Below are 72,089 nucleotides of genomic sequence, written 5' to 3'. Positions count from 1 at the left end.
AGGTAGACTCATAAATCAGTTTCAGAAAACCTACAAAACATAAATCACTTTACACAAAAACCAATTCTATAAAAAGCAGAACCAACCACACAAGACTCACAACTCAAAAGCCAACTTTAAAAACACTTCTTCTAACTACTTTTCTTTACCTGAAAGCACCTCCAGATCCAGTCAAAATTACTTTCCTAAGTGCACCCTTTGGTAACCCTTGGATACACTGTAGATAGGAAACAGTACTTCAAGCATCAGTGATGATCATCAGCATTAAGTGGTAAAAAAAATTGCAATAGTAAATCCATTGACTCCAACCAAATAAATGAGATAAGGATTATCTCTAAGTCATGTTTGGTGAGTATCTCAAGACTGAAATTCGAAACAAATATGCTATGTACATACACAAAATCAACTACCAAATCAGGTATTATGTATTTGTATATAAACGCATATATTGTTTAACTCATTTTCAATATGTATTTTGTATTTCAAACATGTATTTTATACGAGCGCTGATTTGGTGACTGATTTTTTATGTGTAGTAGCATGATTGAATTCGAAAATACCAAGACAATGACAAAACAGAAAGGTTATATCTCTGTCTATTACAAGTCTCAAATCTCTCAAGGATAAAGTGTGAATCATCCTTCACCCATGAACTAGTTTTTGGGGTTAAGTTAGGCCCACCTAATCTAAATTCTAATACTGTCTTCATTTTTTTCGGGTAAATAAAAAGCTAGATGGATTTTTTTTCCCCCCTAAAATACAGACATTGTTTGTTTTTATATCTCAGTATCTTTACCCTGAGATAGTCACAAAATTGGACATAAACGATGAACTTAGAAAGCACCTGAAAGATGGCAGAATGTTCTGAATCAGCTGGAAGAATTTTGATGTTATGTTTGTGAGCAAGAGGAAGAACAAAGGCGCCTCCAGCAATCATTGTCTCTTTGTTGGCCAATGCTATGTCTTTCCCTGCTTCTATGGCAGCAACAGTTGGCTATAACATTAAACAAATAAGGGAAAGTATCAACTTCCTGTTAACACTATAATGGTCTTTGTATTTTGTATCAATATATGTGTAATGAATCATGGAAGGTTGTGTGTATAACGAGAAGAGTTTAATGTAATTCACCATTTTCTATATGTCTTTTATGTAATTGAAATGTAGTAACTTGTATCCGAAGAAAATTGCTTTGCAGGGAAAAATTCATAGTATGCAATAAACATAATCTAAAGATAGTTATCACCACAAAGAGATATCTTTTAACAGACTTGAATTTATGAAGGTGGATATTCCATTTTCGCATGAAGATAACATTGCAAACTGTTGGATGGTTCAGTCAAACAAGTTCAGTCAACTTGTTCTGAAACACAATTTGCTATTTTATTTTATTTATATTATTTTTGTATTAAATTACAACATTCAAAATTAAATACACATTAAGTAGGTAAATGAGATAATCTAAGCAATTAGAATTTAAATTTACCTTTAATCCTGCGCAACCAACTATTCCTGTAACTACAGTGGCTGCATCAGGGTGGCGAGCAACCTGAAAAAATAAAATAAAATAAAATGGAAGAACAAATTGTGTTGTATAAAGTAAGTGAATGATATGGTGTTGAGGACAAAACATTTTCCCACCTCAATGACTCCTTGTTCTCCGGCGACGATTTCAGGTTTGTGATCGGAATCAGCAATAGCCTCTTTGAGTTCACCAATTAGAGCCTCATTTCTAAGAGCAACAAGTTCAGGCTTAAATGTTTTTATCTGCACAACATGGAAACGTTATACCAATTAAATTAATTTATCAAAACCGTTTGAATTGATATTGAATCAATCTTAAAACTGTATTAATCTAATCTAAGTTAAAATGTTTAACTACACTAGAATGTGAGCATATAGGAGACTGGATTCAGTATTGTGTTTGGTAATTAAAAATTAGAACTAAAATTTTAGTTTTGGAACACAATTCAGTCTATTCAGCACCTTAAAAAAGTAAAGACACAAGATTGAAATTTTTAGAGACGAAAATTAAAATTTTAATAACATTTCTTTTCAAAAATACTTTCATTTAACTATTCAAATTCCAAATCTACCCTTCATTCTTTATATTTATATTAAATTAAACATGATATTGAAAAATAAATCAATTATGTATATTTAATACCAAACATAATATCTGCCTCTTAGTCTCTATAATCTACTAGTCTCGGTCTTTCTGTCCCAATCTCTCTTCTAAACGCAATCTAAGTAACTAATTAAATAAATAAATAAATAAATAACTGTAACTGCCAACTATACAATTGTAACAGAAAACTGAAATGCTTTAAGAGCAAAAAATGAATTGCAAGGGCCAATTTCTTGCCAAAAAGGAATGACAAGGAGCATATACTACATATGCTGCAACAATTCTAGGAATAATAAATGATTCAAATTGATAGCAATTATTTGGACTAAGTAGTTAATTATTACCTGATCAGCAAGAAGAGTAACATTTGAACCAGCTGCAAGCCCCACCACTTTAAATCTATCCGGAAACTCAGCCACTATATTCAGTGTCTACAATAGAAAATAAGCAAATTACTTAAAAACATATAACATATTCATATTCTACATTGCAAGTGTTTCCTTAAATGAATTGAAACAATTAAGTGAGTTAATTGTGCATACCTGGGTTCCAATTGAACCTGTAGATCCTAAGATAGAAATTGGTTTTGGTCCATCCCATACTTTAGCATTAGGATCAGGAATAGCAGTTCCTGGCCATGCTGGTGCTGGTGATTGCACTGAGCAACATATTCTTCTTTCTACTGTTGTCTCATTTTCTTTTCTCTTCAAAGAAAAGCTTCCTGATAATACCAATCAAATTCCACCATCAATATTTACCTACTATTCCACTACAACCAAGTTTATCTAAAAATGTCACGAAATTATCACTTTTTATTAATATTAATTAATATTTTATTTACATACTATTAAAATTTAAAATTTAATATTTAAAATATTGATCAAGTGTTAATAAAAAAACAACAAATTTTATTGATCACGTAGTATTGTTATTTAATAATTTTATTAGTCATGTAAAACTACACATATGTCGTTGTTTGAGAGAGCTGGTAGGACAGTTGGCTATTTGAGTTGTTTTGTTTTGGAGCATTAACATGAAAATAGAAGTTATACAAATTTTTTTTTTTAAAGTTAGAAGTGAGACTCAAATTCGTGATCTTTTATATGAATATAAAGAGACTATATTATTTGAATTATAACTTATTGGAAGGTATACAAATTTATTTGGTAAACAACACAGTGACAAAATAATAAAATTTTTCAACGTTGAAGTCCTCTCAAAAGTTTCTTTCAATATATTATTAGTAACAAATTAAATATCTAGAGAGGGTCTTGATCGTTGAAACTATCAAACTAAAATAACTGTATAAGGCTGTTACTCGTTTCGTAACTCCGTTTTTGAAGATCTTATATTTCAGGGGTAATAAAATCAGTTGCAAGAAAACTTATAGTTAAATATTTGCTTTTATTTTTCTACAAGGCTACAACGACTATAGAAAATTCTAAAAATATAAAAATCAAATGTGTATGTTTTAAGAATGTAAAAAAGCAATAATGCTAGTTATAGAACTATTCATTATTAAAGGGTGTCTGGGATATTAAAAAGGTTATTTTAAAGTTTAATATTTGTATATGGGACACTCAGACACAGTTATTTTTAGGGTTTGTTTAGATACTATTTTTAAAAAAGATTTTTTTAAAATATTTTTTTAAAAGATTTTTTACAAAAGTAAAAGTGATTTTATGTTTAAATATCTCATGTAAAAAAAAATTTATTTATCAATTATATTTAGATAAAATAAGATAAAAATATTTTTTTATTCATTTATTATGTGAAAAACATATTTTTTTAAAAGAAAAAAGATCTTTTAAAAAATATGTAAATTGTAGTTTTTCAAAAAAGATATTTTTTATTTTTCTATTTTTTTTTATTTTTACTATTAAAAATTTGTCAAACACATTAAAAAATTAAAAAAATATTTTTTATCGATTTAATGATACCCAAATAAGCCCTTAAGTAAAGTTGAAAGTAAAAATTTATAGTTAAAAATCATTAGATAAATTGATATGTTTGACTAAATTATCATTTAATGATCTTTAACTATCAATTTTATATAAAAATAACTGCATGAAAGTTTTCACTTTTATATATAGTTGAAAAATGTGAAAACTATTTTTATTCCGAAATATTATTATTATTAAAGATGTTTCTAAAATATTGTTGAAAAATGATTTTTGTTGAAACCTTGGTTATTTCATAAACTTTATACAAGCATGCAAAATGTGAATTTATCAATAAGGAAAAAAAATTGTTAGAAAATGCTCTTTAGGGCTAATTTATATTTAGTTATGTTAGAAAATAAGTTCGGAAAATATTTTACAGTAAAAAAGATCTTTTGGTAGATAAATAAAAATATAATAATGATACAGTATTTTGGTAGATACATTTTTTTCTTGACGAAGTGTATGATCATGATGGCTATAATTATAATAGCTAAAATAGTTATAAAAGTTTAGCAACAATTAAAAATAAAACTAAAATTAAAGTTACATACTTTTATTTTTTAACAACACTTTTAAGTTAATCACACATTTTTAATTTTCAAATTAAAAAGTACTGGAAATAGTAAAAAAGAAATTATAGTTTTAATTTTAGCTATATTTTTTTAAATATTGTAAAAAAAATTATTTACTATATTTATCAAATAAAAATATTATATACACACTAAAAAATAGCTATCAATTAAGTCATTATGTATTTAATTATAAATACATATATGTGTAAGTATTTAACTCATTTTAATTGTATTTTTTATTTTAATATATATTTTATATTAATAAACGATTTAGTATTATATATATATATATATGTATTATATTATATTGTGATTGTTGCCCATCAAAATAATATAGATCAATTCTATAGTGTTTATCAATTATCATTTAATTTTTGTTTAATTTATTTTTTATGATAAATTTTATTTTTTTAAAAATAATTTATTTTTGTATCTTTTAAATTAAATATTAATTTTTAACATTTTTTAATAAATAAATACCACTTTTTAGACGGATAGCATTCACCAATAATATATTTACTTTTTTTTTCCTATTTCTCTCTTTCCTTTGTCTGTATTCCTCCTCTCTCCCTCTCTTTATCTTTCTTCTTAAAATGGATAACCCACTAAAAGCGGGTTTAGTACCTATGTAAGTATCTATCACTACTCAAAATATATTGATCTCCTAATAATTAAATGAAAACAAATAATTCAACCTTTATTTCCCATTTCTTTTCTCTGTTCAAATATTTCTTATCTTCATGCAGCTTATCAGTCAACTCTTTGTCAAATATATGCATATAAGGCGTCTTTGGTAAAACCTTTTTCTTTCTCAGTAATCAAAATAATATGCTGCATGATTTTAATTTATGATCTTCTAATAAAACCAGTTAAACTGGTTTAGTTTGTTGCCTTCTCCATGGTTTCCAATTTTGCATCAAAGCGTTGATCAGAGCATATATAACATCATAGGTGTAATAAGAGGATGACGGCACATGTGGCTAAGACTATGAGAAAAAAAAAAGACGGTTATTCAAGAAAATATTACTAAGTCATCACAATAATAGCCCATAAATATTGGTCCAACTCACAAAAGAATAAAAAAAATAAAAAAGAGAAGTAGAAGTTACCAGTGTAAAAAGGTATATATATCAATTTAGTTAGAGAATTATTTTTTTTTAAGAAAACAATCAATAAAAAATTAAACAGAATTTTTTAAGCCAATTTTTTCAAATTTTATAAATTACGTATAATAGGATCACCTTCTCATTAGTTTTTTTTTTTGTTACGTTATTAGTAAATATGAAAATTGAGAGTATAAGTGAAAAGTGAAAAGTGAGAAGCAGAAGCACATATAATTTAGAAAAAGACAGATAGAGGAGAGAGAAATGAATGAGAAGAAAGAGGAAGAAGAGAAGAACCTGGAAGCTTTGGGGAATCAGAAGCGAAAAAGAAGGGCTTCACTTGCGCTGGAGAGGGCAAGTTCAGAGCCATTCAAATGTATTATTCGCACGTACACCACCAAACAATGAACCAATCACCTCTATTAATATTCTTCTTCTTATTCTACTATTTCCAAATCAAAACATCCAAAATAGTAGCTTCCATATAGTTAGCAAGTAAGTAACTGCCACGAATTGATTTGTGTGGTCTGTGAAATTTGCTAACCCTAACGAGTTAGATCCCAAATTTCTATTTTTGTGTTCAATAAATTTTCTTCTTTTTCGTTGGTGCACCTGCCTTCTATTATTGTTAAAGTCCAAAATGTGGATAATGCTCTAAGTAAAGAATGAAAGCCACGGCGCTTTTTGGACTTCGGAGGTGGGTCCCATTTAAATAACGACGACTGTTATGAAGCTTTTGCTCGTACGTACGTATCTTCATCCATTCCATAAAGTATGAGAAAAAAATTAGAGAAATCTTAGATAAAAATGTTATTTTTGTAAAGTTTTTTTTATGCTTTTTATGTTCGATTAGATTTCGAGATAATACTCAATTTGGTCCCTGAACTTACACGCGAGTCTCAATTTAGTCCTTGAGGTTTCAATTGCCTCTATTTAGTCCCCGAAGTTTATAAATGTGCCTTATATTAGTCCCTGAAACCATTTTTATTATAAAAACGTTAATAGAGCGCTGCTATAGATTATCACATGTCACGTTAAAACTTGTAAAATGATGCAATTTTGGTTTTGATATTTAAATAGCTCAAAAACGACTTCGTATTACTTATTTTGTTAGGTAAAATTTTAATAAACACCATTTAGGATGTTGTTTTTGGGTTATTTGAGTACCAAAACCAAAACGACATCATTTTACAAAGTTTAGTGTGGCATCCGGCTGTCACGACAGTGTTCCGTTAACGTTTGTACGTTGAAAATTGTTTCAAGGACTAACATGAGTTATGTTCACAAAGTTTAGGGACCAAATAGAGGCAATTGAAACTTTAAGGACTAAATTGAGACTTGCGTATAAGTTCAGGGACCAAATTGAGTATTATCTCATTAGATTTTATTGTGTTAATAAGTTATTGGACTAATTTAGATGAATTTAATTACTAAAATGATTTGATCATGTAGCATTATTGTATAAATTATTGTTTTTGCTTTTTACAGCAGTCTATTTCATTTTTTCAAAATACATTAACTTTTTAAAATATTTATTTTACTGAAGAAAGAATAATTAAGCAACCGAGCATTCTTAGAGAGTTTGTATCAAGGTAGAAACTTAAGTGTAGATAACATCATGCGAAGTTGATAGTTGAGAGTCGTTAAATAATTTGATAAGTTTGATTAAATTGTTATCTAACAACTCTTAACTATTAACTTCATATAAAGTTAACTGTGCACTTGAGTTCCACCTTGTGTCAAATACGTACATTTATTAATATTGTTTCGTCAAAGATACTCTCCGAATTATAGCTTGTCGCCGTTACTTGATAAACGCTTCCACATTTTCTGAACAGTGGAAATAGGAGGCCTTGAAGTTCTTGCTTGATAGTGGAACCTGCAAAAAGGACTCCGACATTTAAGTCAATAACATATCTTTTAAAGTGAAAACCAAACTAAAAGTATTAGGATTGACATTTTTCTTTTGAAATCTACCGCTTTAACCCTGTTAGTGCTACTATTTATCATTGTTCAAATTAACTGACCGGTCGCCACTATCTCCAATTTTTTGATTGGGAAGATCTTTATTTAAAATATTTTGAATATGAATTCGAGGTATAACCGTCTTCATTCGAGTTATAAGGATTAAGGAACACAATCTCCAAACTTGACTTGCTGAACCGCACCTTTTTGTTAGCTAGTTGAGTTTTCGTTATGGTGTTAAACCTCGGATTAATGTTGTCCCTTGAGCTCCTAAGCTCAACCTGCGACATTTTAGTAGGTAGAAGGAAGCTTGGTTTCTTACCTCTGGAATTTGAAAAGTGTGATGTGATAATAAATTTTTGCGTGGTTATTTTAAGGAAATCATTACCGCACATCACATTGGTAAATGAACATTTTTTTAAAAATTTAACCGTTGAGTAGTGGGAGAATGTGTGAGGGGGTTTACTTAGTTTCTTTATTACCTGTTTTGCTTTGGAAAAGAACACTAGTTATCTACTGTATCTAGTTTGAAGAAAAAAAAGGCATGACTTCAAAAGGTTAGTAGTTCTTGTCTTTTTTTTTTGTTTCTTTAGGTGATGGCTAGAGATAAGGTAGTAGAAGTTAAAAAAGATTATATTTACGAATGGGTTCACGTTGATGTGAAGCATCGTGCTTTAGTTTTCAACAATGTTGAGTCCTTGCGTGGACTCAATTCTGTAAAGTTGATAAAGACTGATGCGGCTGTTAGTGTTGAGTTATTTTCCTGAAGTGGTGAAGAAAGGGTTTGCGAGAGGAGGGGATTGGGCGTATTTCTACCTGTACACCCTTTGTTTGACAGAGTTGAACTTGAAGTTCTCTTTTTTAGAGTTCGAATGCAATGTATTGACTCAACTAAATTGTGCTCCTTCGTAACTCCATCCAAATGCATAGACTTTTTTGCGAGCCTTTGAATGTTTAATGGATTTCCTTGAGTTTCCTCCTTCATTGAATATCTTTTTCTCCTTATTTCAATTTAAGAGTGTTTCTAAAAGGTTTCTGGATTAACCTTAGTAGCTATCCAGGTCGCTTTCTATTTATTTTGTATAAATCTTCGTTTAAAGATTTTAAGGCTATGTTTGTGAAGGTTCGGTCATCAAAAACCGAGTACCCCTTCTTTTGAATTGTTATTGTTGGATTGGGACCGATCTTTAATATCAGTTTTGTTTTGTAGAAAACTTATTTAGATGTTTGAATAATATATCAGCTTTGATTATTTTATGTTGACTTGTTGACTTTCAACTTTTGTATGTTGGTTTGTAGAAATGAGATTGTGTGGAATGTTTGGTTTTTATTGATAAGACTTTTCGTTGTGGAGGGCGCGGGGTGATCGGCCTTGTTAAATCCTGTCTAAATAAAACCTTTTGTGAGATAAAAACTTATGATCAGGAAAAAGAGTACATCTCAGTCCCGTCTTTTACACAGGATTATCTATAATACATTTTTAAGGAAGACATGTTCCATGTATTGGGTAACTCTGTTCCGGTTAGTGTCTGCAAAGAATAAGCTCCTTTTCCATGAACCTTTGACACTCTAAAAAGACCTTCCCAAGTTGTTGCAAGTTTTTCATGTCTCGGAGGTTTCTAAACTTCTTTAATTTTTCAGAGTACCAAATCTCCTTGTTGCAATAATCTCGGCCAAACTCTATTGTCGTCGTATTGTAAGTTGTATAGGTTGTTGTCTTAGCCTGGCCAAGTCACGTTCTTCATCCAGTGTGTCGAGCTCGGTTAATCGTACCTGTGTGTTGGCCGTGTCATCCAAGAGGTCAGTTCGTAGTGATCGTTGGGAGATCTCCACTAGAACCATCGAATATGCGTCGTGTACTAGTCGAAACGGTGTTTCTTTTGTTGATGATTGTGGTGTGGTGTTATAACTCCATAAGATTTCGGGAATAAGTTCGGCTCAACATCCTTTGGCCTTTGCTAATTTTTTCCCTAAAGCCTGTAAAATAATTTTCTTAGCTACCTCTGCGAGCCCATTGCTTTGTGGATGCTCTACAAAGGAAAAATGGTGCTTGATATGAAGACTCGTTGAAAAAGATGCAATTCTTTTATCAGTAACTTGCCGACCATTGTTAGAGATGATTTCTCCGGGCAAACCATATCTATATATTATAAATTTCCAAACGAAAGAGCGTACCTTATCCGAAGTTATTTTGGCAAGTGGTTGCGTATCTATGCACTTTGTAAAGTAATCTATAGCTTCCAGCAAGAATTTTACCTAGCCTACTAATGTTGGGAATAGTATGAGGATATCGAGTCCCCATTTGAAAAGGCCATCTGATTTTTTAGGCATGCAATAGCTTGGCCGGGCTATGGATAATTGGTGCGCATTTTTTACAATTATCGCAACACTCGACTTTTTTCTTGCAATATTTTCTTAATGTTGGCTAGTACCCAGTAGTATCCTACTCTTAAGAATTTCGACTACTCTTAAGAATTTCGAGGCCAGGCTCCGACCTACTATATGTGTGCTGCAGATACCTTCATGGATCTTGGAAATTGCTAATTCTACTTCTGTGGGTCCGAGACATTTCGATAATGGTTGGGAGAATGCTATTTTATACAAGTCATTTTCCATGATTGTGTAGTAGGTTGCTTTCTTTTTAAATAAATGTGGCTTTTCTTCGGATGGTATGTTCCCAGTTTTCAAATAGTTTATGTATGGGCTTTTCCAATCTGCCCACTACGATAAACTTAGAACACTTTTGTCATATATGCTTGGTTCAATAAAGGTTAGTTGTGATAAACATTCTGAAAATCTTGTATTCTAGAAGTTGCTAATTTGGACAAGATATCTGCTCTATGATTTTGTTCTCTAGGTATGTGTGATATTTTAAAATGTTGAAATGTTGTGTAAGATCCTTTACTGCATTTAAGTATTGTTCTAAGAGAGGGTCTCATACCTGGAAATGACCACTTACCTGTTGGATGAGAGTAGGGAGTCACAGTGTACTTTGAGATTTTGAATGTTTGCCTCCTTCACAAGTCGTAGTCCAGCGAGCAAGGCTTCATATTCGGACTGATTGTTGCTCACCTGGAATGAGAACCTTATGGATTGCTCGGTGAAGACGCTGATGTTGTCTTTAAGGAGATTCCTGCTCCACAAACCCCATCGTTGGAGGCTTCGTCGACATATAAGTCCCAAACTGGGAGGATTTCCTGTGTAGTGGTGAATTTGGCAATAAAGTCGGCCAGTATTTGAGCGGTCAATGATCCTGTTGATTGGTAGGAGATGTTAAACTCTGATAGTTCAACTGACCACTTGATGCGCCTTCCCACTAGGTATGGCCGTGCTAACATTTGGTGTAGTGGTTGGCTTGTCCGAACTATAATTTGATTATTCTGAAAATAATGTCGCAGTTGTCGAGATGTGATTATTAAGGCGAATTTAGTTTTTCCACAGTTGGGTATCTGGTTTCCACATTCTGTATCACCTTGCTAATGAAGTAAACTGGGCTTTGTTCTTTGCCTATTTCTGTGGCAAGTACAGAGCTAACTACGTGAATTGAAACTGGAAGATATAAGTAAAGAGGTTTACTATGTTGTGGTTTTTGAAGAATAGGTGGCGAGCTGAGAAGATTTTTTAAGTTGGTGAACGCTTGTTTGCACTCGTCGGTCCAGGTGAATTTTTTGGCCTTCCTAAGGCTATTAAAGAAGTGATACGACCAGTGAGTTGTTAAACCTCTTTAATTGTTTGAGGTGATTGCATCCGTATCACAACTCAGCATTTGTCAGAGTTTGCTTCTATCCCCTGGTGTGTTATCATGAAATCGAGGAATTTGCCCCATGAAATCTAAATGCACATTTCTCTGGGTATAACCTCATATTGTATTGTCATAGTTGCTGAAAGACTTTGTGAAGGTCAGCTTGGTGGGCTTCTTCCGAATCCAATTTTACTACCATATCGTCGACGTATACTTCCATATTCTGACCAATTTGATCTTTGAAGACCTTATCCATCAACCTCTGATATGTTGCTCCTGCGTTTGTAAGTCCAAAAGGCATTACCTTATAACAAAACTTAACATGATCAATTATGAATACGGTTTTGTCTTGATCTTCTGGGTGCATTAGTATATAATTATATCCAGAGTAGGCGTCCATGAAGCTTAAGACTTTAAAACCTGAGGTATTATCCACCAATTTGTCAATGCTCGACAATGGATATGAATTTTTGGGACATACTTTATTCAAGTCTATAAATTCTATACACATGCGCCATTTCCTTGAGCTCTTTTTTCCATAACGACATTTAATAACCATGATGAGAATCTGATCTCACGGATAAACCCTGCAACGAGCAATTTCTGTGTCTCTGCAATGGCAGCATCTCTTCTTTTTGTTCCCAAATCTTGCTTTTTCTGACATATTGGACAGACATTGAGGTTACTGGCAAGCTTATGTCATATGATATTTGGAACAATTCCAGCCATATTTGCTAGTGTCCATGCAAAAAGGTCGACGTTGGATTGGAGTAATTTTGTGAGGTTGTGTTCATTGCCTGCAGAAAAAGCAGATTCGATATTAGTGTATTGGGTTTCAAGTTCGGTGAGTTTACCTTGTACAGCTCGTCCATTAGTGTAGGTCAGATGAGATCTTATCTTGAGGGTCGAGTTTGGCCAGTGTCGAGTTGTCGTCTATATTGTAAACAGGGTTGACCTGTTAAATTGGTTCTGTTGATGGTGGTTTCAATTTCAAGCCTGCATTGTAACGTTGTCGTGCATCCTTATGGTCGGTGGTGCGCGAAATTGTGAACAATACTTTTTCACAACTCTCATAATCCCCGGTAATGGCTCCAAAAACGTGGTAGCTCAATACCATGGCATTACACAACTTCGCACAACTAACCAGCAAGTGCACTGGGTCGTCCAAGTAATAAACCTTACGTGAGTAAGGGTCGATCCCACGGAGATTGTTAGTATTGAAGCAAGCTATGGTCATCTTGTAAATCTTAGTCAGGCAAACTCAAATGATAATGGTGATGAACGAAAATAACACAAAGGTAAAGATAGAGATACTTATGTAATTCATTGGTAGGAACTTCAGATAAGCGCATGAAGATGCCTTCCCTTCCGTCTCTCTGCTTTCCTACTGTCTTCATCCAATCCTTCTTACTCCTTTCCATGGCAAGCTTAAGCAAGGGTTTCACCGTTGTCAGTGGCTACCTCCCATCCTCTCATTGGAACGATTCCTAATGCCCTGTCACGGCACGACATTCCATCTGTCGGTTCTCAATCAGGCCGGAATAGAATCCAGTGATTCTTTTGCGTCTGTCACTAACGCCCCGCCCTCAGGAGTTTGAAGCACGTCACAGTCATTCAGTCATTGAATCCTACTCAGAATACCACAGACAAGGTTAGACCTTCCGGATTCTCTTGAATGCCGCCATCAGTTCTCGCCTATACCACGAAGACTCTGATCTCACGGAATGGTTGGCTCGGTTGTTAGGCGAGCACTCGGTTGTCAGGCGATCAACCATGCATCGTGCAATCAGGAATCCAAGAGATATTCACTAGAGCCTTGAACGCTTGTAGAACAAGAGTGGTTGTCAGTCACCTTGTTCATGGGTGAGAATGATGATGAGTGTCACGGATCATCACATTCATCAAGTTGAAGAACAAGTGATATCTTGGATAAAGAACAAGCGGAATTGAATGGAAGAACAATAGTAATTGCATTAATACTCGAGGTACAGCAGAGCTCCACACCTTAATCTATGGTGTGTAGAAACTCCACCGTTGAAAATACATAAGCATAAGGTCTAGGCATGGCCGAATGGCCAGCCTCCCAAGGATCTAAGATAGCATACAAAATGAAGATAGCTACCAAAGTCCTCTCATACAATAGTAAAAGGTCCTACTTATAAGAACTAGTAGCCTAAGGTGTACAGAAATGAGTAAATGACATAAAAATCCTCTTCCGGGCCCACTTGGTGTGTGCTTGGGCTGAGCAATGAAGAAAATTTCGTGCAGAGACTCTTCTTGGAGTTAAACGCCAGCTTTAGTGCCAGTTTGGGCGTTTAACTCCCATTTGGGTGCCAGTTCCAGCGTTTAACGCTGGGATTTCTTGAGGTGACGTTGAACGCCGGTTTGGGCCATCAAATCTTAGGCAAAGTATGGACTATCATATATTGCTAGAAAGCCCAGGATGTCTACTTTCCAACGCCGTTGAGAGCGCGCCAATTGGGCTTCTGTAGCTCCAGAAAATCTACTTCGAGTGCAGGGAGGTCAGAATCCAACAGCATCTGCAGTCCTTTTTGGTCTCTAAATCAGATTTTTGCTCAGGTCCCTCAATTTCAGCCAGAAAATACCTGAAATCACAAAAAAACACACAAACTCATAGTAAAGTCCAGAAAAGAGAATTTTAACTAAAAACTAATAAAAATATACTAAAAACTAACTATATCATACCAAAAACATACTAAAAACAATGCCAAAAAGTATACAAATTATCCGCTCATCACAACACCAAACTTAAATTGTTGCTTGTCCCCAAGCAACTGAAAATCAAATAAGATAAAAAGAAGAGAATATGCAATGAATTCCAAAAACATCTATGAAGATCAGTATTAATTAGATGAGCGGGGCTTTTAGCTTTTTGCCTCTGAATAGTTTTGGCATCTCACTCTATCCTTTGAAATTCAGAATGGTTGGCTTCTTTAGGAACTCAGAATCCAGATAGTGTTAATGATTCTCCTAGTAGAGTATGATGATTCTTGAACATAGCTATTTATTGAGTCTTGGCTGTGGCCCAAAGCACTCTGTCTTCCAGTATTACCACCGGATACATACATGCCACAGACACATAATTGGGTGAACCTTTTCAGATTGTGACTCAGCTTTGCTAAAGTCCCCAATTAGAGGTGTCCAGGGTTCTTAAGCACACTCTTATTTGCCTTGGATCACAACTCTTATTTCTATATATATATATTTTTTTCGTTTTTTTTTTCGAATATAAATGCTTTTTCTTGCTTCAAGAATCATTTTAATGATTTTTCAGATCCTCAGTAACATGTCTCCTTTTTCATCATTCTTTCAAGAGCCAACATTCATAAACCACAAATTCAAGATATATATGCACTGTTTAAGCATACATTCAGAGAACAAAAATATTGCCACCACATCAAAATAATTAAACTGTTATAAAATTCAAAATTCATGCACTTCTTTTTCTTTTTCAATTAAACACATTTTTATTCAAGAAAGGTGATGGATTCATAGGACATTCATAACTTTAAGGCATAGACACTAAGACACTAATGATCACAAGACACAAACATGGATAAACATAAGCATAAAATTCGAAAAACAGAAGAATAAAGAACAAGGAAATCAAAGAACGGGTCCACCTTAGTGATGGCGGCTCTTTCTTGCTCTTGAAGATCCTATGGAGTGCTTGAGCTCCTCAATGTCTCTTCCTTGTCTTTGTTGCTCCTCCCTCATGATTCTTTGATCCTCTCTAATCTCATGAAGGATGATGGAGTGTTCTTGATGCTCCACCCTTAATTGTCCCATGTTGGAACTCAACTCTCCTAGGGAGGTGTTTAGTTGCTCCCAATAGTTTTGTGGAGGAAAATTCATCCCTTGAGGAATCTCAGGGATCTCATGATGAGTGGGATCTCTTGTGTACTCCATCCTTTTCTTGGTGATGGGCTTGTCCTCATCAATGGGGATGTCTCCCTCTATGTCAACTCCAACTGAATAACAGAGGTGACAGATGAGATGAGGAAAGGCTAACCTTGCCAAGGTGGAGGTCTTGTCCGCCACCTTATAGAGTTCTTGGGCTATAACCTCATGAACCTCTATTTCTTCTCCAATCATGATGCTATGGATCATGATAGCCCGGTCTATGGTAACTTCGGACCGGTTGCTAGTGGGAATGATTGAGCGTTGTATGAACTCTAACCATCCTCCAGCCACGGGCTTGAGGTCATGCCTTCTCAATTGAACCGGCTTTCCTCTTGAATCTTGCTTCCATTGTGCGCCCTCTTCACATATGACTGTGAGGACTTGGTCCAACCTTTGATCAAAGTTGACCCTTCTAGTGTAAGGATGCTCATCTCCTTGCATCATAGGCAAGTTGAACGCCACCCTCACACTCTCCGGACTAAAATCCAAGTATTTCCCCCGAACCATAGTAAGATAATTCTTTGGATTCGGGTTCACTCTTTGGTCATGGTTCTTGGTGATCCATGCATTGGCATAGAACTCTTGAACCATCAAGATTCCGACTTGTTGAATGGGGTTGGTAAGAACTTCCCAACCTCTTCTTCGGATCTCATGTCGGATTTCCGGATATTCACCCTTTTTGAGTGAAAAGGGGACCTCGGGGATCACCTTCTTCAAGGCCACAACTTCATAGAAGTGGTCTTGATGCACCCTTGAGATGAATCTATCCATCTCCCATGACTCGGAGGTGGAAGCTTTTGCCTTCCCTTTCCTCTTTCTAGAGGTTTCTCCGGCCTTGGATGCCATAATGGTTATGGAAAAACGAAAAAGCAACGCTTTTACCACACCAAACTTAAAATGTTTGCTCGTCCTCGAGCAAAAGAAGAAAGAAGGGAGTAGAAGAAGAAGAAATGAGGAAGAGGGAGATGGTGGTGTTTTCGGCCAAAGAGGGGGAGAAGTGGTGTTTAGGTTGTGTGAAAATGAAGGGATTGAAGAAGGGTATATATAGGGGAGAGGGGGGTAAAAGGTTCGGCCATTTTGGGTGGGTTTGGGAGGGAAAGTGGTTTGAATTTGAAGGGTGAGGTTGGTGGGGAGTTATGAAGGATGGATGTGAGTGGTGAAGAGAAAGATGGGATTTGATAGGTGAAGGGTTTTTGGGGAAGAGGTGTTGAGGTGATTGGTGAATGGGGGAAGAAGAGAGAGAGTGATGGTAGGGTCCTGTGGGGTCCACAGATCCTGTGGTGTCAAGGAAAAGGCATCCTTGCACCAAATGGCATCAAAATCCACGTTTTGAGCCATTTCTGGCGTTAAACGCCGGGCTGATGCCCATTCCTGGCGTTTAACGCCAGGTTCTTGCCCTTTACTGGCGTTTAACGCCAGTCTGGTGCCCCTTTCTGGCGTTAAACGCCCAGAATGGTGCCAGACTGGGCGTTAAACGCCCAACTGCTAGGCTGACTGGCGTTTAAACGCCAGCAGCATCTTCCTCCAGGGTGTGCTGTTTTTCTTCCTGTTTTTCATTTTATTTTTGCTTTTTTTCATTGTTTTTGTGACTTCTTATGATCATCAACCTACAAAAAAAGATAAAATAACAAAAGAAAATAATTAATTATAAAACATTGGGTTGCCTCCCAACAAGCGCTTCTTTATTGTCATTAGCTTGACAGAGGACTCTCATGGAGCCTCAGAAATGTTCAGAACCGTGTTGGAACCACCCAACACCAATCTTAGAGTTTGAATGTGGGGGTTCAACACCAAACTTAGAGTTTGGTTGTGGCCTCCCAACACCAAACTTAGAGTTTGACTGTGGGGGCTCTGTTTGGCTCTGTTTTGAGAGAAGATCTTCATGCTTCCTCTCCATGATGACAGAGGGATATCCTTGGGCCTAAAACACCAAGGATTCTTCATTCACTTGAATGATCAACTCTCCTCTATCAACATCAATCACAGCCTTTGCTGTGGCTAGGAAGGGTCTGCCAAGGATGATGGATTCATCCATGCATTTCCCAGTCTCTAGGACTATGAAGTCAGTAGGGATGTAATGGTCTTCAACTTTAACCAGAACATCCTCTACAAGTCCATAGGCTTGTTTTCTTGAGTTGTCTGCCATCTCTAGTGAGATTTTTGCAGCTTGCACCTCAAAGATCCCTAATTTCTCCATTACAGAGAGGGGCATGAGGTTCACACTTGACCCTAAGTCACACAAGGCCTTCTTGAAGGTCATGGTGCCTATGGTACAAGGTATAGAAAACTTCCCAGGATCCTGCCTCTTTTGAGGCAATTGCTGCCTAGACAAGTTATCCAGTTCTTTGGTGAGCAAAGGGCGTTCATCCTCCCAAGTCTCATTTCCAAATAACTTGTCATTTAGCTTCATGATTGCTCCAAGGTATTTAGCAACTTGCTCCTCAGTGACATACTCATCCTCTTCAGAGGAAGAATACTCATCAGAGCTTATGAATGGCAGAAGTAAGTCCAATGGAATCTCTATGGTCTCAGTTTGAGCCTCAGATTCCCATGGTTCCTCATTGGGGAACTCATTGGAGGTCAGTGGGCGTCCAGTGAGGCCTTCCTCAGTGGCGTTCACTGCCTCTCCTTCCTCCCAGAATTCGGCCATATTGATGGCCTTGCATTCTCCTTTTGGATTTTCTTCAGTATTGCTTGGGAGAGTGCTTGGAGGAAGTTCAGTAATTTTCTTGCTCAGCTGACCCACTTGTCCTTCCAAATTCCTAATGGAAGATCTAGTTTCAGTCATGAAACTTTGAGTGGTTTTGATTAGATCAGAGACCATGGTTGCCAAGTCAGAATTATTCTGCTTAGAACTCTCTGTCTGTTGCTGAGAAGATGATGGAAAAGGCTTGCTATTGCTAAACCTATTTCTTCCACCATTATTGTTATTGAAACCTTGTTGAGGTCTCTGTTGATCCTTCCATGAAAGATTTGGATGATTCCTCCATGAAGGATTGTAGGTGTTTCCATAGGATTCTCCCATGTAATTCACCTCTTCCATTGAAGGGTTCTCAGGATCATAAGCTTCTTCCTCAGATGAAGCTTCCTTAGTACTGCTTGGTGCATTTTGCATTCCAGACAGACTTTGAGAAATCATATTGACTTGTTGGGTCAATATTTTGTTCTGAGCCAATATGGCATTCAGAGTGTCAATCTCAAGAACTCCTTTCTTCTGACTAGTCCCATTGTTCACAGGATTTCTTTCAGAAGTGTACATGAATTGGTTATTTGCAACCATTTCAATCAGTTCTTGAGCTTCAGTGGGCGTCTTCTTCAGATGAAGAGATCCTTCAGAAGAGCTATCCAAAGACATCTTGGACAGTTCAGAGAGACCATCATAGAAAATACCTATGATGCTCCATTCAGAAAGCATATCAGTGGGACACTTTCTGATCAATTGTTTGTATCTTTCCCAAGCTTCATAGAGGGATTCTCCTTCCTTCTGTCTGAAGGTTTGGACTTCCACTCTAAGCTTACTCAATTTTTGAGGTGGAAAGAACTTTGCCAAGAAGGCATTGACTAGCTTTTCCCAAGAGTCCAGGCTTTCTTTAGGTTGAGAATCCAACCATGTTCTAGCTCTGTCTCTTACAGCAAAAGGGAATAGCATCAGTCTGTAGACCTCAGGGTCAACCCCATTAGTCTTGACTGTGTCACAGATTTGCAAGAACTCAGCTAAAAACTGATGAGGATCTTCCAATGGAAGTCCATGGAACTTGCAATTCTGTTGCATTAGAGAAACTAATTGAGGCTTAAGCTCAAAGTTGTTTGCTCCAATGGCAGGGATAGAGATGCTTCTCCCATAGAAGTCGGGAGTAGGTGCAGTAAAGTCACCCAGCACCTTCCTTGCATTGTTGGCATTGTTGTTGTTTTCGGCTGCCATATGTTCCTCTTCCTTGAAGAGTTCGTTCAAGTGCTCTAAAGAGAGTTGTGCCTTGGCTTCTCTTAGCTTTCTCTTTAAGGTCCTTTCAGGTTCAGGATCAGCCTCAACAAGAATGCCTTTGTCTTTGCTCCTGCTCATAAGAAAGAGAAGAGAACAAGAAAATATGGAATCCTCTATGTCACAGTATAGAGATTCCTTGAGGTGTCAGAGGAAGAAAAATGGAAGACAGAGGTAGAAAATTCGAACTTATCAAAGAAGATGGAGTTCGAATTTTGCATTAAGGAATAGTGTTAGTCCATAAATAGAAGGATGTGAGAAGGAGGGAAGTAATTTTCGAAAATTAAGTGAAAAATTTTGAAAACATTTTTGAAAAACATTACTTAATTTTCGAAAATGAAAATGGAAAAGAAATCAAGTGATTTTTGGAAAAGATTTTGAAATTAGAAATCAAAAGGATTTGATTGAAACTATTTTGGAAAAGATGTGGTTAAGAAGATATGATTGTTTTTTTAAAAAAAAATGTGATTGAGAAGATATGATTTGAAAAACATTTTAAAAAGATTTGATTTGAAAATAATTTGAAAAGATATGATTTTAAAAATTAATGACTTGCCTAACAAGAAAAGATATGATTCAAACATAAAACCTTCCTCAACAGAAAAGGCAAAAAATGTTCAATCAAATCATTAATTGTTAGTAAGTATCTTTGAAAAAGGAAAGAAATTGATTTTGAAAACATTTGATTGAAAAGATATGATTTGAAAAAGATTTGATTTTGAAAAACTTTGAAAACTTAGAAAAAATTTGATTTGAAAACAAAATCTTCCCTTCTAGCCATCCTGGCGTTAAACGCCCAGAATGGTGCACATTCTGGAATTTAACACCCAAAATGCTACCCTTTTGGGCGTTAAACGCCCAACCAGGTACCCTGGCTGGCGTTTAAACGCCAGTCTGTCCTTCTTCACTGGGCGTTTTGAACGCCCAGCGTTTTCTGTGCAATTCCTCTGCTGTATGTTCTGAATCTTCAATTCTCTGTATTATTGACTTGAAAAGACACAAATTAAAAATATTTTTGGATTTTTAATAGTAGGGAAAAATCAAAATGCAACAAGAATCAAATAACAATGCATGCAAGACACCAAACTTAGCAGTTTGTATACTACTGACACTAACAAAATGAGAATGCATATGAGACACACAAAACACTCAAGTCAATAGAATTCAAAGATCAGAGCACGAAAATAATCAAGAATTACTTGAAGATCCTTAAGACACATGAATGAATGCATGCAATTGACACCAAACTTAAGATGAGACACTAGACTCAAACAAGAAATATTTTTGGATTTTATGATTTTGTAAAATTTTTTTTTTTGTGTTTTTCGAAAATTAAGTGAAAAAAGATATCAAAATTCTTAATGAGAATTCCAGGAATCAGTGCAATGCTAGTCTAAGACTCCGGTCCAGGAATTAGACATGGCTTCACAGCCAGCCAAGCTCTCAAAGAAAGCTTCGGTCCAAAACACTAGACATGACCAAAGGTCAGCCAAGCCTTAGCAGATCACTGCTCCAAAAGCAAGATTGATAAGAAATCAATCAAGCTCTTGTGGTGATAAGTTGAAACCTCGGTCCAATGAAATTAGACATGGCTTCTCAGCCAGCCAGATTTCAACAAATCATCATGAAACTCTAGAATTCATCTTCAAGAATTTCGAAAAAAATAAACACCTAATCTAAGCAACAAGATGAACCGTCAGTTGTCCAGCCTGAACAATCCCGGGCAATAACACCAAAAACTTGATGTTGTTGCCGGATCTTGGCACTGATGTTACCAAAGGCTTGCTCAAAACTAGAACAATCCCCGGCAACGGCGCCAAAAACTTGGTGCGCGAAATTGTGAACAATACTTTTTCACAACTCTCATAATCCCCGGTAATGGCTCCAAAAACGTGGTAGCTCAATACCATGGCATTACACAACTTCGCACAACTAACCAGCAAGTGCACTGGGTCGTCCAAGTAATAAACCTTACGTGAGTAAGGGTCGATCCCACGGAGATTGTTAGTATTGAAGCAAGCTATGGTCATCTTGTAAATCTTAGTCAGGCAAACTCAAATGATAATGGTGATGAACGAAAATAACACAAAGGTAAAGATAGAGATACTTATGTAATTCATTGGTAGGAACTTCAGATAAGCGCATGAAGATGCCTTCCCTTCCGTCTCTCTGCTTTCCTACTGTCTTCATCCAATCCTTCTTACTCCTTTCCATGGCAAGCTTAAGCAAGGGTTTCACCGTTGTCAGTGGCTACCTCCCATCCTCTCATTGGAACGATTCCTAATGCCCTGTCACGGCACGGCATTCCATCTGTCGGTTCTCAATCAGGCCGGAATAGAATCCAGTGATTCTTTTGCGTCTGTCACTAACGCCCCGCCCTCAGGAGTTTGAAGCACGTCACAGTCATTCAGTCATTGAATCCTACTCAGAATACCACAGACAAGGTTAGACCTTCCGGATTCTCTTGAATGCCGCCATCAGTTCTCGCCTATACCACGAAGACTCTGATCTCACGGAATGGTTGGCTCGGTTGTCAGGCGAGCACTCGGTTGTCAGGCGATCAACCATGCATCGTGCAATCAGGAATCCAAGAGATATTCACTAGAGCCTTGAACGCTTGTAGAACAAGAGTGGTTGTCAGTCACCTTGTTCATGGGTGAGAATGATGATGAGTGTCACGGATCATCACATTCATCAAGTTGAAGAACAAGTGATATCTTGGATAAAGAACAAGCGGAATTGAATGGAAGAACAATAGTAATTGCATTAATACTCGAGGTACAGCAGAGCTCCACACCTTAATCTATGGTGTGTAGAAACTCCACCGTTGAAAATACATAAGCATAAGGTCTAGGCATGGCCGAATGGCCAGCCTCCCAAGGATCTAAGATAGCATACAAAATGAAGATAGCTACCAAAGTCCTCTCATACAATAGTAAAAGGTCCTACTTATAAGAACTAGTAGCCTAAGGTGTACAGAAATGAGTAAATGACATAAAAATCCTCTTCCGGGCCCACTTGGTGTGTGCTTGGGCTGAGCAATGAAGAAAATTTCGTGCAGAGACTCTTCTTGGAGTTAAACGCCAGCTTTAGTGCCAGTTTGGGCGTTTAACTCCCATTTGGGTGCCAGTTCCAGCGTTTAACGCTGGGATTTCTTGAGGTGACTTTGAACGCCGGTTTGGGCCATCAAATCTTGGGCAAAGTATGGACTATCATATATTGCTGGAAAGCCCAGGATGTCTACTTTCCAACTCCGTTGAGAGCGCGCCAATTGGGCTTCTGTAGCTCCAGAAAATCCACTTCGAGTGCAGGGAGGTCAGAATCCAACAGCATCTGCAGTCCTTTTTGGTCTCTAAATCAGATTTTTGCTCAGGTCCCTCAATTTCAGCCAGAAAATACCTGAAATCACAGAAAAACACACACACTCATAGTAAAGTCCAGAAAAGATAATTTTAACTAAAAACTAATAAAAATATACTAAAAACTAACTATATCATACCAAAAACATACTAAAAACAATGCCAAAAAGTATACAAATTATCCGCTCATCAGTCGGCATGTACGATTGCAACAATGTCATCTTGCAAATGGAACTTTACGCACAAGTGATTTGTAGAAACAATAGCTCTGAAGAATTAAGGGATGGTAATCCCAACATAACATTATAAGGGTTGACGCAGTCAATCACTAAGAATTGAATATCTAGGGTTTTCGAGCATGGGTGCTCCCCTAGTGTGGTTTTTAACCACACATAACCTGTCACAGGAACCCTTTCCCTGGAGAAGCCTACCAATTCTCCGGTTGAAGGTTGCAAAGTCTTTTTGCTAAGTTGCATATTTTGAAAAGTTGAGTAGAATAATACATTTGTGCTGCTTCTTAGATCAAGTAATACTTTTCTGACTGTTAGGTCTTTAATGTTCACGGAGATTACAACAGGATCATCTAAGTTTGGGAATTGTGACTTGAAACTGATGCATTGAAAGAAATGTGTTCGGGGGGAGGGGTTGTTGTGATGACGAAGATCCTTCCATGGTTAGCATTGTTCGGTAACTTCGATTTCTAGCCGAGCTGGTGGTTCTTCCTCCTATAAAACCTCCTGAAATGTCGTTAATGACTCCCCTTGGTGTGGGAAGTTCGGACAAAGTATGCCATTTTACTTTGTCTTTGGATGTTGAGTTATATTTTGGCTGATCTGTTATAGGGCTTGTTGTTTCTTTTTGAATTATGTCGTTGATTCATTTGTCCAGCAACCCTTGTCTTGCCAGCCTTTCTAATAGGTCTTTGGCTACTACACATTCATCGGTGGTATGGCCGAACTTTTGATAGAATGTGCAGTGTTTGCTCTTGTCTACGTACTTCTGATCTTGATAAGTTCCTGCTTTACTGGGTGGTTTTATGATCTTAGCGTGAAGGATTTATTTTATTATGTCTTCTCTTTTTGTGTTAAATTTTGTGTATGAGTCAAACTTCGGCGTCAACTTGATGGCTTCTTTTGTTCTCGTATTTGTCTTCTTCTCTTCGGGGCATTTGCTTCTCGGCTTTCCTGGCTTCTCTTAGCTCTCATTTTCATCTGTCCTGATGCTTTATCCTTAAACTCCGTTAATGTTTTGGGTAGTGACTGCAATAGTCTCCTGGAATCTTCCTGGGCAGAGGCCGCTCTTCAGCACAGGTAGGTGCAAGTCTGGACTGAGATAAGGAATTTTCATTGCGACTATGGCAAACTTTATCATGTAATCTTTTAAGCTTTCATGTTGGCCTTGCTTGATGGTGCTGAGGATATCAAAGTCATAGACGTAGATCTTTGAGGCCATGAAATGGTTAACGAATAGGTTGGCAAACTCTTCAAAGATGGAAATTGAACCTGCAGACAAACTGAAAAACAATAATAAATTAAAGTAGCTCCATCCAAGAAAGTTGGAAAGGAAGGACATAAGATTGGATCAGAAGCACCATTTAAAACACATCATGGATTCAAATTTAGTGACGTGAATTTTGGGGTCACCAAAACCCTTATATGGTTTTAATGTTGTTGGGAGTGTGACACTTTTCGTCATTTGGAAACTCATTATTTTTTGCCGAGAAAGGATTTGTTCTTCTTTTTACGGATTTTGGGGGAGTATCTTCCATCGCCGTATTTATTTCAAAATGATATTCGTCCTCGGGATTTTTCTTGCTCGCATTCTTTTTGTCACCCTCCTCCCCATCTCCACCTATTCTACCTGCTAGAAGTTTGAACATTTTCTTCACTTCCGCTTGAAGGACAGCATTCATAACTGCTAATTTAGCATGAGTGGGAGGAAGGGGTGACGTTGCGTCATCGGTCATGCTAGGAATTCTACAAAAAAGAGGTAAAATAAATAAAGAAGAAGAATTGTGGGGTAACGTTAGAATTCAGCCCCACGGTGGGTGTCAAATGTTCCGTCAAGGATATTCTTCGAGCTATAGCTCGTCGCCGCTACTTGATAAATGCTTCCACATTTCCTGAACAACGGAAATAGGAAAACCCTGAAGCTTTTTTCTAGTTGTAGAACCTACAAAAAGGACTCCGACACTCAAGTCAATAATATATCTCTTAAAGTGAAAACTAAACTAAAAATATTAGGATTGACATTCTTTCTCTTGAAATCTTCCCCTTTAGCCCTGTTAGTGCTGTTATTTATCGTTGTTTAGGTTAACCAACCTGTCGCCACTATCACCGATTTTTGGGGTGAATCCGAGAGAGTTTGAGCGAGGTGGTTCTTTTTCACTGGACAGATCTTTATTTAAAATATTTTGAATATGAATCCGAGGTATAACCGTCTTCTTTCGAGTTATAAGAGTTAAGGAACAATTATTATTCTTATTATTATTCCAAAAACGATATCTAGATTACGTATTATTGACAAGTAAATCTTCTACTAATACTTGAACTAATGCCTTCAATAGATTTCGTGGAACCTTAGACCAACTAGATATCGTTTCTTACTAGAAGGGTATGGTTTACTACAGCAATTCCAACAGATAATTGCGGTTTCCGAAAGCCAATTTTTGAAAACCACTACTAAATTAATGAAAGCAGCGCGGTGAAAATTTTATGGGTTGTGGAATCAATTTTATTTAGCAGCAGTTTAGTCAAAACTGTTGCTAAATGATAGTTTAGTAGCGGCTGGCAAGGCAGAAAACATATTTGTTGCCAAATCATTGATATTTTAGTGACGGTTTGAATCAACCGCCGCTAATCGATATTTTAGTCATGGTTGTTGCACCAAGAGATATATAAACCGTATTTGATTTAGCAGTGGTTTGACTATGAACCGCCGCTAAATCAAGCAACTACTGGTTCTTTATTTCCATTCATGTGATGTATAATCCAATTTGATTTGCTATCTTAGTATTTTCTGTACAAAATTAAAGCTAAATAAAAGTTGTATTCTATTTATTTTTAAAAAATAAGGATGAATGGAATTTGAATAAGCTATCAAGCAGTAGTCTCTCTCAACTTTGGTTAAGCTATCATCAATAAGAAGTATTCGTTGTATCGATGGAGGCTTGTGCATGCTGTGAAAATGATAGAGGAGAAAATTATTAAATATAGACTCTTCTAACCATAAAGTGTGGTAACTTTAATTTGTGCTTCGTGTTCATACTCAACTAAATCTGCTAGCTGCTGTCTTATTCATATTATTTTCTTTTTGGGTACAACTTTCATATTTGTTACTTTCATCTCTATCCTAATAACGTCCAAAAGTTATAAGAATGAATGCGCATGGCTAATTCATTGTTCATTCTTCTCCTGAAGGTTATAAGAACGGATAAAGTACATATTTTTTTCTATAATTTTATCAAACAAGTTTAAAATTATTTTTAATATATCTAAAAATTTTAATTATAATATTTTAAATATATTTTAATTTTATTCAATGTATTTTCACTGCTTCTATCAATGATTAGAGAAAAAAATAAAAATCATGCTACGTATACATCAAAATCAACTATTAGTATAAAATACATAATAAAATACAAAATATATATTGAAAATAATTAATTTTAGTGTACAAATAATATTTTTATAAAAATAATTACAAGCTTTTGAATTACCAATAATGTTAAACTATATATTAATAGTAAGTAACATGTACAAATAGAATTAAAATTTATTTTAAATATTATGATAGAATTGATATAAATTAAACATTAGATAAACGTATAAATGTTTTTACAAACATTAGGATCGAATTTTATAGATGAATTTATTCTCAAAGAGGGAGCAGAAGAGAAAATGATAAGCCTAGCCAAGTAGCCATGATTGATGAGTATGTGTGCGGTTAAGAAATGCGAATAATTGGCTAATTTCTAACCATGTTGACTAAGATATGGTATTTTCCCTTTTTCAAAGGCATTATTTTAATCCCTTTTTTCCTATTGGTGCACCTGTTTTGATCCATTATTGATGAAAACCAAAACGTGGCGAGAAACGGAAACTAACTAACAAGTAACAACATGATTAAGGAGGGCCCATCAAATAACGACCATAGTCCATACACACAAAGATATGAAGATATGCATTGTGAAGTCCTCCTACGTATCACCATATATGCTCCAAGACAAGATTTCATATCATATTTATCATCCACAAATGCATGATCGTGCATTCTCGTGTACAAGACGCATATTTTCGTGCATTCTCAGGGCATAGATGAAGAAATCCTTAGCTAAGGAGAAATACTTGAATAAAGTTGGCCAAACAGTTAACAATGATCAACGGCTAATATGAGGCATTTTCTTTTGAATCTCTCTAAGGAGCCAATAGAATATATGTATGATGTGTACAATAGGCTGCTTATTTGGTCCAATATGTGTTAATTACCATTGTACACATTATACACCAATTATATTGGCTTCCCGTACTTTTCTTTTTCTTTTTTGTTGCCGACAGTATCTCTCAGTATGGCAGGACAAAGACTAATTCATCATGGATTGGAGCTTCGTTTAAGAATTTGTTGATGACTAATGAGTTGCTGGCTTGCTACATACACAAGACAAGATTCGAACTCACTTTCTTAAGCAGACTAGTGAGTTAACCACTCAACCAACACAAGTTGGTTAACAAGAGACATATTTGAAGAAATTAGATTCAACATTTTTGTTATCCAAGTTTACCAAAGTAGTTATGCTTGGGTCCCGAAGTTAACGACACTATAATTTATTGGTTTAATTCTTCTGTTGGTCCTTATAGTTTTACCAAATTTGTAATTAGGTTCCTATATTTTTTTCCTTACAATTGAGTTCCTACACTGTTTTGTTTTATAATTAGGTATTTTCTAGTGTAAAAACTATTAAAGTTAACTGAATATTTCTTCACAAATTAAAAGTATTCATAATTAAAAATCTAATTAGATCTTTGACGGCATGTATATTTTGAAAGAAATATTCTATTAATTTTAATACTTTTAACATAAAAAAATAATTACAAAATTAAAAATTGTATAAAGACACAACTAAAAAAAAGAATAAAATCTTAATTGAAAATTTGGTAAAACTATAAAGATCAATAAAATAATTAAATTTAATTTATTATTAGATAATAAAGGTGATCAAATTATGAACTCTCAAATTAAGTAGAAAATTAAAACACTTTTTGAATAATACTCAAACAAATTTAAATTAGGAAAAACCATATTTTTCTTTCTAATTTTATTCATTATTTGTTTTTCTCACTCTCTTCAACTTGCATATATATATATATACCAACTTTATCACTTGTCATCATCATTTACCGTGAAATAATCTTTCTTTTTTTTCTTTGACCAAAAGATTAAGATTGATATTCTTTACAACTGTCGTTCTTACTTTTTTTTATTGCATTCATAAATTAATATATTGAGATTTAATTTGTCTCCAAATTTACCAAAAGGTCGAAAATCCTTTTTTTCTTAATTTTTGATCCTCAAACAAACCAGTCTCAATGTTTCAAGGGCCAAACGATAGTCCATGCCCTCATGAAGTAGAATGGAAGAATGAGCTATTATTTATATATAAGCAAAAATTTACAATTTACAATGTCAACAAAATTTTACAGTGCAGCTTGTCAAAAGAAAAAATGGAGAATACAATGGGGAACTCATCACAGATTTTACAGCACCATCATGTGGTGGTCAACTATATGTTAGAAGCTACTACTCTAAATGCTAACTACATAACTGAGCCATCATCAACATATATTCCATATTCCAATTTTGAATGAATTTGGCATTTTATATGGAATGACAATTCAAAATATTCTGCCGAGTAATATTGGGATCTAACACCAACATTTTGGCTTTGACATCAACGACTTACAAGCCAACCTGGTTTAATTAGGACGTCTTCCTTGAAGTTGCGACCCGAGACTGAAACTGACTCACCTTGACGGCGATAGCACTGTAAAGGGTTCAAAGCACTAGTAAGATAACGCATGCTTGATAAAACAGACTTACACACAAATCGGGAGAAACAAAATTTTAGATAAGAATTATTAATGTAGTCCAGCAGAATAGGAAAAACTAGTTACTGGTCCTTTGATTTTCTCCCCGGAAACTTTGGTGCTTCCCAAGTTCAAAATGCCTATACCAATTATAGTTGGGAAGAAGAATAGTTCTTATCATGTGGGTAACAAGTTTGCAGGCATATACATATCGGAAGCAGACAGAACTCCCAACTTAATGAAGCCAATAAAAATGTATTAATAGAGGTTAACTTAAAAGGATCTCTTTATGGACCTAAACAATATTTTGGTGTTAATGTTTGGGACATCACTTGTGCAATGGGTATAAATGAAAGGACAGTCCGGTAACAAACATTCCACATTAACACAGGGTTCAGGGAAGGGCCGCGCTTAAAGGGTGTCATATAGCGAAGCTAAAGTTGATCATTACATCAATGCAAAGGGTGCAATGAGTATAAATGGATGAAAGAAAGACACAATTTTCATGTAAGACTTGACTAGCTCTATAGGCAAACAGTTGCTGCTCATTTGTAATGGATAGCTAGAAACACACTGCAAAAGCTGCATCAGAATTCCATAATTTCAACATGGGACTAAAGCCCCATACCACCGAATCCTAAAATTTACCTTGTTACCCAGCAATGCACATCAAGACATTCTAAAAGACGTATTTGGCAACAGTCTACCAGAAAAATTTTGGATGGGATATGAATGGATAGAAACAAAAGTGCCATCAATTGAGAGAAGAGGTTGAGTACAAACCTTGTAACATATTACAGTGTCATCCGGGTACATTGCGAATAGCTTTGTTCCAAGGCGTGCATCACAGGAGTCACAGAGACTCTCATCATTAATCTGAACATTCCTTGATCTTTCCTCCAATCTCGACAATCTTGCATCCATGTCTACAGCTCGTGATAAATTATGCACAATCTGAGAGAATTTAACTACTGACATTAGTGGTGCACTAAACTGGCTTGGCTACAAAAGCATGGACACTATTGGGCACTGCATCCATGTACACATTTATGCTGTTCCATTTAAGAGTTCTTTTTTCTTTTGAATCTTTCAACTGGCATAGGTCAAAAGAAAGCACAAATTGTTATTTCAATATGATTGTCTAGATAGGAATTTTTGGGAAAAGAATAGTTCAAGCCCACTAGGAAAAATGATCGGACAAAAATCATCATATGGTAGAGACTAAGCAAAACGGTAGTTGAAATGAGTCATATACAGTGTCAAAATGTGTTTGCAAATTGGTTATACTTGCCAAAAATCTTGAGGAATATGCTCAAGCTCACTTGGAGAAACTTTCACGATGGACTCATGCCCATTATTTTCATGATAACAACTACACATCTTCACTGCTCAGTCTAATTTAAGTTCCCTTATACTTTTCTTCTCGTGTTAGAATAAGATCAGAGGTTAGGGCAATCCATCCGTAAGGAAAGAATTATGAAGTACCTGCCCTTGGTGATGATGATGAACTCTGGCCCTGAACATTCTTAATAGAGTCTCAGAAGCAAGTTGAAGCGGCATATCTGGTGACAATTTCTGCATTATAAAGCCAATTTTTTTAGTAAGTAAAATCCCAAAATTAACAATTGCACATCTCTTTTGAATGCATTCAACAGTGTAACAACAGGAGAATTCAAAACACAGTCAAAGAATTCTTGACAATTCAGAGAAACACACCCATCCAGATCGGTAATACAGCCCAGAACAAAAGTATTTGATTCAAACATTCATGATGGTAGAATCTACAATGTGTGTGCGTGTATATATATATATATCAGTGCAACTAGATATCTTTTAAATATGTGTGTATATATATTTTATTCAGCCTTTAGAGGAGAGAGAAAATAAAAGGCAAATAACTTCCCTAATTTTTTGAATAACCGATACCGTGAAAGTGGGTATAAAAAATTAAAATAATATATTATCAAATTTAAAGGCTGAAATTTAAAAGACAACTAGCATTTTCGTGTGTGTGTATATATATAAGTTGGAATTAAACATGAAGAATGCTCCAGATGTATCAATTATCAAATGAGAGATTTCAAAGAGAATCAATAACCTCTCATTTATCAAGCATCAAGAAATACCATGTTCTAAGTATAAGGTGCAAAATGGAAAATCAAGTACTTTACATGCCTTCCTTACAAGTCAGGTTAAAGGCTTCAATTGTGTATTCATTGAAAATTTTTATTTTCTATATGCATACCATGTGGCCACCTAATGCAGCTACTCAGGTCACTTTCTAAGAAAATAGAGAAGAGGAATGTGGCTGGGAAGGGTGGAAAACAACCATCAATTCTCATGAGTGATTAACTGCTTCTTTATATTAATCTATCTTCTGTGTCCAATGATGCAGGTTGCAAAATATTCAATATTGTAGTATAATTGAAAATGCTTTAGTATTCAGGAGAAGATAGAGTGATATAATACCTCTAAAACTTGCAAAGGGTCCAATGATTCTCCATGATTGTGGAGAAGGCGAACAGCAGCATTAAACATGGGCTCCTTACCATCTTGTGGATCCAAATACATTTCAAGCAACCTGAGGCCATCATCACATTTAAGAATGCAAAATTCCATTACAATGTGCAAAAGAACTTCTAAATAGATAAATAAAGTATTGAAAGGGTTCAAGGGAGACATACTGCATGTAAGCATCAGGTCTGCCAATTTCAGCACAATACTCCTCAGCAGCCTCGCTGTCTTCCAACTTCCTGTGAGCCAACAGACATAGTAATATTTTAAAATATAAATAAATAAAACAAAAATAAAAAATATTTTTCAAATCTAACACCTTGTAATTGTTTGCATTTAAGTGTTCTATTGCATGCCACACAAATTAACCAGAGAATTACAGAGAAACTGGAGAGCTTTGCTTCTATCGTGTTAATGTATTTTTATTTATTTATTTATTTTATTGAGGATACCTGGTCCTCAAATATCTATGTAATATCCTTCTCTTCTTGTTAATGATATTTCTTCTTTTGTCAGATACTAATAATATTCAGAGGAGTCATGTGAAAGAAAGTAAACTTTTGAAGCTAGCTGGGTTACTCACAAAGCCAATATTTGGAGGACCAAAGTCTCCTGCCCCAGTCTTCTATACAGAATAGCCTGCCAGTATCATATAAGCTCAATAAACAAAATCAGTGTATGATAATGATCACAGACAAAGAACTACATATAAAATACATACTAACCAAAGTCAGATAAACAGAGTTTAAGATAACACGATTAGAAGACTCAAAATTTACCTTTTCTAACCATAACTCTGACCCTTCAATCAAATCAAGAACTTCTTCTGGATCATACAAGTCAGAGGATTGCAAAAATACTTGCAGTCTTTTTCTTACACTAGTCTGAAAGATTGATATCCCAGAGGTACTCTCAGTATTACCACTATCAAGATTTTCAGAATCAAATGCTTCAATAGCTGATTTAGCAAGTGATAGGGCATACAACGTGTGCAACTGAGTGTCATTACAATCTTGCTCTTCAATCAACCACTGGAGAAACCTACAATGAAAAGAAATCAGGTCAACTGGAGGTACCTAGAGCATGTTTGGGAATCATTGGGAAAAGAGTAAAGACCTTAAAAATAATAATGTTTTGGTAGAAATGAAATAGATTATAATTGAAACTGATAACCTTAAGCTAAAAACAGCTTATAAGCGAAACCAATATTTTGAAGCTTATGAGTATATTAAACTGCATAGATACAATAGATTTTAAGCCAAAAAACTTGTACCGTTGCATTTACTGTAAAATAGTTCATTCCACACAACCACACATTTTATTAATCTGAATAAATTCATTCATACAGCAAATACAATGGTAAGCACAAAGAGTGATAGGGTCTAATCATGGATGACAATACTGCAGCATCGCAGCACCAATGGCGTACTTAAAAGTATGGGAAAAGATGTAAAGAAAGGAAAGACATAAAAATGTGGATGAGATTTATAATGGTTAAGTGAGGGTATGAGATGCAATAATAATTAACCTACACTTCAAGTACAATAACAATATAATTATATCTAACTATTTCTAACACTATGAAAAAGCTGCTATATTTAATTATATGTACAGGAAAAACCTTAGAATCACCAATAGCATAATAAAATCCTCAGCCAGAATATCACCGAAAACCTTAGATAACATAATAAAATCCTCACATATTATCATGAGTTTGAAATAATAAGCATACTGCTAGCAGATACCACAATGAATACCTTTGTAAGATTTCTACCTTCTGTGGATCAATAGCCGTAACAACTTCATCTGCAACAAGAAATGAAATAACATATGACTGATGATTTCAGAAATACAATAAATTAACAGAAACAGAAGCATAAAGATCACTATGTTTAACTATGGAACAAAGAAAACAGAACAGAACTTCTTTGCAGAACTCCCTAGATTTGGAGTATTTTGCTAGAGAGCAATTTACCCACTTTTGATGATAGATTTTTTAAATTAAAAAAAAAAAGACAAAACAGGTATTAATGGACAATAGAATTAGATGTTTTAGCTTCTATTTGGTCCAAATCACGTCATCTTTTCAGAGGACTTATTATCTTAAGAAAAAAAAAATTTTAAAAAAATGAACAATAAATAAAAAAATATTTCCAGCATTAAAAAGAATTAAAAAATAAAAACTTATTGCATCAGTGTCTAACACTGATATTTGAGAACACTTTAGCTGAGGCATCACAGCAATCACTTTCTCATAAAGACACCAGTAATTAGTATCATTTTATGATAACTAATGAAACAAGTAGTTCCAAACTTAATGAAACACATTATATAATACACAAAAGGCACAAAAAGTAAAAATTACATAAATCATGTGAAATCATGTGTGTGAGCATTCTTTAAGAATCACAAGACAAACCAGGATTTAGTTGGACTACTCGTCTGTCTGATGTTAAAACTTTAACTGCAAGAACCTGGCTGATATCGGCAATCTAAAATTAAAAGGCCAAAAGCTTCTGATCATTAATTAAATAATGAAATTGAGCAAAACATATTTGCATTAACAACTGTTTATCAATTGTACCCATCCTAAATGTTGTAGAATCAAATCTTGGTCAGATGACTCCTCAAGAATTTTGGCAGCTTCGGCTGCAGCAATCTCCTTGCCAGAAACAAGGTTTTCCCTGCTATCCCATATATTATTATTCAAGGCAGTGTCTATCCAGAGGCCAGATGAATAGTTTCTTGCTAGTATGCGCCAAATAGAAACAGCTTTTGAGCTCATTCCTTTACTGGCACATAGGAAAGCCAGTGTACGTAGGTGCCCAGACTCTTCCAACATCTGTTCCAACTCTTCCTGAACAAGAAACGTATCTCATAAGATCATCTTTCAGGCCTTCCAGGCAATTACCATTATATTAAGCAATGCAAAACAGGACAGCACAGATTTCAACATTAGGATAAATGGATAATCTATCCCCTTTTCTATAAAGCCTGTGGCTGATGCTATAAGTATATTTTAATTTCTCACCATTAACCCCCCCCCCCCAAAAAAAAAGGCTCCCTCCCTTTTTCTTTGACGTTCGACACGATTTGTTCTGAAGACTTTAGATATGACAATAAATCCGTAATAGGAAAAGGAAAAATTAACTGCTCAAATCTTATCCATGAAGTCAACAACTCGATTTACTTGATTGCTTTAATGAACAATATAAGATGTATACAAATCTCTTCAAATTATCAATAGGCCCTCCTTATATATATAAAAGTTCTGCAAATATCAAAATATTACTAACAACAATCTGCACATACCACAACACACCAGTTTGTAGAAGATGCCAGCCGCTCCATGTCCTCAACACGATTTAGGGCTCTATAAAGATACATTAATAGCGTGTCAACTCCCTCCCTAACTGATTGTGTTAGGTCCTTTTCACGACAAGCCTCCAAATATCTGTACAAAATGTCATAATATTGACAAATGTGCTTATGATTAATGAAACCAAGTCTAAAGATATAATTACAAATATAAGAAAGCTTTCATGTGCATAATTAATTAGCGATCCTATCACAGTATAATATTTAAAACTAGATATTTCAAAAAGATTCTTCTTCTGCTTAGTGCTTATGACTCATGATCTGCCGGAAAAAGAAAAAAAAAAGAAAAAGAAAAAGTCCCAGACTCCCAGGAACAGGTGTATAGGATCTTCCAATGGTGTCTAGGTGAATATCAGTCAACAGCAACATATTGATTCGGAAACCGAAACAAATAACTGAACGAAATTTAAACCTGCTAATGTTCTTGATTGCTGACTCCAACAAATCAGCTCTATTCGGTGGATTCAGAAACAGGTCATTATCTACAATTGTTTCTACACCTGCTTTCCTCAAGAAAGAAGCTCTCTGGATTGTCATTAAACCATCATCTACTACAACTTCAAGTGGGGCAGGTGGAGGATGCAAACCCCAATACCGATTCCTAGGAACCTACAAAAGCCAGTTTGAACCTCTGTACCACATTCATACAGCACAACCTTCAAACATTTGACCAATTAATATGCATTAACAACAAGTGCAACATTTCACAGCATAGAACAAAACCTAAGAGCAAACTATGAGCTAAGTCTGCATATGAAGTTGAAATTTATTAAGCACATTAAAACCCCACAAAACAGCCCAATGTATTACAAAATATAATACATAAAGTTACAACAGGCAACCACAAAAAAGTTTATTTTCTTTTCTTATATTTATATATGCCTCAGATACATAAAATTTGTTATTGTCAAGCAAACAAGTCGCATATGGTTTTTATAACAGTAAGACATCCCATCCCCAGTTCAATAACGTGCAAACAATTTCGATGAAAATTGGCAAGACATGTCAGAGTTCAAAAGTAAAGCAAATGACCAGACAGAACCCAGAAGTGAGAACAGACAAGCAACAAAACTTTGAAACATAACTTATGAAAGCATTATATAACATAGCATGAAGTGCACAAAAGTACCAGTAAAGACCAGCGATTCGGATCTTGCATTATAAATGGGAATACTTCAGAAGGCTGCATTGTCTCCGAGAGCAAAAAGTGATCCACTGCCTCTTCAAAATGCAAGTCAAAAAGTAACAGAAACCCCACTTGAGCATGAACAAATGAGAGCAAATCTTTTGGCATTTCACCTTCAGCCTCAAGCTCCTCCACTAAGGATACCGCTCCCTTGTAATTCTTCTTCCTCAACAAATCCTTTATTTGTTCTTCAGAACGTAATTTCTGGTAGCATACTACCTAGTAATACAGTTTAAGAAACAGATTAGGAAAAAAAAATCTTTAATATAATCATTCAACTCAAGTCCTTTTTCTATCCCTTTCATTGAAGTGGGGCCATAAGCCATTTGTATTATCCATCCTATATACCTAAGTTAAATAAAACTCAGAATCAAACAAAGGTTGATGGGTTTCAGATCAAAATTCAACTGAATACCATGTTATCCAAACTTGGGCACAGCTTTGTTCCATCAAAATGGATGACTAGCAAAATACAAATTTTGCAAGTGCTTTACAGCTACTGATGATAATTATTTCTAGCAGTCAGTGAAAGCTGTCACATTCTATACAGTGTAAACTACATACATAGGGTTAACAACAGTCACCTTACATGGAGTAAAATTTCCCAAATGAAGAAATCATTCACACTTGAGATAGCAAGTAGAATAATAAGTAGGCAGTAAGTATAGCAGCAGAAAGATCACTTTCGCCAAATACATACACAAGAAGTCACAGATAAGCTGAGTAATCCACTGAAGATTGCAAAAATATAGATTTTGATCGTTTACTACATAACCCTGAATTTAAAACAGCTCTAATGTTAAAAGTATTTTATTCATCATTATATTTTCCAAACCAAAGCAACAAGTTCAGAAGTTATCCTATTTTGAGTACTTGAATTTTCTACAATAACTTGGATGAAGTTCTGTACATTTTCAGTCTTTAGTTACTTTCCTCCGAGCATGGTATTTCAAAAATAAATTTCTCAAACAGTTTTGGTCATTTTCATGAAATAGTCACAGAGCTACACCTCTACAAACAATTTAATTATCTGCATCTTCAAGCAAAAGGCCTATCTTAATTTTATCATCAATCCACAAATCCAGAACCATAATAAAATCTAACAAAGAAACCAAGCAACTAATTAAGCCAACCACATCAGCTAAAAATAAAAGCAACCACACATTATAAAACAAAAACAAAAGTAGAGAGTATATTCCAAATGAAGGTCTAGTGCCATAAGATCCACACTGGAAGGAACATACCTTGGTAGCAGTTGCAACAGCAACAAGCTTCCCACCCCTGTCTTCCTCACTTGCAACAATACAAGGCCCTATTCCTTCCCCACCAAACGGCAAAACCTGAACACAACTGCCACTTCTCTTATGATACAACTCAATCTTCCCATCACTCACTATCACCACATATGAAGAAATCTCTCCCACGGAGTCCAATCCGTGACGAAACACCAGACTACCACCCACCGGCTGTCCTTGGGGATCAACAATAATCCCCACATTGTCCACTAACAAGAGCACTCTCCACTCCTTCCTTAGCAGCTTCAACCGCGGAGGGCGTGACACATCTGGCAAGGAGAATATAACCCCACTCTGTCCAGTAACACTAGAAATCAAGCTATAACCATTGGCAGTGCCAACGATAATCGAGTCATCAAGCCACACCATGGTACTAATAACACCATCAACAAACTGAATCTCTTTCAAAATCACCAAAGAGCCAGTACCCCCACCACCCAAAACAAGCTCAACAAGCAACAACCTCTTCCCAGCAACAACTGCAAAGACGGAATTACCCTCACCGTGGGCCTCCCCTTCCTTATTTACCCTCAATCCATTTACCCTAACTCCACTCCCCAATCTCTTCAAAAACCTCTGACCACCACCACCACTGCTGCTACTAGCTTGTTCACTGGAACCCTCAGACTCAGCACCACTCCTCACCCTCCTCGCAACCACCGAAACCCCTTTCGGAAAACTCAACCTCGCCGCGTGATTAGTCAGCTCCGAATCCACCAGAAACAAAGAACCCTCTGAAAGAACCAAAACCTTCCCCAACTCAACAAGAACGAAAATTGACTCCACGGGTGAATCGCCGACAGATACGCTTCTCTGGAACGAAAGCTTATGCAAGAAGGTGGAGTCACCGGTACCGCCGTTGTGCTTGGGGTGATCTGAGCCGTTGGATGAGGCGGAATTGTTGAGATTTGTGGAGAGGGAGAAGAGGGTTCCGGAGTAGGTGCCAACGTAGAGGAAAGCATGTTGAGGATCGGAGGGTGACGTGGCAACGGCGAGGGATCGGATGGTTGTGGCGCGTGAATGGGAAGAAAGGTCGAACTGCGAGAGTGGCTCAATCACTGTGCGGCTCATGCTGCTGACTTCACCTTTCGCCATTTTTTGTTAATTTTTAAGATGGAATGAAATGTGGGGTTATTGGTGTGATGAATCTCATTGGAATTGAAAATGAGGTTGGAGTGAGTGTTTCCGTTGCACTGTGCTGTTGCTTGCGGTACGGTCCAGGGGGATCTCGGGATTCTTGGTTAGACGGCTGCTTGTTTGCTGTTTTCTATTGCTGACAAGTTACAATTTTTTTTTTATTTGAATTTGTGATTTCTATACGAGTCTAATTATTAAAAGATTATGCTATTTGAGTTATAATTTATTGATTTTTTTATTTAAAAATTAAAAATATTAATTTTAATATATTATCAATTTAAAACAGTTTTATATTTAATTATACATGATTGTATCAATAAAAATAATGATATTTTATATTAATTGTATTAATATTCATAAAGAAAGATGTAATTAAATTATTATAAAAAATATTTTATATTATTAATATATTAAAATTAAATTTTTAAATAGAAATTATTTTTTATTTTTATATCATATTTATGGATATTCAAAAATACAATTACACACTTACAGAATTTTCAGAACAAAAATTGCTAATTAATTATATATAGTCAATAAAATTAGATTAATTTGCATTAGGCAATTTTTTATCAATTTAAAAAAAAAGTATAATTTCATATTTATAATTTATTGATTTGTTCCAATTTTTAATACACATTTTTTCAATCTTACATTGGTGTAACAACAAAAAAGCTAGAATATGGCGGCAACTTCTTTTTTCTACTAGAAAACATAATAAAATTTCAAAATATTATCTTCACAATTTAAGGAATTTGAATTTTTTTAAAAAATAGAATGATTATGAGTCGGAAAAAAGAAAAAAAACGACTGGGATTATAATGGTTTTAGAGTCGTAGTATATTTGTTCCTATTTTTTAAATATTTTGTTATATAATCTGCTCATTTGTTTTTTATTATTGAGGATAAAAGAAATTTATATTATTTCAAATTGATAAAATAAAATAATTTATAACAAACACTAATTAATTATAAGAATTATTCTCTACATCTAAGTTTATCCAAGTAATTCATAGGTTCTTCTTCTTTTTCTCGTGCTCGTTTACGCACATAGCGTCTTCTTTTTCACCTTCTTTTTCGCATTCCTCCTCCTCTTCATTCTCTTTCCTATTTCGCGCTCCTTCTTCTTCACGTGTTTTCTCTTTATCGTCACTCTTTTGTTGTTATTGCTGCGGTATTTTTTTTCTTTTCCTCTTTCTCACCCTAGTAAAAAAATAGTAAAAAGTAAAGAGGAATAGTTTTAAATTGTACCGAACAAAAAAACTGAAATTATATTCAAAAATGAACTAAAATTATATTCTAAATATAATTTTAGTTCATTTCTGAATATAATTTCGGTTCATTTCTGAGTGAATTATTTTGTTATGATTCTTCTTATTTCACTATTTTGAGAGGAATAAAACCAAGAAAAAGAGAAGAAAAATTAAAAAAAAGAATTAAGAAGAAAAAATTCCTCAAAACTTCTCATCATATTCTTCTTTTCTTGTTTTGTTCATCTAATCAAATAAAGAAGAAGAAACAAATAATTCTGCAAAATCACTTAATGGATTTGAATATGTTTTTGTTCATGATTCAATTTTGTTTGTGTGTTTGTTTTCGAATTAAGTTTGTGTGTCGCAATCATTAAGTAATTTCGATTTATTCTAAATTTAAATAAGGTGCATTTAGTTTGTGTTTGTTTTGAAATGAGTTTACATTCTGAAATTAATTTTCGGTTCATTCTAAATATAATTTCAGTTCATTTCTGAATATAATTTCGGTTCATTTTTGTTCTGCATAATTCAAAATTCTTCCTCCTCACTTTCTACTATCTACTACTTTTTTACCAGGGAGAGAAGGAAGAAAAGAAAAAAATATATAGCAACAACAACAAAAGAATGATAATAAGTAGAAAACATGTGAAGAAAAAGAAACGCAAAAAAGAAGAAGGAGGAGGAGGAAGAATGCGAAGAAGAAGGCGAAGAAGAAGAAGCTCCCGGCGTAAAGGATGGTGAGAAGAAGAAGAAGAAGAAATGAGAGTGAGAAAAAAAAAAAGAAAAAGAAGCACCAGCACGTATAATCACACTATTTTAATAATTAATGATTTTCGTTAATACGGACCTACTTTAATAAATTTAGATAAAAATATATTTAAATGTGTAGCAATCCTGTAATTATAATTAGAAAATTTCATTCAAAAGTTTTTTTAAGTGTAATAGTATTTTTAAATAGTCTAAATAAATATAAATAATAATTTTTAAATTTAGAAAAAAATTCATTGGCAACAAAAAAGAAAGTTATACTAACACGATAAAAAAAGTCATTGGCAACAAAATTCAGTTGGTCTAGTTCAAAATTTTAAAATATCTTTTATCTAATCCAATACTAAAACAAAGCCCATCATTAGACTTTAGTTAAAGTGATTGATGTTGGTAATAATATGTTATATTGAGTTCAAAATTAGGTTTAGTCTAAAGAATATGTGTGTTTGGATTAAAGTTGGTGGAATTTGAATAAAAGTAATTTTGTAAAATTAATTTTGGATAGAAGTGAGTTTGTGCTAACATGATATATGTTTGGTAATTTTATACTAAAATTGATTTTAATAAAATGAAATTATTTGGATAATATTAGTTAAAATCATTTTTAAATACATAATTAGTTAATTACTAAAAAAATATAATATTAAATTATAATGTTATTTTTTAGTATATTTAATCTTTTTTATACTTCTTTTAGTATATTTTTTATATAGTATTTTTTATAAAACTCTATTTTAGTTTGTTATAATTTTTTACTATTATAATAAAAATTAATATTTATTTATTAAATTAAAAATAACATATAAAATCACATATTTAGTACTCTTTATGAGTATTCTCAATAATCTTATTTTGTTTACTATTTTGGATTCTAACTTTTTACTAATTATCTTTTTATTATTATTTATGATTAACTTTTTATTTAATTCTATCATTTTCAATAAGAACAATTATACATATTATAACAAATTAGAATAATAAATAGTGAACAAGAATTACAATCATAAATTTTACAATATCAAACAAAATAATATTCTATAATTTTTTGAGTATTTTTAGTATTCTTTTATTTAGTATTATTCTGGACGGTAAAATTTTATTACTATTGTTATGTATGATTAATTTTTTATTTACTTGGTCATTTTTATTAAAATCAATAATTCATATTATAACATAATTACAATAACAAATTTAATAAAAAAATCAAAATATAAAAGAAAGTATTAAAAATTAAAAAAATTAAAATATTAGAAATAACTTGAAACAAATCTGAAAATTCTTTTGGAAAAAACCAATAATCATCAAAGGTGGACGCACGTTGAGGTGAAGGCAGAAGCAACAATTTTTTGCTTCATCAAACGCGCTTTTATGTTGCAAAATCACTTCCGCGTTTTGAGAAAAAAGGTTGCCAAACATAAAAAAACAGCGTTCAAAGAACTTCAACGTGCTTTTATCCTCTCCAACGCGTTTGTCGGCACCGGATTCGATGGTCCCAAAACGTTTGGACCATTAAATGGTCCCATAACAAAACATGTTTTTTAAGTTTTTTAATAACTGCTAAATAGTCCTTTTTTAAATTTAATTACAAATTGAGCCCATATATTTTATTTAATTATAAAAACTATTTTTTATTTTATAAATAATTATTTTATCATAAATCTATCATATTTATTAACAATCAAGAACAAAAACAATAACGAATTAGATCTTCCATTGATCCTAATAAATTATTTTGCTATTCCAATCGATTAAAAGATTATATTTGATCCGTGACGTTCATGATGAACCATAAAATCGTATTTCCTTGAAAACCAATTGATTGGACTATCAAACCAATCGATTGAATTATAACTCAATCGATCAGATTACAGTTTATCACAAAACAATCGATTGAAAATTGCAAGGCAGCATGGTTTTTGCATAAATCAATCGATTGGTCATATTACGATTGAACGATGAATTAAATGTGGATTTATAATTCAATCGATTGTTTAGAATTTTCAATCGATTGAATGCTTCAAAACAACCTGAGGTCTCATTATTCAATCGATTGCTTTTGTTACTCAATCGACTGAATTCACCAAAACAATATGAATTTGCCAAATTCAATCGATTGGTTGTGCAACCCAATCAATTAAAATGTGTACTACGCCTATTTCAATCTGGTTATCATTTTTAGAAATTATCTTGTTATTAATCTATGTTATCTTTAAAATTTTATCTTCAATTTTTGCGGTTTTATTTTGATTTAGATACTCTAATCTTATCTTTTCCTTAATATTAACATTATAAATTGGTGAATAATCCATCACCAATTATTCAATCCCACCATTGAAATCGTGTATCATTTTCTTTTGATTATAAAAAATTTCATTATTTTTCTTTGGAACATCCATCTACTCAATATCCAATTTTTTTTATTTTTTATCTGTCTATTTAATATCCACTATTTCTTCATCGTTAATCACCGTTGCAGCAATCAGCAAAGGTCCAATCAATTTTTTCATTGTAGTGTTCAGAAAATAAACCATCGTATTGATTACAAAATCGAGGTCAGTGAATAGAATCTCTAATTTTGCAATTATTTGTTTCGATACTTTATTCGTGAAATTGATTGCGTAATGAAAAAATATTTTTTTATCTTTTATTAATTCACAGACATTGAGAAATATTAAAAAGTAAATAGATGTTATTATTTTTTATTATTAATTAGCTAGCAATCAGGGACGGACCTAGAGGGGGCGAGTAGTGGCCTGGACCCCCCAAAATTTTAAGAAACTATACTTATATATAAAATTTGTGTTTAAAAAATAAAAAATATTATGTAATTTAATAGTTTGATATGTATTATTTTTTACTATGTAATAGATCTATGTCTTAATTGTTTAATTCACTAATATTTTTTACCTAACTAATTATATCATACCCTCAAGTATTTGTACCTTTTAAATTAGTTTTTATATAATAATTTTTATATTTATTTTTTTAAAAAATCATTTGTTTTTTTATATTAATATATTTAACATTCATATTTTTATATTAATAATAACTTAAGTAGTTATGTGTTGGTAATCACATCATGTACTGTAGATATTATTTTCTTGTAAAAAATATTAATTCTTCTTCTAAATTTACATTGGAAAAAGAAAAATTTTATAAAGATATCGTATATCTTGTATTCTATAAGGGTACTGCGTCTTTCAAATAATTAATGATTCATAATTTATTTTCAAATTTTTTTAAACTTTTGAAAGAATGAATTTTAATTAATAAGATATGGGATAATTTTTAGCAAAACTCGTTATAAATTATTGGTATTTTATAAATTTATAATGTACAATTGATATTGTTATATTTTATTTATGTAATTATCATATTAAAAATAAAATTGTAGAAAAAAATTATAATTATATGTATCTTAATAAATCTGTTAAAAAACTAACTCCAATAACTATATGTTAATTATTTTTATAGATTAAAAAAATTATATAAAAATTGGCACCTCCATATTAAAATTTCTGGATCCGTCCGTGCTAGCAATATTAGAATCTATCTATTTTATGTAATGTTATAAGACGAAGTGTACTGAATTTTTTTTTTCATTAGACATTTTTAAGATGTCAGGTATATTTACGGATACTGAGATGAATGAGCAACACCAGAAGGACGATGACTTTAACCAACAAGAAGAGCTAGTAAGTGACTAAGATACGATGGATGAACAGAATGAATTCGAACAAGATTTCGGAGATGAATTTACTGAGAGAGCATATTTTTCTAAATCTGATCAGTCAGAAGATATCCTTGAAACTGCTTATGCGGTTGACTCCGTGCAAGACATTACAACTTTGAAATTTAGTGAAAATTTTGCGGAGGAAATTGGCAAATATCACTTTTCTACTTTGCAGTTTGCATTTGATTTTTATCTGAAGTACTCAAAGTCGAAGGGCTTTAGTGCAAGGAAGAGCAAGACCTTCAAGAATAGTATTGGCGAGATTTACAAACAAAAGTTTGTATGTCATAGGCAAGGATTCAGGGAGGAGAAATATTACACGATAGAAAAAAGAAGAAGGAGCCTAGATTGGAAACAAGAACTGGATATGAAGCCCGAATGGATGTTAAATTTGTACCAGAAACTGGAAGGTGGTATATCTTTTATTTCTCTGACGAACACAACCATGATCTATTGGATACACAATTCAGTGCTATGTTGCCTGCCCACAGAAAAATGTCAGAGGCAGATATTATGCAAATGATGAACATGCTAAAGTTAAGGATTAGCACTTCACAGATATTTGGTCTTCTAGCGAGTCAAGCAGGCGGGTATGAATTTGTTAGCTATGGTCCCAGAGATATGTACAATGAGATTGCTTGGTAAAGGCGTCAAATTCCTAGTGATGCAGCACGAGTATTAAAGAAGTTGGAGGATATGCGGTTGAAGGATCCACAATTATATTTCAAGGCATGTCATGATTCAAGAGGTTTATTACGTAACTTGTTCTAGTCTAATGGGATTAGCCAACTAGACTACCGACTCTTCGGGGATGTTATTGATTTTGATGCTACATACAAGAAGAACAAGTATAGTTGTCCATTAGTTATATTCAGCGGGGTTAACCACCACAACCAAACAATTGTTTTTGCTGATGCGTTAATTATGGATGAAACTACTGATACATATATTTGGCTCCTGCGTCAGCTTATGTTTGCAATGAAGAGCAAGACCCTGACCTCAATAATAACTGATTAGGCCATGGCGATTAGGAATGTAGTAAGAGATGTATTTCCTGAAGTCAGACATAGATTATGCGCTTGGCACCTTATTCGAAATGCAACTAGAAATGTTAGAAATCCATCGTTTACATCTAAATTCAGAAAAGCATGTTGGGAGACTACGAGATTCCCGTGTTTAAGCGTAAGTGGGTTCAACTTATTGAAGAATTTGGTCTTGAGGATAAGCCGTGGGTGATCAACATGTACGAAGAGAAGCATATGTGGGCTACTGCATATATAAGAGGAAAATTCTTTGCTGGCTTTAGAACTACCTCAAGATGTGAAGGTTTACTCTCAGTTGTGGCAAGGTATGTGGGGTCGCGGTATGATTTGACACGTTTTGTAGAGTATTTTCAAAGGTGTGTTGCACACTTGCGCTTCAAAGAATTTAATGTTGATTATGAATCTACACGTGGGGTGCCCGTCATGCAAACTTGTATAGAGCTGTTAGAGAGATATGCTGCTGAGTTATATACTCATGAGATATTTCTTTTGTTTCGGCCATTTCTCTCTAGAGCTGGATCAATGCGGGTGCTAAACATATATAATAATGATGATTGCATAAAGTACATTGTGTGTAAGCATGGGAGGCCCGATTTTATGTGGACCGTTGATTTTCGTCAAGAAGATATGATCTTCATGTGTACCTATTTAAGAATGGAGTCATTTGGAATTCCCTGCGAACATATTATGAAAGTTCTGGTTGACAGAGATATTTGTGAGATTCCCCGGTCATTGGTATTGGATAGATGGACAAAAAAGGTTAAATCAGCACTCAATTATCCAAGTGGGTTCACCAGGGATGCTGTTGTTATTAGTCGTCAAAGTGCCTTGATGGAATTTTCTAAACAATTGGCTGCTGTTGCTGCTAAAGTACCAGAGAGATATGAAGAGACACGTGACCTAATTCTGGGATTGTACTCATCTTACAAGGCTGCAGACAAATGCACTAATCAACCTCAGTCAGGTGTAGCTAAAAATAGCAATCTGTATGTGCATCAAAGCGGTGTAGGCTCAGGACAACCATCTAGGAAGAAGCGGCAACATTGTAGTGTTTGTCAAATGGAAGGACATAAGAAGACAACATGTCCTTGGCAAAAGGACATTGACAACAACGTTATTGAAGATGAAGCTAATGCTTCGGATGATGGCGACGTATATCCAGAACCGACGGCTGAGTTAGATAGTGATAATTAGCAACCTTCATATACTTAATATTTTTGCGTAGAGAATCAGTTTCATATTTGTATTTATTTATTTTTTTGCACTATATTAATGAAATTTTATATATTCTTCCAATAGTCGTGCGTATGCTTTTTAGATGAAATAATTGTCAAATAAATATCGGTTTGCGAAAAAGGGTAAAAAAACTGGTCAAACCGGTAAAGTAAAGGCTCTGGTCCACTATTTAAAACCGTCAGATTGAAAACTGTTTAAAAACCGTTGACTGGCCGGTTTGACCGGACCGTGATATCCGACCGGTTCTTATAAATGACGCCGGTTTGATTAAAAACAACACCAAATGCGTAACGCGTCAACCCACCTTCTCCTAACTCCCTCCCCCCTTTGTTCCTCATTCAGAATCAGAATCAGAAAAGCAAATCTTCAAAGTCTGTAAATTAGGGTTCTACCGGCACCGTCCGTTGTTGTTGGTGCCTCCGCAGCCTCTTCCTTCCCTCTATCCCGAACTTGTCCCTCATGTAGCTCGACACGTCATCCCCAGCGTCTTGTGGCTTCTCTGGTTGAGGGTTAGAGCTGCTCGCTGTCGTGTCGCCGTCGTCTCGTCGCTCGTTGTCGCCCTCAAATAGAGGAAGAATCATCGCAAGCGCCGTTGTTTCCTCCTCCTCTCGGTCAAGCCGTCATCTGCTTCTCAGCCGTCTTACTTGCCGCGGTCAACATCATCTGCGACCTTCAGTCACGCCGAGTCCTCTATCCTTATAAATGAATCTTAGTTTTATACATAATTGACTTCTTTTTCATTCATTTATGACTCGAGTATTCGTGTTTGATGATGCATAATATAGCCACCTTTGTTCTTTTTTACCTGAAAAAAATAATTCATCAACTGTTAAACAACTACATGTACAGATTTTGTCGCAAATGTTCAGCTTGTAATCTCTGATAACTCCAGTGATGTTACAGGAGTTTAAATAGCTGGTGCTCTCAAGAATGTTCTTGCAATAGCTGCTGGCATAGTAGAAGGTATGAATCTTGGTAACAATTTGATGGCTGCACTTGTTCAACAAGGTTATTCGGAGATACGATGGCTTGCGACAAAGGTAACTGATCTCGATTTAGGGAGTAATCATATTCATATTGATGACTAACTGAAGGTGCAATGCTTTATAGAACTTCTAGTTTGCAAATGGCATAAAATGTGTAGTAACCTTGGGTCTTGTTTAGTTTCCATTTTCATTTCTTCGTTTTTAACTTCAGTGTTGCCTGTTTTTAAATTTTGTGAAGGAAAATAGAAAACAATATTTTGTTGTTTTCAATATTTTCAGTTTTTCCTTTACAATTATGAAAATGGCACACATTGAAATCCAAACTAGAAACCAAACAGGCCTTAAAGCGTTTTCCATTGGAGCATTTCAGTTCTTTCTTTCAAATGACTGATCGCTAATTTCACTTTCCTCCGATTGTCTTCCGAAGATGGGTGCAAAGCCTACTATGATAACTGGTCTATCAGGAACTGGAGACATCATGCTTACATGTTTTGTTAATCTTTCACGAAACCGAATAGTTGGTGTTCGTCTTGGATTGGGAGAGAAACTTGAGGACATTCTGAGCTCCATGTCTCAGGTATTATCAGTTAAATTCAAATCTGAGTATTATTAGTTGGACATTTATGAGAACATTATTACTGCTTGTGAGTTGAAAAATTCAGATTTAATTGCTTTTTGTCTGGTAATTATTGGTTGGACAATTATGGTGTTTAGGGTTTTTTAATTTGTTATGTTTGGAATATGAAAGATGAGCTTAAGAGAAGCTTGTTAGAATCTATGATGTTAAGGACTCCAACACTTCTTGTTAGAATAATGTTGATGTTCTATTTTGAAAGGCAAAGTTGATTCCTGTTAGCTTTTGATGGGTTGCTAGATGGAAAAAAGTATTTTGTATGTCCTCGACTCGATTTTCTTTGTGCTCAGGCTAAATGCCAATTGCTTATATACATACCAACCAAGATTACATTTCAAATTTGTATTGTTTTAAGTTGATCACTGATTTTGATTGAAAATCATATCACTTGCTCATAATATTATATCAAATGTTAGCTTTTTGTTGGCTTTGTATAATCTTATACCATTTCTAGGCTTTGTATAATCTTACACCATGCCCCCCTTGTATAGTGGTGTAGGCTTATGACTCGATGCCGGGTATAGATGATGTCTCTTGACCTCCCCTTTTTTGAAATCATGTATTGGGGGTAGGGATTTTCAATATTCCCCTATTTTAAATGATTTTTATGTCTGCTAAATTGTTTTGTATGGAAACCCAATTATCCTTCTGTGCTCTTCATTGTGCAGAATGGCAAATTTCTGAGTGATGCAGGTGTCATCTGCGGAGCTGTGAAACAGATGTTCGATATATTGGAGGCTCAGAATGCGGAGCACAACCTGAAAGTAACGTTCTTAGAGCTCTACAATGAGGAAATAACGGATCGTGTTGCTCCTGAGGAGACCGTAAAATTTGTAGATGATAACTCTAAAAGTCCTATCGCTCTTATGGAGGATTGGAAAGGGGGCTTCCATTGATAATTCAGGAAGAGTTGATTAAAAATTTGTTACATATATACTTCATATGTCTTAGCAATATAAGATCAGATTATTAAAATAAATTGATACATATTGCATGGTGTTTTTTCCTTCTAGTCAACATTTAATAGAGAGGTTAAATCTTGATCAAATGAAAACAATTAAATAGAATGCAAACAAATAAAAAGATCTGGAATTTTTTTACATAAATTAATTATATAAATTAAAATATAATTCCCAAGACATAATATTTGTATGCCATTGTTGTTGAAATAATAAATGAAAATAACATTACTTCATCAAGATAGTATGATTTTTTAAATTAAAATATCTATATAGTGCATAGAAATAGAGAAAAATTATAAAGCCACAAAGCGATAAATATCTATTTAACAAGTCATTGAAAAATAACAAAAGAATTACATCCACCAAACATAACAAATAAATAGGCAATAACCAAAGTATTAAGTTTTATCTAGATTACTACTATAATCTTTACATCTCATGGTTTGTGTGCATATTCCAAAACTCATTGGCGGATGTTATAATTTGTGACTTCTTATGGTTGATCCGACTCCAGAGTAAATGCACAGCGGTTATCATGCGAATATCGTGATCCTCAAGCTGCAATTTATTCATTATAAATTAGTACAAAAAAATGGTTGGAGTTATTATTTGGGAGTTCTTTTATAAATGCTCACCTTATTGTTACCATTTGGTTTAAACTCAAAAGTCATATCCATCCACTTCATCACCCAAGTTGCAGAGTTCAAGCTTGAACTACATTGAGGTATATCTTATGGCCTTGTAATTTTGTAATCATAAAATTGTTTATTATACTCTTGAATGCCATCATCTTTGTAAAAGTTTGACTTGATGACTTGCTCCAGTGCGTTTGCCTAATTTCATTTAACTAGTTAGATAATAAAAACAAAATATCGGCAAATAAGCTTAATAAATTTTTTTTAAATCCTTGCTAGTGCCTTGATAACACATTCACGATAGTGAATTCTGTCATCATTAAAATGAGTGTCCAAGTGATAGATTGTGCGATTGCAAACCGAGATTACCATTAGATACCAGTGGTCACCCTCTTGAATAGGAACATATATTTAGACCATAAAATTTGCCCGTGAGTTATGTTTGTTAATGATGAAAAACTACATCTAACCATGAATATTCAAAAAAAATCTTACAAATTTTAAATCAGGAGTAGGTTGCATAAATTTATAAATATAGTGTTCCATTATCTTTTTTAAATTTATCTTGCTGAAGACATCCACCTAATTCATTAATGCAAACTAATATAACTGTTAGTACATGATAAAGATCAACATTACATTTATAACTTATAATCAGTAAAATTATCTTATTAGGGGTTATATAACATACCATAAATCTCGATGGAAGTTACCACGTTGTCTTGAAACTTACATCAGATTGGTCATCATCAGTGCATCTCAATGCTGCTAATTCAAGAATCTGAACCATAATCCAAATAAAGTACTCGTTTGTGATTAAAATCAAATGTAAATTAATGAATAGATTATTTGTGTAACTTATCAGTAATGAGTCTGTCAGGTATAAAATGTTCAGAGTCTGATCTAGTTGCTCTGATTGTATCTATTACCACAAGTTCTTCCCTGTATTATTTAAAAACCAAAAACACATTAGATTGGTCCTCATTCATCGACAACACAGATAATATCATATTAACTTACGATGGATCTAGAGAGGTTGAAAATGCATATGCACAGGCCCTTATCTGATCTTCCAAAAGATGCATGGTTGGAGTTGGCATAAATTTACAATGCATTGACTACGAATGTTTGACACAAAAGTATTAGCAATACACAACTATATGGTAGCAGTACTCATAAGAGACTAGATAATTAAAGATTGATGTCTAAGTGGTAATTACGTCCGTAATGGAAAAGAAATAAACAGGTATTTTATAGCCATTTGTGGATTGGCTCAGTGCATAAGACGCCTTGGATTTATTGGATGATTTGGACTCAATCTTCGGCTTTCTAATTCCGCCTGGGGGATTGAACGGTAATTTTTTCTGTGTCCCTATAGTGGTCTTACCCTAAGAAAAAAATAGATTCAATAAATTCTTATTATCATTTTAAGAATATAATAGTAAAAAATATGAGTTGTTGTCCATTACTGCACATGCATTACCTTTGATATATTTTTATTTTTCGTTGCGGCTCTTATAGTTGGAGATACTAGGTTGTCCATATTGCAGAAAGCTTAGTCAGAGTCTCAAAATCATTGTTCAGACCGAGTTGTGAAATCATTGTCTCAATGCGACTTACAGATTCAAGGATTTTATTAATCTGTTCGTCTCAAGCCATGTTTACAACTCTCATTGACTGCAAACATTTTAGGTAAAATAATGTCATATAAATGTAAAAATACAAAAAGAGGGAGAAAAAATGTTTATACTATATAGATTGTATAACATAATATAAATTGCATTATTGGTTGTCAAATTAAATTACCTCTATGTTACGGAGAACCTCTTCCACTTTACTAGACAATTCTTCACTTTTATTTAGATCCTTACTTTGAATAACACAATCATTGATAACTAGGTCATCCTAAAATATGAACACATAAAAGATTAAATTACTCATAATACATTCTACTAAAATTTAAAAACCGATTATGTCTTACCTTAGCACTAAGAATTATAGTTCCAATTTGATCACCAAGATCAACTGTGATAAGATCAAAGTCTGTAGCCAGTGACATATTTTGTGTATTACATGCATCATTGAGGACTAAATCTTCTTTAGGAGGAATATCCATGATTATAGACAACTGAAGAATATTGTATGAGTAATACTTAAAAAGAATTTGTCAACGGATAAAAAAATTAGTCGGATTGAGCACACATATATACACCCAAGAAAGATAACCAAATTTTAATTCTATCTTTTATAAAATTTTTAAATTAAGTGAATAAACTTAAAACTGATGAAGATATCTTATTTTTGGTTAAAATCAAATACAAATCAAATTTTATCTTGATTTTTATTTACAATTTAACAAAGTAAATTTAATTTATTCATATGATTATATCTTATCTTTAATTATTTTTAAGTAGATAAATAATCAAATAATAATAATAATAATAAAATTAGACACATCAGATTAATAATTAAATAAAAACAAATTCAAAACTCGTTTGATAGGCACTATACGTAATCAAGCCCCCACCAATCGATTGAAATAATAATTGTGGATACTTCAATCGATTGCACTTAGAAAACAATCGATTGAACCAGTAATTAAGTGTACTTCAATCGATTAAAATAACAATACAATCGATTGAAAATAAAATTGAGGATAATTCAATCGATTGAATTTTGAAAACAATCGGTTGAACCAGTAATTAAGTGTATTTCAATGGATTGCAATAACAATACAATCGATTGGAAATAATAATTGTGGATACTTCAATCGATTGCACTTAGAAAATAATTGATTGAGTCAGTAATTAAGTGTCCTTCAATCGATTACAATAACAATACAATCGATTGAAAATGAAATTGAGGATAATTCAATCGATTGAATTTAGAAAACAATCTATTGAACCAGTAATTAAGTGTACTTCAATCGATTACAATTACAATACAATCGATTGAAAATGAAATTGAGGATAATTCAATCGATTGAATTAAAAACCAATCGATTGATACAGTAATTAAGTGTACTCCAATCGATTACAATAATAAAACAATCGATTGGAACAATGCTTAAGTATACTTCAATCGATTGCACTAAGAAAACAATTGATTAAATCAGCAATTGAGGGTACATCAATCGATTTCACTACCAAAATAATCGATTGAATCCATTAAAACACCTGATTGCAAGCATTCTTTAATTGATTACTTTCAAGACCTGATTGCATCATCCAAGAGTTTAAATAGATTATGCAGTAAAATCATAAAAACTCTACATATGACCTATAAAAATGTACAAAAGTCCTACTGAATATTCAAGAACCCTACCTGTGAATTAAGTTCCCAGATTTACATGCACAGATAAGATATTTTTTGCTACTTTAGCTTCTTTGTATAATAAGAAAGTTAGATTGTCATAATACTTTCTTTAAAAACAAAATATGCTTAAAAGGTTGCACTACCTAATAAAAGCACAAGAAAATTTTGCCCTCATGTATGAAATTGGCAGAATAAGACACTAGCAAAGATGTCAGTGCTATGCTTCATGATCAGCAGAACAAAGTCCTAAGATTGAATTGATATCAACATTAGTATTCACTAACCATCATGTTGGCACCAACTATTGTAATAGTAGCAGCATCAATAAACTTTCACCATGGAAATAACTTGCAAGAACTTATGCTTCTGTTGGATCTCATGAACCAGTGAGAAAGTTACAATCAATTCCAAAGTAAAATTCATAATATCATTTACAGGGATGAAATCATTTAAAATTGTCAAAATACCCAATGAACAATAATACCTAGGACTCTCAAAAGTGACATGACACATTTCATGATACAGTCAAAATAACACCTAGATTTTGTTCTATGAGTTTTTTGTAACTCTTTAACATTAACTCTCATCCAAGCATCAATGGGGATTATAGGATCAGGTGGAGTTCTAGATAACAATTTCTTCATGGTCCAGGCCTTGGGATGATGCCTCTTGAGTTTGTGATGCCTAGATTAGTGTATAGACGATTGATTGCTTATCCTTGACGATTGATAGCTTCAGTTTGCCTGTCTTGACGCTGCCTCATATCAGTAAATTGCCCCTCCATATATACTCTCATGCTTCGCAATTCATCCATCAAATCTCGCATTGTTGGCGAAGAAGGGGGTGGTGGTTGTGCTTGCACCTCAAGGTCTTGTGGTTGTCCTTGGATCTGAGGTTCTTGGGCATCCAAATCTCTTCCCATCTGTCTTAGAGTGTTGTCATCAATCTTAGCTACATTACTCAAGATGACACTTTTCTCTTGACTCAAGTCAATTCCAAGCCAGGTGAAAATATTGGTCCATTGGCAAGCATATCCTAAACCAACACTTGATTTTCCTTTCTTCGTTTCAAGCATATGATGAACCATAAAATAAGGCCAGTTTATCTCCTTTCCAGTCACCATAGCCCAAAGCACTAGAATATCTTCGTTAAATAAGATTCCATGATTATGTTTTCTTGGAATCAACATGTACAAAAATAAATACATCAGTATACGCTGTTTATTACCTAAATCACTGCAACTTATATTACCTCTAGCATCCATATGTGGATTCTCATACTGTAGACTCTGCAAACCCACCATTCTATTATACTCACCCATTCCTCATCTGCCGCAAGACCTCCAGTAAATTTTGCCCAATGATAAAATAAATTCCATTGTTCAGCTAATTCTTCTAAAGTAACTTTATAATGTCGTGACCCTAAATCAAACTCAATCAGCGGCATTGCCTCCTCACCAGTTTCATTAGGTTTAGGAACAACATAATTTAAAGTACTATAAACAGCCCTAACCAAGTGCGGGTAATAATCATGCTTAGTTTGTACAAAATCAGTCAAGTGTTGTGTTTGCAAAGCATTCCAGACCAAGTTATAATGTCTACCATGAATGAACTCGGCTGTTATGTACCTGGGAGGAACAATTTCCCTTGACTTGAACTTCCCCACATAGTTGTTCAGTGCTCTTGGAGACGGCAGCCACCTTGCCACGTAATGTGATGAAGCAACCAGTCTGGCGGAAGCAGAGCTTTCTCCCTCAACCCTAGCTCTTTTGGTTTTCTTAGTTCTGGCCATTTTGGGATATTGATTTGGTGGGTTTTGTAAAGAATTGGATGAGGATTAATAATATGTATGTAGGACGGAGTGGATGTTGGTGAGATTGGAGAAGAAGAAGAGAGAAAAAGAAGAAGCTTTCTGGATTCAATGAGAGAGGAGAGAAGGGGCAGAAATGGGGTGTTATGGTGTTTTAAAATGTTATAGAAGAGTGAATACGCATGGGTTTAATGGATAGCGAATTTCAAATTTCAATCGATTGGATTATATTAGCCGAAAAAACACATTTACATCACTTCCCAATCGATTGAATTTTCAGACCAATCGATTGAATTGGAAGTTACGTACAAAATTCAATTGATTGGGTAACATAACCAATCGATTGAATAGTGAGACCTCAAGTTGCTAATACACACTTCAATCAATTGAATTTGGCATATCCATATTGTTTTCATAAATTCAATCGATTGGTTTACACAACTAATCGATTGAATAGTGAGACCTCAGGTTGTTTTGAAGCATTCAATCGATTGGGTAGTATAAACAATCAATTGAATTGTAAAAAATCCCATTTTAGTCATCGTTCAATCGATTGGGTAATATGACCAATCGATTGATTTATGCAAAAATCATGCTGCCATGCAATTTTCAATCGATTGTTTTGTGATAAACTGTAATCCAATCGATGGAGTTATAATTCAATCGATTGGTTTGATAGTCCAATCGATTGGTTTTCAAGAAAATACGATTTTATGGTTCATCATGAACGTCACGGATCAAATATAATCTTTTAATTGATTGGAATAGCCAAAAAATTTATTAGGATCAATGGAAGATCTAATTCGTTATTGTTTTTGTTCTTGATTGTTAATAAACATGATAGATTTATGATAAAATAATTATTTATAAAATAAAAAATAGTTTTTATAATTAAATAAAATATATGAGGTTAATTTGTAATTAAATTTAAAAAAGAACTATTTAGCAATTATTAAAAAATTTAAAAAATATGTTTTGTTATGAGACCATTTAATGGTCCAAACGTTCTGAGACCATCGAATCCCCTGCCGCGTTTGCCAAAGAACTTAGTGTGTGTAAGTGACTAAGTTAGTGATTGTTTTTAAAGATTAAAATTAAAATTGAGAGATTGAAACTTAATATTGTGTTTGTTATTTATAGATTAGAATTAAAATTTCAATTTCAAAATATAAAATTTCAATCTCTTCTATTGAAAAGGACACAGAAAATTAAAACTTTTAGAAACAAAAACTAAAATTTTAATAATATTTTTTTAAAAATATATTCATTTAATTTTTTAAATTTTAAATTCATCTTTTAGTCTTTATATTTATCTTAAATCAAATATAATACTTAAATATAGTTCAATCTAATACATTTTTATATCAAATACAATACTAAAATTTAATTTAATCTTAATCTCTCAACCTCTATCTCTCAATCTTAATTTTTCAATCTCAATTTCATTTTTAACTGCTTAAGTGTATCATTGAGAAAAAACTCCACAACTTTATATCTATAATTATAAATATTATTTTCAGTCAAAACCATAGCATTATTTCCCCCATATTAAATTATCAATATCGCCTATAGCTACATAGACCATTTTAATTTGCTCCCTTAATTTTCCTTATATAGTCAATTAGTCATTGCTTAAATTTAGCTAACAGCGTCATATAACTTAAGATTAAGCCTAATTCATACTATACTTAGTTGAGCTGGACCTTTCCCCAATTTCTATTCATGGCTTTCTCGTGCATCCGACACTCCTTTGGCCATAGCTTCACACAACAACTTCAACAAACTTGAAGCAATTTCCCATCCACCGTAGCCTATATATATATAATCAATTCTCAATTCTACTATGTACTACTTCAAAACCCTACATAACACATTATTCCCAACAACATACATACACCATGGCTAGTATCCTTTGGCACTTTGTTTTGCCCATTTTTCTTGCCACCCTTTTCTCTCCATACCCTACTTATGGTGCCAAGCAATCCAAAATAATTGGCATGAAAATGAATGTGATTGACCGGTGCTGGAGACGGGATCCCCAATGGAGGAGCCACCGCGCGCAACTCGCAAACTGCTCCATTGGCTATGCTGGCAAGATGATGAACAACATTGGCAGTGACCTCATCTATTATGAAGTTATAGACCCTAGTGATGACCCCATAAACCCTAAGCATGGTACCTTGCGATATGGAGCTTCTGTGATTCAACAAAAAGTTTGGATCACATTTAAAAGAGACATGAAAATTACATTGGCAAAACCCCTTCTCATTAGTAGCTTTACCGCCATTGATGGCCGCGGCGCCAACGTCCACATTGCTCATAACGCATGCTTTATGATCTTTAAGGTAATCAAAATGAGTTAAATCCCAAAGTGTGTGATGCATGATGATATTGGTTGTATATATTAAAATAATCTCTGAGATTTTAATTGTACTAATTATGCTACTGAGATTAAAAATTGCACAGTATTAACTATTAAGAGTGTAATGAGTCATCACTTGATGGAAAAAACCCAAGTGATTAACTGGATATATTATTGTCAATCTTAAAAATATAATTTGTACAATTAATATTATAGCTGAAAACCGTTATATTAGTTTAGTTGATATGCATAATGTATGCATAATGCATGCATGAATGCTGAATTGCTAACTACTCAGATAACAAATTGTTTGTTATTTGTTTGAAGGCCGCCATTAGTAGCTTTACCGCCATTGATGGCCGCGGCGCCAACGTCCATATTGCTCATAACGCATGCTTTATGATCTTTAAGGTAACCAAAATGAATTAATTCACATATTTATATTAGTTAAATTGATATGCATGCATGAATACTGAATTGCTAACTACTCCACATAACAAATTGTTTGTTATTTGTTTGAAGGCGACGAACGTAATAATCCACAATGTTCGGATCCATGATTGTAAAGCACAAGCTCCGGGTTTGGTGATGGGTCCAAATGGGAAGGTGATTTCATTGGGTCAAGTTGATGGCGATGCCATTAGACTAGTCACTGCTTCAAAGATTTGGATTGATCATAATACACTTCAAGATTGCGAAGATGGTCTTCTTGATGTTACACGGGGTTCCACTGATGTCACCATCTCCAATAACTGGTTCCGGAACCAAGATAAGGTTATGCTTCTTGGCCATGATGATGGATATATTAGAGACCAGAATATGAAAGTTACTGTTGTCTACAATCACTTTGGACCAAATTGTAACCAGCGTATGCCAAGGTAAGTACATAATAAATTATTGCAAAGTTTAGGTGACTAATAATTTTTGATTGAGAAATGGAACATGCTTAATAAATAATATTATTTAATAACTTGGACTCATGTTTATAAAAATTTATACACAAAAAATACATAATTTGGACTCATAATATATTTGACGATATTAATAAATTTATATAGGATCCGTCATGGATATGCACATGTAGCAAACAATCTTTATCAGGGATGGATGCAATATGCTATTGGTGGAAGCATGGGACCTAGCCTCAAAAGCCAATCTAATCTCTTTATAGCACCCGAATCTGAGAACAAGGAGGTAAATAAATTAAATAATCAGTAATGAAATTAATTAATTAACATCAATTTATTTCGATTATTGTTTTATTAATTATATTATGTATACTCTATATATTATTTTAATTAATTATTATGTGTTGTGTAGGTGACATGGAGAAAAGGCAACAGCGAAAATGGGAACATGTGGGAATTCCATTCAGTTGGGGATGCTTTTGAAAATGGAGCTTCTTTCACGGTAACAAAAGGAGGACGTGTGCCAAAGCCAAATTATAGTGAGGAACAATATTTTAAGGTTCTTGATGCTAAATCTGTTAGATTTTTGACAAGATCCTCTGGCGTACTATGATGTACAAAAAACTCTTATCTTGAATGATTACATCTACAATAATTACAAGGTATCCATCAATATAATCTTGACGCCAAGACTAGGTTTATTTTCTAGGTTTGGGTTCTCAATTTTCTTTATAAATCGAGAACTAATTTACAACCAAATAAGTACCTTATAATTTGAATATATTAAGGAAGCAATGTACATCATAGAAGAATGCACTCAATATTTATGTAAGAGAGGTCTGCGCACACTTGCCCCACTGCTAATATAATGAACCTTGTAATAATACTAGTACTAAATTAAAGCTTACTCTTAATATAAATAAGAAAGCACATATATTCTTTATTTGAAATGATGTACAATTTGTTTTTTTAATTTTATTGCTTACACAATCTTGCCTATAGTAATTATTTTGAATAATAAAAAATTACTCGATGAATATTGACATGCAAATTTCACAATTGATCAGTAAGAGATAATAAAATATTTAAATAATTATTTAAAAACATATATATAAAAAATAATATTTAATTGTGCTGAAAATACAAAGAAGATAACTAATTTTTGTTATTTTAAATTAATATTCTTTTTTTATAAGGTAATCAATTTATTAACATAACGACAGATATAAAAAGTTGACTTTGAAGGCAAAATATAGAATATAATAATAAAATAATTTACATAATAATTTAATATATAGTAAGATCAAATTTAATAACATAATAAAAATAACAAAATATTTTATTCTTTTAATATTTAATTATTTTTTAAAGAAAGTATACGAAATAATACTTATATATAAAATATGTGGCAGTTCATTTGTATTTATGAAATATGATTTTTTTTTATATCTTAAGACTGCATTTAAAAAATTAAGAGATAAAAATTAAATTGAATCTTTGTGTTTAGTTTAAGGTATACATAATTAAATTATATTTTAATATTTTATTTAGATTAAGATCACTACAAGAAAAAGCGTGATTTTCGACGCTAAAAATCGACGGTTATTTCTGTCGTCGATATTTTTTGACGGCTTGCTGTTAATATTGTAAAAAAAATAAAAATATAATATTAAAATCGACAGCCAATTTGTCGATATTTTTATGATGAATTAACCTTGTTCTATTATCGTTACACTGTCGACAAAGAGGGATAGAAAATACTTTTATTTCAAAATCGACAAACATGGCGTCAATTTTATTATTTAAAATATCGACAACGTCTACCGTCGATAAATTTAAACGGTCTAGATCGCTTTCTAAAATCAAATAAATGGTGTAGATTTAAAATATAAAATAGACCTTTAAGATGTTGCTTTATTATAAATTAAAATCGACAAATATGTCGTCGATTTTTATCACTAAAACTACAAATATTCGCGTCCTCTTCCCGCCTCCAAATTTCAGAAACCCAATTCCCCAATCACTAGAAACACAATTCTCCCTTGTTCTACCCCAAATTCACGGTTGCGCCACCGTCATTCGTCCGTCACGGTTGCGCCACCATCGCTCCTCCTATGTTGGTCCTTTTCCGCTCTCTCTTACACGCCTTCTCTCTCTCAATCAAGCTCACAAGAACTTTTTCTGTTACTGTTACTGAACTTCCAAATTCCAATGTCTTGTTTCTCTTTTAGGGCTCTTGTTTTTGCACTTGGTTCTCCAAAATTTTTAATTATTTGTTCTTCCAAACATTTGGCATATATTTCTGCATTTATTTTTCCATTATTATGCTCTCTCCATTTCTACTTTTTTCAGATTAATTATTCTCCAGCTTGATGTTTATTTGGACTCCTGTTTTGTTTAATGCTTGCAGGTGACTAACTTAAGAGGAGCTGAACAGATGTAAGCTACTGTTAAAAGGTTAGTACACCTCCCATCGCGCCGTCTTGCATGTTACTTTGCTGTGTCGTTTCGGTAGGTCTTCTGTTCTTTGATGCTTTGGTGTCTTGTTGAGTTGTTATTGCCTTAGTTATTTTTTTTGTAATTTGCTGTGTCTTTGTTGCTGTTGCAATTGTGTTATTGTTGTTGTTGTTGTTTTGTTGAATTTCTTGCTATGTTGTTGAGTTTTTGTTGTTATTGATATATTGGTAGACTAGATTGGCTATATAGCAGTAGAAACTTTGGACTTCGCAGGCTATATTTGTTAGTAGAATTGACATTCTATAGCTGTTTACACACAGCACCAATTGCATTCAGAAAATCATGAGCATAGCCATGCTCATCTCCCCTCCAAAACCATTCTCATAGCCATTGCAACGGCTACTACAGTTACCGTACTTCTCAACATTTTTTTGTCCTATTCTTGTTCGGTCGACAAAAGTCTTCCAACAAGAATGGAGTCTGCAAGGATAAGAATCCAAGAGGGCTTTATGACATAAGCAGCAGACTCATTGCTTCAGTAAACTTGAGCATTAGTTCTAGTCCAAGTAAATTGCAAACACTCAATTCATTTGCATAGTAATTATGTGTTTCTAGGCATGAATTAACTACTTATGCAGATCATCACATGAATTTGCATTCCTAATAGCACATAAAGTAAATGCTGCCAATATTAACTCAGATATATCCTTAAATGTATTAACATTCTTATTCTTATAAGGGGTAAGTTTAAGACATAAAAGCTAATGAATAAATGCTTGGAAACATTAATTTCAGATGTGAAGGGAGGGTGTCTTCAAGGAGGAAACCTTAGTAGGTCACCAGCAGCACCTAAATTCAAAGTAGTACAAGCTTTCACATACAAGGATATAGAAGTGGCCACAAGTGGATTCAATGAAGTAAATGTCATTGGTAATGGAGGATTTAGTTTGATGTATAGAAGAGTCCTAAGTAATGGTACTTTGGTAGCAATCAAGTAGCTACGCAAAGAAGGTAAGCAAGGGGAGTGTGCCTTCAGAGTAGAGGTGAGTTGAGTGTGTTAGCTTCATTTAATGATATAATATATCTCTTTTGTTTTTGGTTACCAATGCAATAATTTAATATCTCGTTGTTTTTATCTAGCTCTATCCCTCTATCCTTCTATATATCCTTGGTTACCAATAAGAAAGAACGTCTTGGTTGTTAGATCTATAGTAATTGGCTTGGTCTGACTCCGTGAAATGGTTGTTCCAGTTCCACTATAACGTCCATTTTGGTACCAATTCAATGGTAGTAAAGAATCACAATACTTTAATCCTAATTTAAATAATCATAGTGCAAGATCTCAACCTCATATGTATTCTAACTTAATTGAGTTTAATGTATGTAGTTTAATAATCATGTTTTTAGTTTAGTATATGAAGTTGTGAGTTAGAGTAGAGTTATCATGAGAGTATATGTTTTATGTTCACAGCTACTGTAGTTGTGTATGTATAAACATACTAAAATTTATATATATATATATATATATATATATATATATATATATATATTCAATTTCTTTTTACCTAAAATTTCTTCTATAAGTTTGGTTTGGTGGTTTTTCTTTTCTTTGCTATTGGTATTAACATGACATTTACTATTTCTATTGATCCATCTCTCTCTTCTATCTTGTTTTCTAGTTCTGAAGTGAAATACAGTTCAATGATAAGGACATTGTTATAAGAGAAAATAGCTATTGTTACTAAGATTTCTCATGTCCTATGACTTTTCTATAAGAATAGCATTTTGTAAGGGGTTTGTTCAAATTGTCTAGATCAAACATTGAGAAGCTCAAGAACTTTGTAGGTTCAAGACAGAAAGGGAGTCGTAATCTTCACTTGTCAAGTTTAGTAGATTGAATAGCATTGAATATTTTGTATTATTAGTGAATTGTAATTTAAACGAATATAAGTCTAAGTTTAATTATTTATCTTGTCTTGAGTCTTTATCTTATAGGATTATTTATTATTTTGATAAGTTTGTAAACTCATTATCTAATATTTAGTATACATTTTATTTTTATATTTAAAAGTTTATTTGTCTTGTTATTTAATATTCTGTATAAATTTTATTTCTATATTTAAAAGTTTATTTGTATTAATTGTTTACTATTTTTCAAATAGAAAAAATAATAAAAAAATATAGCTATTAAAATCGACGGTAGTGTGTTGTCGCTTTTTAAATTTAAAATTGACAATTAAAACAAAATATAGATAAAGAATTTGTCGATATCTAAACAATTAAACTGACGGCCATTGTGTCGATTTTATTAAGCAGGTGAAATTCACAAACTCATATTATAGACGAAAATATTGTCGATTTTATTGATTCAAATATCGACAGAAATGTCGTTGATTTTATATAATAATATCGACGGCAACATTGTCGATTTTAGTAAGAAGGTAAAATTTTTAAACTTATATTATAGATGGAAATATTGTCGATTTTATTAAATTATTTAGCCGTTGATTTTATTAGAATTTTGAAAAATAGATAAACTTAATTGCGACCACTTCTGTCGTCTATTTTGTCGTCGATTTTTAATATTATCGATGGCCTAGTCGTCGATTTGGCCGTCGATTTTAACGATGTTTCTTATAGTGAATAAATATTAATTGATATAGAATTATTTATAATAGTCATTAGCTTTTAACGTTATTTGGTTAGTTAATTATTATATTACCATGGTTAGAAATATACTAGAACTATAGTTAGAAACTAGTTTAGAACTAATCATAGTTAGTTAGTTCTACAAATAGCTAATCTCTATACAGTAACACTCATTTTTGTGATCATGTATTCTAAGAAAATTTTTTTTGAAGGACTAATAAAGTTGAGTAGAAGAAAATTTTAATAGATAAAATTGAGCTAATTGAATCAATTTTTCTTTATCAAATACAAAAAATAAATGTCTTAGATTCAGACAAGTTATACAAAGAAGCAATTCAGTATTCATATTTGTAAAACAATTATTAAATTCTTGGAGTTGTCTATCAACTACTTGATAGAATATCTCAACTCGAAAATGATGTAAATTTGAGATATTTTGAATTTTGCGTCTTGATCTTTTTTGTGTCACAAATACATATATAATCCATTTGATTGTCATCAAAGATTTCTCGATATGGATCATCTGTTTCGGCGCAATAAGGACTCATTGAAAAAGAATAAAACTGAATAAGAAGAGGCACATGTGAAGTTGTTTAGTAGGCAAGTTTAGCAGCATGTCAGAAGAATCTCACGGATCGTCGATAACGGAGCAGGTCTAAGACCTCCGACATATGGCAGAGAGCATAATTAGACTAAATAGAGTATATTTTGAGAGTTGCCTTATTAGAAAGACAACTTGGTACGACATTGTCTTGATGTGATGCACATTGAAAATAATGTGTTTGATAACATCATGTACACAGTAATGGACAATGAGCGAACAAAGTACAACGATAAGGTTAGATTAGACTTGATGGACATTTGCAGGCAGTCAGATCTGAATTTAAAGAGTGATAACAGGCGGTGGGCTAAACCAAGGGCGGTGTTCTTTATAACAAAAGAGTAGAGACAAAATGTTTATAAGTGGATTAGAGGATTAAGATTTTCTTATGGTTACGCCTCTAACTTGGGCAAGTGTACAAATGTGTCACAGGGTAGGCTTGCTGAGTTGAAGGGTCATGATTATCATATATTCATGGAGTCTTGGCTTCCGATCGCGTTCAGAGAACTTCCAACCAACATCTGAAAACCCCTCACAAAAATAAGTAAATTTTTTAGGAAGTTATGTGCTACAAAACTTAGCATTATTGACCTCAGAGTCATGGACAAGAACATTATTTTTGTCATACTTTATAAGTTAGAGAGGATATTCCCTCCATCTTCTTTAACGTTATAGAACATTTAGTAGTCCACCTACCGTACGAAGCAATACTATGTGGGCCGGTCCAATTTTGATGGATGTACCAATTTGAGAGGATGATTGGGTCATTCAAGTGCACCATAAAGAATAGAGCTTAGATTGAGGGTATCATCTGCAAAGCATTCCTGCTTAAGGAAAATTTCACATTTTGCTCCTATTTTTAGTCGCATGTTGAGTCACGTAGAACAAGGGTTGCAAGGAACGATGAGAAGGAAGAATCCTCGTCAAGTGGAATAACATACTCAATATTTTTGTCGAAATGAGCTGCAATGGGTGCTGGCAGTGACGACTACTGGTTAGATCAGAAGGAGATCGACACTACACATCTGCATGTGTTGCTTAACTATGACCAAATTTCATCACACCTTATGTGAGTTTTTTTAGTCTTCGTAAATATTGTAATCAGTAACATACTAGCTTCCTAATCTAATTAAAACTTCGTTGTCCTATTCTATCATATAGGTTATTTCGAGAGATAAATTTGAAGGCCTCATTGAACAATTTTTTACGTTGGTTCTGAGAATATGTCAGCGTGCAACAAACTGACACAATAGATTCATAACCAGTTGCACTTAGTTGGGGACCAATGAATAAGGCCATTAGCTACCCGATTTACAATGTTAACAGATATCAGTTCCATACCTTACAATGGCCGATTGGAAAGAAAACAGATAACACTGGAGTTTAGGTTCGTGGGGATTCGGGTAGTGTCCATTCTAATTGGTTTGGTGTGTTGCACAACATAATTGAATTACAGTATTTTTGTTACACTACGTACAAGGTGTGCGTGTTTTAATGTGAATAGTATGATCTAAGTTCGCGACAAGAAATACGAAAGTACATGGACTACGATATCATTGAAGTTAATGTAACTAGAAAATATAAATACTATGATCCTTTTATACTACCTCAAAATACACGACATGTATACTATTTTCCTTATCCGAGTTCATGCAAGTCTAATTGGGTGGTTGTGGTTAAGACTAAGCCAAGAGATTGCATCGAGTCTGATGATACGATAGAGGGTCAGGAACTTACCAGATTGATGGCCCAACTCCTTCGAAAATGGTGCTTGATACTAGTGAGTCAATCTCCCTTAGATATGCTATTATGCATGATAACATCATTGAACTTGGACTAGATGCCAACGCACTTCCACCATAGGACGACAATCTTTAAGAAAAAGATGGGCTCGATGGCGACGAAGAAGAGGAAGGTGGGTTCGATGATAATCAGGAAACTATATCAGAAGAGGAGGATGGTGAACCAAAGGAAGAAGATGATGAATCTGATTAGGGTTAATGTAAAGATAGTTCTGTAATATGTATTTCTTTAAGAAACTTTGTGCATTTGTAATATACATTTCAGTTAATGTAAACATAGTTCAGTTAATGTAATATAATTAGTATTGTTTCAGATATTTTAGTTACCATCATTCGGTATTTATAATTTATATTTTTCGTATTGCCTTATCAGGTTTGAAGCACTATTTCAATTACTAATTATCAGGGTCCACTAGAGATGAACAGAAAAAGATAATTAAACAAAAAATGAAAATGCTTCCATCGAAATATTTCGATGGTAACATTATTTTTAAAAAATAAAAAAATATTTCTATCGATATTATCCTCGGATGAATCCGTCGTTAATATGGCGGGAAAACGAATGATGTAGGGTCAATGTTACTATAAAAAATTTCCAACAGTAACGTCCAACATAATCTATTTTCATACTAACTAGATTCCGTCAGACGGTAAACATTTGCTGGCGAGGTTTAACCGTCTGATTGTTTCCGACGGTAATTAATTTACCCGTCGAATTTTTTTTATTTTCCAACGATACTCAGCGCTTTTTTTGCAGTTCAAACCAATTAGGATTAAATCTTCGAAAAAAAGATGAACAAATAGTTTGCAGGAAATCAGAGTCCATGGTTAACAAGGACTTTTTTGTAAATATACACATATAACTTTGTTTCTCTCATTCAGATGATAACTTGAAATATTTGGTTTTTGTCCTGAATTTGCTATAAGGTTCTCTATTTCAAATTCTAAAAACCTCCTTTTGTTAGAAGCGGTCGATAAATTATTTTGGAATCTAATCTCTAACGATGATGTTCTTTCGAAATATTTTTTCATTACTAAAAGGATAAATTTATAAACCTAAGTTAATTGATTAATAAAAATAATTCACAATTTCATACAAATTTAGAAGTACAATATAAAATTATAAATACAAAACATAAACTAAACAATAAAAAAATACACAATAATATAATATCAAATTAAGAATATAAATGGTAAAAAAATTCAAGAATGATGCTGCAATTGTAACACCCTACCACACAGGGCCTTACGCTTAAGTCGTAAAGCAGAGGTGGCAAGGTATTACGACCTCTAAAAGAAAATGATATCTACATAGATATAGTTGGGTAAAATCATATCTAGGAGCCTTGAAGAACAAGCTAAACAAATTGATAAACAGAAAATCGTGACACACTCGCATGGATATTCGTAAAACGGACAGGTAAAATCGAAAGATAACTGAACACATATATATATACATATCAGAGTTCCAAAACTCAGATAGCAAGCTCCAGACTCGACCTGCGAAGCTAAGGCCGACCAGAGTATATAATTATGTTTATATACAACCCAAAATAAAACTCAAACCACAAAATAAACCCCTGTATCTCCAAGTCGACCTCTAGGAGGGACAAAACACAAAATATACATACGGAGATTCTATAAACATATATACATAGCCTAAAACAAAATATGACAGTCCAAAAGACAGTTCTTCGCTCGTAAGGAGGATACCCAAATGCTCAACGAGGTGTCTCTCGACCTGCATCTGAAAAACAACAACATAGTATGGGATGAGAACCGGAGGTTCTCAGTATGGTAAAGGTGCCCGCATAGTTAATATAAAAGGTCTCGGAAAAGCCAGAGGCATTCCTAGAACTTCGACACTCAGATTTCCGCTTAAGAATTCAACTAAACCAGAAATTTGGTAAGTTGTCTAAGGTATTCTAATTCGGAATCTAACTTTAACCTAATAATTCACGTTCTGTCTCCTCTACTCCTCCGAATCATTGGTGGAACAATCCTCTCTCCTCACACCTTCGCCAAGAAGGATTTCTCAGAAAACATACACATATAGTTCAAGCAAGAAAAGCACAGGTAGAGAAGCATTTACAGCAAGTAGAACAAGTAGCGGATAAGCAGAATTAAACAGTTAAGCAAACCAAAACAATGCACACTCAAGCAAACAAACAAATGCATATGATGTATGCCTGTCCTATGGCTGATGAGTCTCATCTGTCGGTTATACAGCCAACCCGACAAGTCCTGGTAGTTAACCATTGGACAGTCCCTCTGTGCGCGCATCCCCAAGCTCAATAATATTCCATGGAGTCAAACTCCAAGCTCAAATATAATGTTCCATGGAGTCACACTCCAAGCTCAATAGTATAGTATTCCATGGAGTTAAACTCCAAGCTCAATAATATAGTATTCCATGGAGACGAACTCCAAGCTCAATATAATATTCAATATTTATATATATATGCATGCCCATGGGGGAATCCGGGAAGTTAAAGTGCCCGGTCACATCTTGCGACAGAGGGTCAACAAATAGTCTCAAATACACAAGCCACATAATAATCTCTTTCCCTTTTAAAATATTACCTCAAATCAAAACTCCAATTCTTAAAGAAATTTTGGCAATATCTCCTCTAAGACTCAAATTTCTGCCACCCTTCAAGGGTCCCAACTATCAAACCAAACACCTCTCAGTCACTCAAATCATCTCCAGTAACAAATTATTTCATAATCAAACAAATACCAATATTAAATCTTTTTGCAAACCGACCGACTTCAACAGCAAATTATTGACAACAGCTAAACCTCACATTTTATACCATATACACAATCCATCAAATATTCATTCATTTCATTCCTATCTTAAGGTCATCTAGCCTAAGTTTTCACGTGACATAAAATATTAACTACGAGAAACCAAAACCATACCTTCGTACGAAATCAAAATATTCAAAACTCCGGAGAAGCTATCTGACTGAGCTATCGAAGAAGAAAATGTCCAGAATCGTCTTTACCTCCTAAAACTCTCGTTGGCCAAATCCAAAGAAAAGAGGAACTACGTCATTGTCAACTTCCACTAATCAAAAATAGTGTTAACGTGTAGAGGAGGAGGTTACGAATACTCTTACCGGATTAGATTTTTGATTGGAATTACGGATTTCAAAAAAATCGAAGCCCGAAGTTCAGAAAAATTTACGTTTTCTCCCTTTCTCTCTTCGTTATGCTCTTCCCTCTCTCTTACGTTATTCACGTACATATATATATATATGACCGCCTTGACTTTCTTTATTATTATGTCTAAACCGCCTTGAGTTTCTCTATGATATATATATACACACACGTAACCTAATGCATAATGATAATAATAATAATATATATGTAACCTAATGTAAAATATAAACCACCTTTTGTTTTCTATGATTTATAATTAATAATAGTAATAATAATACTAACAATAGTAATGATGGTAATTTAATAATAACAATAAATGTAATAATAGTAATAATAATAGTAATACAATGAATATAATATATATCAACTTATAATGCAATTTAATACTTACGGTAAGTATATATAATAATAATAATAATAATAATAATAATAATAATAATAATATAAATTTAATTAAATTTAAATTATTATAAAATTAGTTTAATTATTGATAATAAAAATAATTTTCTAAAAATAAGGAACTCTAATTTTATAAAATAAATTGTAACTTATTTATATTTATATTTTTAAAATTGAGGGTTGCTACATCCTATCTACCTTATAAAAATTTTCGCCCTCGAAAATTGATATAAAATGGAAGAGACTCGTACTAAGTAACTTCCCTTCTTAAACATGTCAAAGAAAAATAGAAAGATTTGACATGTTTAGTTTGCAAATTCAGGATATTCTTATGGCTTAAAAGTCTACGCAAGGTGGAATATACAAGATAAACTTGATGCAGAAAGGTTATAAGGCAGGTTGGTATTGGAACGACGAGTTTATCGCTTCTAATACTCGCTTCATCTAGCTCCCAGGTTCTGCTGATTCTAATGGTGTCACCTTTCGTAATTCAATCGAAACTGGTTCAGCCTCTGACACTAAATCTATCACAACTTACTCTTTCTCTTGACACATAACCGATTATCAATTACGGGTTCAACCTATGTCATGTCTCTTCCTCATAACTTACCATCTCCGGGTTTCAGGTAACTGTCCCGCATAACTCTCAACATTTCCGGTTCTTTATGTATAACTTAAGTTGTATACTCAAAATAATTCAACCCACTACTGCTGCGCCACTCTTATTATTATTCTCCAAGAATTTAGTCACTTTTCTAAGCTGACCAACTATCGTTCTGTCTCACCATTCGGAGGTTTTTAGTCGATCGCTCAATTGAAAATCACAAGGCTCACAACTCAGTAATGTACTACAATGAATGCTACGTGCTATTTACTACGCAAGGCAGTCGGAAATTTCGATTATCAGTGCGTGATTACCTCTAATCGGAGTATCTGCGGTTCCAGCACCATCCGCTGTCATAGTGAACACGCGTCCCTGATGTTGTGCCTTTCCAGCTTCTTGATTCTTTTTCTTTTCTGGACAATTCCAAGACAAATGCCCAGCTTCACCACAGTAATAGCATACACCTAAACCAGCCCTGCACGGAGTATTCGGGTGGTACTTTCCACACCTCCTACAAGTTAAATCATTCGGTGGGGTCTGAGCTTGCTTTCCTTTGCCTCTTCCCTGACTGTTATTATTACTGAATCTCTGGAAGTTATTCTGACCCAAATGTGGTTGTGGGGTGTAACCGCCTCGCTTAAAATCTTGTCCTCTAGGGGCGAAGTTCCTTCCCTGATCTCTCCTAACAAAAATTCGCTGATCACTCTTATCTGATGTCGCCTTTCTCAGACAATCCTCAGCAACTCTACTTTTATTTACCAGTTCTGAAAACACTCTGATCTCCATTGGTGCAACGAAGCTCATAATATCACTTCGAAGACCTCCCTCATACTTAATACATTTCCACTCAGCAAAATCATCAGGCGCACCTTGACAAATACGAGAAAAGCGACATAACTCCTCAAACCTGCTAGTATACTCCGCAACAGTCATCTGTCCCTGCTTTAACTGCATCAATTCAAGTTCTTTGGCATTTCTGGCTGAATTAGGAAAGTATTTCTTATAGAACTCTGTTCGAAAAACCTCCCAAGGAATCACAGCGCCATCTGGCTGCAGGATACGTCGTGTCCCCTGCCACCAATGCTGAGCCTCACCCTGCAGCTGATAAGTTCCAAACTCAACCCATTGCTCCTCAGGAACCTGCTGAGCCTGCAGTGCCCGTTCCATAGCTTGAATCCAATTATCTGCATCTGTGGGATTTGAGGTTCCCCTAAAGGTCGGAGGGTGAACTTTCAGAAATGTAGCAAGTGTCATGGGACCATCCTCATCATTATTGTTTCCATGATTACCCTGGTTTATCTGATTACCCAGTGCCTCGGCTGTCGCCTGCATAGCCGCAGCCATATTTCCCAGGGCAGCCATGAAGTCTACTGGATCATTCCCTGCCAGGCCAGGAGTAAAAGTGCCTATCCTACCTCTACCTCGGCCGCGACCGCGTCCGTGAGTCGACATCTGGTCCTTCACACACCAAACAAGTGATATTAAGTTGATCAGTCTCAATATCGCAAGTCTAATGCTTCAAGTTCCAAATGCATGCTCATGAACGTTTATGCCACATATATCAATCAGATATCCTAATAGCACATACACACACCCAGAGTATGCCCAGAAGCATAATCAGTCCATCCCTCAGGCTCTATAGGAACGAACTGCTCTGATACCATAATGTAACACCCTACCACACAGGGCCTTACGCTTAAGTCGTAAAGCAGAGGTGGCAAGGTATTACGACCTCTAAAAGAAAATGATATCTACATAGATATAGTTGGGTAAAATCATATCTAGGAGCCTTGAAGAACAAGCTAAACAAATTGATAAACAGAAAATCGTGACACACTCGCATGGATATTCGTAAAACGGACAGGTAAAATCGAAAGATAACTGAACACATATATATATACATATCAGAGTTCCAAAACTCAGATAGCAAGCTCCAGACTCGACCTGCGAAGCTAAGGCCGACCAGAGTATATAATTATGTTTATATACAACCCAAAATAAAACTCAAACCACAAAATAAACCCCTGTATCTCCAAGTCGACCTCTAGGAGGGACAAAACACAAAATATACATACGGAGATTCTATAAACATATATACATAGCCTAAAACAAAATATGACAGTCCAAAAGACAGTTCTTCGCTCGTAAGGAGGATACCCAAATGCTCAACGAGGTGTCTCTCGACCTGCATCTGAAAAACAACAACATAGTATGGGATGAGAACCGGAGGTTCTCAGTATGGTAAAGGTGCCCGCATAGTTAATATAAAAGGTCTCGGAAAAGCCAGAGGCATTCCTAGAACTTCGACACTCAGATTTCCGCTTAAGAATTCAACTAAACCAGAAATTTGGTAAGTTGTCTAAGGTATTCTAATTCGGAATCTAACTTTAACCTAATAATTCACGTTCTGTCTCCTCTACTCCTCCGAATCATTGGTGGAACAATCCTCTCTCCTCACA

General features: G+C 34.0%; 4 protein-coding genes and 1 non-coding gene across 6 annotated transcripts in view; 3 read left to right on the top strand and 2 right to left on the bottom strand.

Annotated features, from left to right (window-relative positions):
* Nucleotides 1-6,423, bottom strand: part of LOC112710318 (1-deoxy-D-xylulose 5-phosphate reductoisomerase, chloroplastic) — an 8,431-nt gene extending 2,008 nt beyond the window's left edge. Inside the window, exons 1-7 of the mRNA XM_025762487.2 lie at nt 6,042-6,423; nt 2,669-2,847; nt 2,471-2,557; nt 1,640-1,765; nt 1,485-1,547; nt 845-994; nt 150-217 (exon numbers count right to left, since the gene is read on the bottom strand). Coding sequence (XP_025618272.1) covers nt 150-217; nt 845-994; nt 1,485-1,547; nt 1,640-1,765; nt 2,471-2,557; nt 2,669-2,847; nt 6,042-6,114 — 746 coding nt within the window. The 5' untranslated portion in view covers nt 6,115-6,423. The remainder of the gene's footprint in view (nt 1-149; nt 218-844; nt 995-1,484; nt 1,548-1,639; nt 1,766-2,470; nt 2,558-2,668; nt 2,848-6,041) is intronic.
* Nucleotides 6,424-18,784: 12,361 nt separating this feature from the next.
* LOC112713671 (small nucleolar RNA R71) lies at nt 18,785-18,892 on the top strand. Its single transcript, XR_003158641.1, has one exon. It is a non-coding gene; the product is annotated as a small nucleolar RNA R71 (small nucleolar RNA).
* A 9,446-nt stretch (nt 18,893-28,338) lies between these two features.
* LOC112710316 (vacuolar sorting protein 3) lies at nt 28,339-38,506 on the bottom strand. The gene is made up of 14 exons (XM_025762483.3): nt 37,119-38,506; nt 35,818-36,093; nt 35,101-35,297; nt 34,623-34,764; nt 33,895-34,167; nt 33,730-33,802; nt 33,068-33,116; nt 32,090-32,351; nt 31,894-31,949; nt 31,481-31,549; nt 31,266-31,377; nt 30,282-30,371; nt 29,580-29,750; nt 28,339-28,753 (listed from the first exon to the last, which is right to left on the bottom strand). Exons 1-14 carry the CDS (start codon nt 38,262-38,264, stop codon nt 28,661-28,663), a joined length of 3,009 nt encoding a protein of 1,002 aa, XP_025618268.1. The 5' UTR covers nt 38,265-38,506; the 3' UTR covers nt 28,339-28,660.
* Nucleotides 38,507-45,208: 6,702 nt separating this feature from the next.
* LOC112708849 (protein FAR1-RELATED SEQUENCE 5-like) lies at nt 45,209-46,297 on the top strand. Its single transcript, XM_025760779.1, has one exon. The coding sequence runs from the start codon at nt 45,209-45,211 to the stop codon at nt 46,295-46,297; it is 1,089 nt and encodes a 362-aa protein (XP_025616564.1).
* Nucleotides 46,298-56,258: 9,961 nt separating this feature from the next.
* On the top strand, nt 56,259-58,900 carry LOC112708848 (probable pectate lyase 4). Of its 2 annotated transcripts, XM_072201864.1 has the most exons (5): nt 56,259-57,025; nt 57,370-57,453; nt 57,565-57,920; nt 58,101-58,236; nt 58,363-58,900. In XM_072201864.1, exons 1-5 carry the CDS (start codon nt 56,579-56,581, stop codon nt 58,561-58,563), a joined length of 1,224 nt encoding a protein of 407 aa, XP_072057965.1. In that variant the 5' UTR covers nt 56,259-56,578; the 3' UTR covers nt 58,564-58,900. The 2 variants fall into 2 exon arrangements, with proteins under 2 accessions (XP_072057965.1, XP_072057966.1); XM_072201865.1 differs by lacking the exon at nt 57,370-57,453 and having other exon boundaries at nt 56,365-57,025.
* Nucleotides 58,901-72,089: the final 13,189 nt, after the last annotated feature.

The sequence above is a fragment of the Arachis hypogaea genome, chromosome 9, assembly GCF_003086295.3.
Source record: "Arachis hypogaea cultivar Tifrunner chromosome 9, arahy.Tifrunner.gnm2.J5K5, whole genome shotgun sequence".
NCBI classification, from domain to species: Eukaryota; Viridiplantae; Streptophyta; class Magnoliopsida; order Fabales; family Fabaceae; genus Arachis; species Arachis hypogaea.
Note: the sequence above shows the minus strand (reverse complement) of the source record. Positions and strands in the feature narration are given on the sequence as shown.

Excerpts from the sequence above, each read along its gene's own strand:
- LOC112710316 (XM_025762483.3), bottom strand. The coding sequence starts at position 38,264 with ATGGCGAAAGGTGAAGTCAGCAGCATGAGCCGCACAGTGATTGAGCCA. Across the intron at positions 36,094-37,118 it reads CTGTTGCAACTGCTACCAAG|GTAGTATGCTACCAGAAATT; the intron begins GTATGTTCCTTC and ends CTGTATTACTAG. Across the intron at positions 30,372-31,265 it reads ACCCTTTGCAAGTTTTAGAG|AAATTGTCACCAGATATGCC; the intron begins GTATTATATCAC and ends TTTATAATGCAG.
- LOC112708849 (XM_025760779.1), top strand. The coding sequence starts at position 45,209 with ATGTTGGGAGACTACGAGATTCCCGTGTTTAAGCGTAAGTGGGTTCAA.
- LOC112708848 (XM_072201864.1), top strand. The coding sequence starts at position 56,579 with ATGGCTAGTATCCTTTGGCACTTTGTTTTGCCCATTTTTCTTGCCACC. Across the intron at positions 57,026-57,369 it reads CATGCTTTATGATCTTTAAG|GCCGCCATTAGTAGCTTTAC; the intron begins GTAATCAAAATG and ends ATTTGTTTGAAG. Across the intron at positions 57,921-58,100 it reads TGTAACCAGCGTATGCCAAG|GATCCGTCATGGATATGCAC; the intron begins GTAAGTACATAA and ends AAATTTATATAG.